At 41.1% G+C, this 68,040-nt stretch overlaps 1 protein-coding gene across 3 annotated transcripts; it reads right to left on the bottom strand.

The window, feature by feature from the left end:
- Positions 1-24,619: 24,619 nt before the first annotated feature.
- Positions 24,620-59,334, bottom strand: BEND4 (BEN domain containing 4). 3 transcript variants are annotated; one of them, XM_081523935.1, is made up of 5 exons: positions 55,710-59,334; positions 47,483-48,049; positions 35,640-35,731; positions 32,640-32,880; positions 24,620-28,879 (listed from the first exon to the last, which is right to left on the bottom strand). In XM_081523935.1, the coding sequence occupies exons 1-5, from the start codon at positions 56,191-56,193 to the stop codon at positions 28,662-28,664; spliced, it is 1,602 nt and encodes a 533-aa protein (XP_081380061.1). In that variant the 5' UTR covers positions 56,194-59,334; the 3' UTR covers positions 24,620-28,661. The 3 variants fall into 3 exon arrangements, with proteins under 3 accessions (XP_081380061.1, XP_081380236.1, XP_081380145.1); XM_081524110.1 differs by having other exon boundaries at positions 32,711-32,880; XM_081524019.1 differs by lacking the exon at positions 55,710-59,334 and adding an exon at positions 54,737-55,497.
- Positions 59,335-68,040: the final 8,706 nt, after the last annotated feature.

Below are 68,040 nucleotides of genomic sequence, written 5' to 3'. Positions count from 1 at the left end.
AAATGCTGCGTTCAACATGACATCAAATTTGGAAAACTCAGCAGCGGCCACAGGACTGGAAAAAGTTGGTTTTCACTCCATTCACAAAGAAAGGCAATGCCAAAGAATGCTCAAACTACCCCACAATTGTGCTCATTTCATATGCTAGAAAAGTAATGGTCAAAATCCTTCAAACTAGGCTTCAGCAATACATGAACTGAGAACTTCCAGATATAAAAGCTGGATTTAGAAAAGGCGGAGGAACCAGAGATCAAATTGCCAACATCTGTTGGATCATAGAAAGAGCAAGAGCAATATTTTGAAAGGAATTTTTTTTTTTTTTTGAGCTGTGGGTTTCAACAGTTGTCTTAAAATATTCAGTAAACCTTGTAAACAGATATGTTGTCTTCTGAAGGCTTTGTTCTTCCACTCACAGAGCACAGGTAGAGTAGATTGAGCCTAACTTTTGAGGGCCCTAGGAGTTTTGGAATGGTAAAAGAGCGTTGGCTTCAAGTCATCGGCTGCCTTAGCCCCAACAAAAAAGTCAGTCTGCCCCTTGAAGCTTTGAAGCCAGGCATTGACTTCTCTTTAGCTTTGAAAGTCCTAGAGGGCATCTTCCAATATAAGGCTGTTTTGTCAACATTGAAAGTCTGTTACATAGTGTAGCCACCTTCATTTATTATCTGAGCTAAATCTTCTAGATAACTTGTGGCAGCTTCTACATTAGCACTTGCAGCTTTTCCATTACACCTGCTAATGTAAAGTTCTATATTAGCACTTTTATATTATGGAAATGGATTCTTACCTTAAACTTCATGAACCAACCTTCGCTAGCTTCAATCTTTTCTTCTGCAGCTGCCTCATCTCTCAGCCTTCACAGAGTTGGAGAGAGTTAGGTAGGTCCTTGCACTGGATTAGGTTTTGGCTTAAGAAATGTTGTGGCTTGTTTGTCTTCTAGCCAGACTACTAAAATTTTCTCCATATAAGCAATCAGACTTTTGTTTTCTTATCATTCATCTGTTCATTGGAGTAGCACTAAAATTTCCTTTAAGAACTTTTCCTTTGCATTCACAACCTGGCTAGTTGGTGCAAACTTTTGGCCAGTCTTGCTAAGTTTGACAATGTATGAAATCTTCACAAAATTTCTGGATTTTTATCAATATGTTCTTATTTCTCCCATCATAGAAAATGAACTAAAACAAACATCAATCACACACACACTCATGAATTCCTGAAAACAAACAAAAAAAAATCCTTCAACTACTTTCCCAATTTTCTGTTTCCCTTTACAGGAAAAAAGATCAAAGGAGTCATCTATATTAGCTGCTCTTCTTTTTTCCCATTTTCATTCTCTCTCTGCTAACCCCGTCCTTGACCTCCATACTACTAAATATGATGGTCAATCATAAATGATCATTTGACTTGACCTACCAGCAACATGTGATGCTGAATCTTTGACTTTCTGAACCCCACTCTCTTGAGTTCTCCTCCTACCTCAGTTGCCTCTCTTTTTCAGTCTCTTCTGCAAGTTATTCCTCATTTCCCTTACATCCAAGAATTGGCGTGCCCCAGGGTTACATCTCTTCTCCGGCCACACTCATTCACTGGGTGATTCAATTCAATGCCTTCAAAAACCACTATTTATTGAAATCTGTATTTTCTATCTTGAACCCTAAGTTCATACACCCAGTTGTCAACTTGACATTCCACTTGGGTAAATTAGGTAATTGATCCTGATTATTCACTGCCCTTAGGAAAGAACATTACACATCCCTGTTGAATAATTATCCCATTGCCATAAGACCTACAGTACTTCCCATTAACATCAGGCTTTGTCATGCAACAGGCTTTGGCCAATATATTATGAGCAGGAGTGGTATATGCCATGTCTGAGCAGATGTCTTGTCTTTTTTTTAAATTGAAGTATAGTTGATTTACAGTGTTGTGTTAATCGAGCAGATATTTTAAGAGCTATTGCATGATTCTACCATAGCTGTTTTCCCTCTTTCTTGAGAATGGCATGTTCCAGATAGGGGCTGTTTTATTTTAATGCGGCTTCCTGAATAAAAAAGGCACATGGAACAGAAAGACAACCAACCCATAACCATTGCAATGTGAGCATTACTGAGATTTGGGAGATCACAAATATCTCAAACTCAACATATCAAAAAAGAAAACTCCCAGTTTCTTTGTCTCACCTTCAAAACAATTCTCTTACAGTTTTTTCCTCCTCATTAAATGACATCTTCATCCTTTCAGTTGCCCTAAACATTGGCTTTATGCCTGGCTCCTCTTTATTTTTCATACAATAAACATTCAACCCCTTAGCAAGATCTACAGATTCTAGCTCCAAAATATACTTAGAATCCACTTCTCAGTATCTCAATTATTATTTTCACATCAGCCATCATCATATCTTGCTTGAATTTTCAAAATAGACTCTTCAGTGATTTCCTCCTGATCCTAGCCCTCACATTGCTTCAACACAGCAGCTTGTGATTTTTTGAAAATATATTAGATCATGTCACTTCTTGAAGCCCTCCCTGTAGTTTCTCATCTCATACAGACTAACAAAGTCTGTTCAGACAAAGCTTACAAGTCCTCCATGATGAGTTTCTCCACCCCATCTGAGTTTCTTTCAGACCCCATTTTCTACTATTTTTTCCCTCCCTCTTCCAGCTAGACTGGCCTCCTTTCTGCTTTTCATACATCCCAAGTATGCTCTCCACCTAGGGCCTTTGTACTGCCTGAAATACTCTTTCCACCACATGCCTACACAGCATGTTACTTTGCTTCTTCAAATATCTGTTCAAAGTCTACCTTATCAGGGACTTCCCTGGTGGCCCATTGGCTAAGACTCTGTACTCCCCCAATGTAGGGGGCTGGGGTTCAATCCCTGGTCAGGGAACTAGATCCCACATGCCACAATTAAGAGTTTGCACATGCTGCAACAAAGATCAAAGATTCCACAAGTGGCAAATAAGACCTGGTGCAGCCAAATAAATAAATAAGTATTTTTTTTAAAAAGCATAGATTAAAGTTTACTTTATCAGTGAGGCCTTTCCTCACCACACTTTATAAAGTAGCAAACCCTCTCCATTTCTCTCCCCACACCTCTAATTTTTCCTTGTTTTATTTTTGACAATAGCATTTATTACCTGCATACTATAATTTTATTTTGTTTATTGTCTATCTCTACTAACATGTAACATCCATGAGAGCTGGATCTTCAGAAACTAGATTGGCATCTAGACTGGCATAGTAGGCATTCAATAAATATATGTTGACAAGTGAATATTTCATGTATGATGCTATCTCTAGAAATATAAAGGTTAAAAAAAAATAGACTCACAGTCTAGTTAAATGACTAGTGCAGCACAGCTGCATGGCGCTGGAAAGACTGTGACGTGATATCCCACACCCAAGGGCAGAGAAGCCCTAGCAAGATGATAGTCACTGGAGCGGTGGCTATGCGGCACTGGAGCAACTTTGAGGAGATACCCCACGTCCAAGGGCAAAGGAGAAGCCCCAGCAATATGGTAGGAGGGAAAATACTGTGTTTATAATCAAACCTCATACCTGCCAGAGATTTTTAGAGGGCTCAAATATACCTTGTGTGCATCAGGACCCAGAGACCCCACAGAGTCTGAGACAGAACTGTGTTTGGGTGTCTCCTGAGGAGGTATGGGTTAGCAGTGGACAGCTGCAGGGGCACGGGCTCTGGGTGCAGTAGACCTGGGTATGGCATAAGCCCTCTTGGAGGAGTTCACCATTAACCCCACCATAGAGCCACCAGAACTTACACAGGACTGGGGAAACAGACTCCTGGAGGGCACAAACAGACCTTGTGCACACAAGGACCCAGGAGAAAGGAGCAGTGACCCCACAAGCCACTGATCCAGACTTGCCTGTGAGTGTCCAGGAGTCTCTCGCGGAGGTGTGGGTCGGCGGTGGCCTGCTGTGGGGCTGGGGGCACTCAGTGTAGCAGTGCCTGCATGGGACCTTTTGAAGGAGGTCACCATTATCTTAATTACCTCTACCATAGTTTGGCCTCAGGTCAAATAACAGGAAGAGAACACAGCCCCACCCTTCAACAGAAAATTGGATTTAAGATTAAAGAGCATGGCCCCATCCATCAGAACAAGACTCAGTTTCCGCCTCGGTCAGTCTCTCCCATCAGGAAGCTTCCATAAGCCTCTTATCCTTCTCCATCAGAAGGCAGACAGACTGAAAACCACAATCACAGAAAACTAACCAATCTAATCACACGGACCACAGCCTTGTCAACTCAGTGAAACTATGAGCCATGCCCTGTAGGGCCACTCAAAACAGACGGGTCATGGTGGAGAGTTCTGAAAAAACTGGAGAAGGGAATGGCAAACCACTTCAGTATTCTTGCCTTGAGAACCCCATGAACAGTATGAAAAGGCAAAAAGATAGGACACTGAAAGATGAACTCCCCAGGTCGGTAGGTGCTCAATATGCTAATGGAGATCAGTGGAGAATGAACTTCAGAAAGAATGAAGAGACAGAGCCAAAGCAAAAACAACACTCAGTTGTAGATGTGACTGGTGATGGAAGTAAAATCCGATGCTGTAAAGAGCAATATTGCATAGGTACCTGGAATGTTAAGTCCAGGTATCAAAGCAATTTGGAAGTGGTCAAACAGAAGATGGCAAGAGTGAACATTGACATTTTAGGAATCAGCAAACTAAAATGGACTGGCATGGGTTAATTTAACTCAGATGACCATTATATCTACTACTATGGGCAGGAATCCCTTAGAAGAAAAGGAGTAGCCATCACAATCAACAAAAGAGTCCGAAATGCAGAACTTGAATGCAGTCTCAAAAATTACAGAATGATCTCTGTTCGTTTCCAAGGCAAACCATTTAATATTACGGTAATCCAAGTCTATGCCCCGACCAGTAATGCTGAAGAAGCTGAAGTTGAACGGTCCTATGAAGACCTACAAGACCTTCTAGAACTAACATCCAAAAAAGATGTCCTTTTTATTATAGAGGACTGGAATGCCAAAGTAGGAAGTCAAGAAATAACTGGAGTAACAAGCAAATTTGGCCTTGGAGTACAGAATGAAGCAGGGCAAAGGCTAATAGAGTTTTGCCAACAGAATGCATTGATCATAGCAAACATCCTCTTCCAACAACACAAGAGAAGACTCTACACATGGACATCACCAGATGGTCAATACCAAAATCAGATTGATTATATTCTTTGCAGCCAAAGATGGAGAAACTCTATACAGTCAGCAAAAACAAAACCGGGAGCTGACTGTGGCTCAGATCATGAACTCCTTATTACCAAATTCAGACTGAAATTGAAGAAAGTAGGGAAAACCACTAGACTATTCAGGTATGACCTAAATCAAATCCCTTACGACTACACAGTGGAAGTGACAAATAGATTCAAGGAATTAGATCTGATAGCAGAGTGCCTGTAGAACTATGGACAGAGGTTTGTAACATTGCACAGGAGGAAGTGATCAAGACCATTCCCAAGAAAAAGAAATGCAAAAAGACAAAATGGTTGTCTGAGGAGGCCTTACAAACAGCTAAAAGCAAAGGAGAAAAGGAAAGATATACCCATTTGAATGCAGAGTTCCAAACAATAGCAAGGAGAGATAAGAAAGCCTTCCTCAGCGATCAATGCAAAGAAATACAGGAAAACAACAGAGTAGGAAAGACTAGAGATCTCTTCAAGAAAATTAGAGATACCAAGGGAATTTTTCATGCAAAGATGGGCACAATAAAGGACAAAAATGGTATGGACCTAACAGAAGAGGAAGATATTAAGAAGAGGTGGCAAGAATACACAGAAGAACTATACAAAAAAGATCTTTGTGACTCAGATAACCACAATGGTATGATCACTCACCTGGAGCCAGACATCCTGGAATGCGAAGTCAAATGGGCCCTAGGAAGCATCACTACGAACAAATCTGGTGGAGGTGATGGAATTCCAGTTGAGCTATTTCAAATCCTAAAAGATGATGTTGTGAAAGTGCTGCACCCAACATGCCAGCAAATTTGGAAAACTCAGCAGTGGCCACAGGACTGGAAAAGTCTATTTTCATTCCAATCTCAAAGAAAGGCAATGCCAAAGATTGCTCAAACTGCCACACAATTGCATTCATCTCACACACCACCAAAGTAATGCTCAAAATTCTCCAAGCCAGGCTTCAATAGTATGTGAACCAAGAAACTTCCAGATGTTCAAGCTGGACTTAGAAAAGGCAGAGAAACCAGAGATCAAATTGCCAACATCTGTTGGATCATCAAAAAAGCAAGAGAGTTCCAGAAAAACATCTACTTCTGCTTTATTGACTATGTCAAAGCCTTTGACTGTGTGGATCACAACAAATTGTGGAAAATTCTGAAAGAGATGGGAATACCAGACCACCTGACCTGCCTTCTTAGAAATCTGTATGCAGGTCAGGAAGCAACAGTTAGAACTGGATATGGAACAGACTGGTTCCAAATCAGGAAAGGAGTACATCAAGGCTGTATATTGTCATCCTGCTTACTTAACTTATATGCAAGTACATCATGTGAAATGCAGGACTGGATGAAACACAAGCTGGAATGAAGATTGCAGGGAGAAATATCAATAACCTCAGATATGCAGATGACACCACCCTTATGGCAGAAAGTGAAGAACAACTAAAGAGCCTCTTTTTGAAAGTGAAAGAGGAGAGTCAAAAAGTTGGTTTAAAACTCAACATTCAGAAAACTTAGATCATGGCATCTGGTCCCATCACTTCATGGCAAATAGATGGGGAAACAGTGGAAACAGTGACAGACTTTATTTTTTTGGGCTCCAAAATCACTGCAGATGGTGACTGCAGCCATGAAATTAAAAGATGCTTGCTCCTTACAAGAAAAGTTATGACCAACCTAGACAGCATATTAAAAAGCAGAGACATTACTTTGCTGACAAATGTCCGTCTAGTCAAAGCTATGGTTTTTCCAGTAGTCATGTATGGATATGAGAGTTGGACTAGAAAGAAAGCTGAGTGCCGAAGAATTGATGCTTTTGAACTATAGTGTTGGAGAAGACTCTTGAGAGTCCCTTGGACAGCAAGGAGATCCAACTAGTGCATCCTAAATGAGATCAGTCCTGGGTGTTCATTGGAAAGACTGACGCTGAAGCTGAAACTCCAATACTTTGGCCACCTGATGCAAAGACCTGACTCATTTGAAAAGACCCTGATGCTGGGAAAGATTGAAGGCAGGAGGAGAAGAGGGTGACAGAGGATGCGATGGTTGGATGGTATCCCCAACTCAATGGACATGAGTTTTAGCAATATCCGGAAATTGGTGATGGACAGGGAGGCCTGGTGTGCTGCAGTCCATGGGGTCACAAAGAGTCGGACATGACTGAGTGACTGAACTGAACTAATTAAATGAAAAATAAGAGACCCTTACAAATAATTACAGTACAGTGTAATAATCCAAAAACATTTAATTGGATTAATATTAATCTCATCAAAGATAGGTTTGTGAGAAGGGCATGTTGACATGCTGCTCATGGTAATGTGAACTGGAGCCATCTATATGGAGGGTACTTTTCAGTACATGTAGAATGGAAAATGTTCTTACTTTTCAACCCAGTCATTCCACTTGTAGGAACATAATCTAAGGAAATGGTGCTGCTCTAGTATGAAAAAATTTGAAAAAAATTAGGAAAATAATTAAACAATGTATGGCATATTTGTAAGATAGACAAACCATGATGCAGTCTTTGGAATAATTTTTTAAAGCATATTTAATAAGATGGCAAAATGTTTATGATAGAGAAAGACCAAAGAATACATATCTGTCACTTTAAGTTGTTACTGTTAAGGGTTGAGATTGGGGTGGGAGATGTCCTTTACTTTTTATTATTCATACTAAAAATATTTTATGAGCAAGAATTAGTTTTATTAACTGAAGGTGCTTAGGACTCATTTTTTAGTGGAAAAATAAGAATAGGACACATGACTATATTCAGAATAATTCCAATTTTGTGTACCTAGAAAAAGGACTGAAAGGAAATATTAGGTTGGTGCAAAAAGAATTATGGCTTTGGACTCTGAATTTTAAATCGTTATAACTAGTATCAAACACATCTTTATGAATCAAAATTTTTGCTGACAAGAAATAAGTTGGTTTATTCCTGTAGCATAAAAACATTCATACTTCGGGATTCAATGAACTCTTGGAAAGCATTTTTTGCGTCCTGATGGTTGTGGTAGTGTTTTCCTTGCAAAAGGTTGTCGAGATGCTTTAAGAAGTGGTGGTCGGCTGACAGAAGGTCAAGTGAATATGGCAGATGAGGCAAAATTTGTAGCCCAATTTGTTCGACTTTTGAATCTTTGGTTGTACGACATGAGGTCAGGCATTGTCGTGGAGAATTGGCCCCTTTTTATTAACCAATGCCGGCTGCAGGCACTGCAGTTTTTCGTGCATCTCATTGACTTGCTGAGCATACTTCTCAGATGTAACAGTTTTGCCAGAATTCAGAAAGCTGCAATGGATCAGACCTGCAGCAGGCCACCAAACAGTGACCATGATCATTTTTTTGGTGCAAGTTTGGCTTTGGAGCTTCTTCTTGGTGCAGCCACTGAGCTGGTCTTCTCTGATTGTCTTATAAAACCCACTTTTCATCTCATGTCACAATCTAATCAAGAAATGATTTGTTGTTGCATCGAATAAGAGAAGACAACACTTCAAAACACAATTTTTTTGATTTGCCATCAGTTCATGAGGCACCCACTTAAAGAGCTTTTTCACCTTTCTAATTGGCTTCAAATACCAAACGATCGTAAAATGGTCGATGTTGAGTTCTTGGGCAACTTCTCATGTAAGAGGATCAGCTTCAGTGATGGCTCTTGATTGGTCATTGTCAACTTCCAATGGCTGGCCACTGAGCTCCTCATCTTCAAGGTTCTAGTCTCATTTTCAAAACATCCTGAACCACCACTGCACTATACATTCATTAGCGGTTCCTAGGCCAAATGAGTTGTTGATGTTGGGAGTTGTCTCCGCTGCTTTATGATCCATTTTGAACTGGAATAAGAATATTGCTCAAGTTTGCTTCTGTCTAGCATCATTTCCATAACTAAAACACATATAAAATAAATAGCAAGTAATAATTCATTAGCAGAAAACATAAAACAAGAAATGTCCATTAAGTTGTATAACATAACCACATTTATTTAAGAATGTATCCCAATATCAAATGGCAAATTTCAACAATGCAAAACTTGCACCAACCTAAGACATACACTAAGCAGTAACAATGTTCAATATGACTTTTCTCTTTTTTTTGTCACTTAGAGATTTCCAATGATGAATGTGTCTTTTATTGGGTTGATCATAAAGCTTGTTTAGGTTTTTCCATAAGATGTTATAGAATATAACAAAAAGATAATTGAAAAGGACTGACAACTCTTCAATTGTCCTGATATAATTGAAAACATTATAGAGTATCATAAAATTAAGATGTGAGAATTTCTGAATTAGAATTCTAACTTTAATACTCCCTTTCAAAAGGAAATAAGAACCAAAAATTTTAAAGGAAAAAGGCTGAAGATAAGCTGGTTTCTTTCAATTATTTTTTAACTTGAGTTTAATACCATTAGATTTCAACTTTCCCATAGGCACTTCCACCCTTAATAATAGGGGTGTATGGTGCTATACAACATAGGATGCCCAGACTGGTGCTTTCTGATGACCTAGAGGGTGAGATGGATGGGTGGGAAGGAGATTCAAGAGGGAGGGGGTATAAATATAGTTATGACTGATTTGCATTGTTGTACAGCAGAAACCAACACCACATTGTAAAGCAATTATCCTCCAATTTAAAAATAAATTAAAAAAAGTAGTTGTATTTCGAACTCAACATGGCTGTGTGGTTAATTCTTCGTTTATATAACCTGTCATGCTCTTGGATCTCACTATGGGTTATTGTAAAAACAGATACTTCTCTGCCAGGGAAGCCTAGAGAAATTGTCTTACAAAATTGGAAAACTGAAAGAGAAATTTAAAAAACTGAGCCTTCAATTATTGCATTCACTCAACAGATATTTTATGACCACCCTGTGTCACTAGGCACTGTAGTACCTCATTCCTACCTAGGCAGTAGCGATAGGAAAGCCTCCTCCAGGCTGTGCTATTTGAGGTCAGACAGAGAGAGAGCGGGGTGGTGTGTTTCAGCAAAGAGGAAAGGAATGTGTACAAAAATATGGTATTACGCTGGAGTCCTGCTCCAGCGGGTCCAGGAGTACCCAAGGGATGAATGGCGTCGGCGAGAGGAAAGAAAAACACAGAGTCTTTTGATGGTCCAAGGACAAAATCTTTATTGCTTTTAGTCTCTACTTATACAGCATATGTTTTTCTTTGTAATGACTCTTACAATATTTTTCCGTTCAGATCAACATCCCCTGATTCTAAGATGTGTTAAAAGTTTTTTCCTAGTCCTTTGTCACATTTTAGTTACATGTTTACCCCAAAACCTATTTTTATTCCACTAAAACATGGTCTATGAATCATATTATTCCATCTACGTATTCTGTACAGCCTGCTACTTCAGCGAATACAGCGTCTTGCTTCAGCGAATAAGCTCTATAGCAGCATCTAAAGTCAAGAGTTCCTCATAGTACAGCCATTGTCAGTGGTGCTTTGTTTGCCATCTACCCACATACCCACAAATAGTCCCAAGACTATTTGTGGAGGGACAAGTCTTTTGCAGTTTACCTTGAAACAATTTACAATACAATTCACATATTTCTTTCTGTTTACACTTAGATTCTAAGGGGCACAAATAACTCTAGTGTCCCAATCTTTATGGGAAAAGGTAATTGGCTTAGTTTCTGTAATTTTCCCTGATACATGACCCAAGTTTTCCAGTCATCAATAATAATCTCCTCATGAGGCCAGGTCACAATGGGCTTAGGGCTTGTTTTCCAAATGAACATGGCCTTATTCCCTGGCTGAGTGTTAGGGACCCACCAGCCAGGGGCCTTGTAGGTTTAATCATTTTTGGAATGTTTCTCTGGGGCAAGGGATCGTTTTTCTTTTCCCTGGACTCTCGTGACCTCGTTATGGAAGCCCCTACAACTCCAGCCATCAAAGAATGAAACAGAGTTAGCAACAACAAAAGCATAGAAAAACAGGAAGGAGTGAAGGTTCCGATTCTGGAGAGAACTGCTTTGCAGTTTCTTCTTGAGTGGTGCCGCGACTTTGCCATTCGGCAGTAGTTCCAGAATGGCTCCCAACAGTATTGATCTTTAATTGATAGCTCTGTCTAATTAGGCTCATGCAACCTCATTCTAACAGGAATATCAGAGTGCATTTTCATTCCTGAGAACCTGTTCCTCGAGCGTTCACGCAGATTGTCTCTAGCTGTCAATACTGAGTGAATTCCACTCTGCTACATCTCTGCTAGATCTGGAGAGGCATAAAGGATGAGAGTCTCATGCTTATTTTGAAATGGTAGATAGAGTGTCTCTGGTGGTTCAGTAGATTTAACTTGTTTCCTCATAAGTGTAGCTTCAAGGTATTGTTTCTTGCTGGAGTTCTGAATTGTGATTTATTTGTTCTCAGCAGAAATATTGAATAAATCTGCAAAAACTCTGAAACCTATTTTTATTGTAATTTTTCCTATTGAATTCTAGATGTAGCTTTAAGATGATTTAATAAGAGGTGAAGGGAAAGGTGGCTGTTAAACTCAGATTGAAGTAATTTAAAATTTTACGGGCAGTTGTATTTGGTATAAAATTTCTCAGTTTATTCTAAATGGGGAAAAGTTTGGACCTTCAGAAGGGATGAACTAGATGTCACAGCTCTTTCCTTTGTTGCCTGGGACTTCTTTTCTGCCCCAGCCTGCAAGGTTCCTCCTAGGCCTCTTAGCTCTACCTTCACATCTCTGAAGCCCAAGGCCTTGCTGTGTCCTGAAGATAGGCTTAGTGTTGCAGTCGGACCACCCCTCAAAGCTTGGCAGTGTTTTCAGATTAAGGGGCTTCAATTTTCTTACAAGTTATTTACTTATTTAATTTTATTGAGGTATAACTAACATATTACATACATTATATAAGTTTCAGGTACACAGCATTATGAGTCACTATTTGTATGCATTGTAAAATGATCAGTGCAAATTTAGTTAACACCCATCAACAGTCATAGTTAAAAACTTTTTTTCTTGTAATGAGAACTTTTACAATGAGAACTACTTTTAGCAATTTTCAAACACGCAATATAATATTGATAACCAGTGCATGAGTGATTCAGTAGTAGAATTCTTGCCTGCCAGGCAGGAGGCATGGGTTTGATTCCCCACCCATGCAGCCACAGTATCCCCTCTGGGGCTTCCCTGGTGGCTCAGATGTCAAAGAATCTGCCTGCAATGCAGAGACCAGTGTTCGATCCCCGGGTCAGGAAGATCCCCTGGAAAAGGGCATGGCAACCCACTCCAGTATTCTGGGGCTTCCCTAGTGGCTTGTGGCTCAGACGGTAAAGAATCTGCCTGCAACGCGGGAGACCTGGGTTCAATGCCTGGGTTGGGAAGATCCCCTGGAGAAGGAAATGGCAACCCACTCCAGTATTCTTGCCTGGAAAAACTCCATAGACAGAGGAGCCTGGTAGACTATACAGTCCATGGGGTCGCAAAGAGTCGGACATGACTGAGCAGCTAACACTTTTCTTTCTGCTACAGTCACTGTGCTGCATGTTACATCCTCGTGACTTTTTTATAACTGGAAGGCTTGTAATTTTTGACTCCCTTCACCAATTTCACCCATTTTATAGCACCTTCACCGATCTGTTCTCTGTTTCTCTAAGTTTTTTTTTTTTAAGACTCCACGTAGAAGTGATAGCATATAATATTTGTGTTTCTCCATCTGACTTACTCCACTTAGCATAATGCCCTTGAACATGGTCATCCATGTTGCTGCAAATGGCAGGACTTCCTTTCTTATGGCAGAATAACACACCACATTTTCTGTACATCTTTGTTATTGAGGTGACATTGATTCATAAGGGCTTCCTTGGTGGCTCAGTGCAGGAGATGTGCATTCAGTCCCTGGGTTGGGAAGATTCCCTGGAGAAGGAAATGGCTACCCACTCCAGCATTCTTGCCTGGAAATTTCCATGGACAGAGGAGCCTGGTGGGCTACAGTTCATGTAAAATAAAGCAGTACCCTATGGTCCTTGCCCCCTCCCACCACCATGTCCTCTGCCTGCCTTTTGTCTGTGGAAAGCTTTAGCCAAAGAATAGGTTTACTCAGAGAAGTGAGAAATGCAGAAACAAAGGAAAACAGTCAAAGGAGACTAAATAATAGTAATGTGGTCATTAAGCATAGTCAAGGACCTCTAGTTCTTTCTCAAGGGCTATAGATAATATTCTGAACCATATTACAGATACTAAAGCACCTGGTGGAGAAGTTAACTACATGGAAACCAGACTGTCCAGGACATGAGCTGCCACAATCCTGAGAATTGGCCTCAGAGAAATGGAAAGAAATGGACCCTGGAATTGAAGATTAACTGTACATGGAACAATTAAGATGATGCTGGTCAGACGATGACCAATTTGAAGGTGACTCTCAGAGCTGACTGTGCTGTTTCTGCATGTGGCCCCTTCCTTCTGTCTATAAAAACTCTTGCACCACTGGCTAATAAGCCAACAGTGGAGGTAAAATGGAATCATAATAAATATTCAGTAAATCCTAAACAAGAAATAAAGAAAAGATGAGACAAAAATCAAATAGTAAGATGTTAACTTCAATTCTTATGTTAATTCAAAGTGGTAGATATTTTACAGATAAGGAAACTAAGACTTAGAGAGCTTTAAATAACTTGCCCAAAGTGACACAGCCAGGGGCTGGGATTTCAATTCAGGTCCCCTATCTTCCAAGATCTCTGCCCTTTATTTAATGCCAAGGTACTGTAGTAGCAGTAGCCGGGTGTGTGTGTGTGTATACATTCTAACTACTGCTACTACTGTGTGGCATGCTCAGTCATGTCCAACTCTTTGCAATCGCATGGACTGTAGCATGCTAACTCCCCTGTCCTTGGAATTTCCCAGGTAAGAATACTGGAGTGGTTGCCTTTTCCTTCTGCAGGGGATCTTCTCGACCCAGGGATCAACACCCCCCTACTCCCCCCACCCCTGTCTCTTGCATCTCCTGCATTGGCAGGAGGGTTCTTTACCACTGTGCCACCTGGAAATCCTCTCTAGCTACTATGTGTACAGAATAATTTGAGCAACTAAATCTATGTCTTCCAACATTTGTGCATATAATTGACATTTACAATTCTGCATGCCTATGTAACTAAAATATATTCTCACTTTTTAAATTACAGTGACAGTATATAGAATTATTTCTTGGGGGTTTCCTATCTGTCTTCACTCTCCACCGCAGGTCTAGGTTCTCTACAACTGAGGGAGTGGGATGAGATGGTGTCAGTGTTGTCTGGCCCTGCTTCACTGACCACAGTGAGGATGACCTAAGTCTCTCCTCACAAACCTCTTCAAATCTTTATGAACTTATTGCTGTGTTCATCATCTATGTATAATACACACATATGAGCATAGTACACTAACACGTTAAACACATTTTGGCACTCCAGACAATATGCAAGATTCTGCGGTAGGCAAAAGATATTAAAAAATGAACAAATTATGTCTCCTGATATCATAGGATTAGAAGTCTGATGAGGCATGCAAACTTTATACAGAGAATCACACAAATATATACAATAATGTCATAAATCATATGAGAGCAGCAGGTTATCATGATTGATAACAGGATGACCTATTTTCAGGTCATCAGTTTCCCTGGTGGCTCAGACGGTAAAGCGTCTGCCTACAATGCGGGAGACCTGGGTTCAATCCCTGGGTCAGGAAGATCTCCTGGAGAAGGAAATGGCAACCCACTCCAGTATTCTTGCCTGGAAAACCCCATGGACAGAGGAAGCTGGTAGGCTACAGTCCATGGAGTCTCAAAGAATCGGACACGACTGAGCGACTTCACTTTCACTTTTAATGGAATAGACATTTTCTTCTTTTACAAATATATTGAAGACTTTGAAACTATTACAAATACTACCATTATTTGTAACACTACTACTATACTAATACTATTACTATTCTAGCCACCAAGCTATAAGTTGGTATTTTAGTAATACTACTGCTATACTAATACTATCCTAGCCACCAACCTAGAAGTAAGATAATTTATTAATAAAAAAATTATTTCAACTTTAGCATGCTTGGAGCCATGTGATATATTTCTAACAGAATATATTTCTATTCTCTTGAATATGAAGCGCTGTCACTTGCAATTATTTTGAAAGTTATTCAGCCTTTTCTTTCCAATCTGCTAAAAGAATGATGGTTTTCTAAGAGTAAAGATTTAACTAGGAATTTTTCATTACAATTCAGGCTTTAACTACAGGACTTTAGAATAAAACTCTTCAATTCCAGCAATGCATTTAAAAAATGGCTGTGGATGCTTTTAAAAGAGCAGTAAAATCAGCTGTAGCTGATAGAGTGTAAGGGGCTCACCTAGACCCTGCTGTGTTCATTCTGAGCTGTGTTCTGGGGGAAGCTGAGCAGGTGTGATTCTGGGAGTAGCCTGCTTCCTTGTCTCAACAAGACCAGATCACACAGGGGCTATTTCTGATTCTCTCCAACCAGAGCCCACTGGTTGGAGCCCAGTGACCAGCTGCAGTCAGTGTGAAAGCTGCACCATGTCACTCTGAAAAGACCACAATACTCTTTCCTTCAGATCACATCTTTCCCTGGTGATAGGGAACTGGAGACCCAAGGACAGGCCCAGGACCAACCACTTGCACAGTGCCTACACATACTGAAGACTCAATAAATGCTTAAAAAAGAAAAAATAAAACAAAATTGAGTGTTTGTGTTCGGATAGCTCAAAAGGAAGATGGAAATAAAACCAATTTTTGTTAGTTGTTGGATAAGAACTGGATCAGGAAGAGATAGAAAATAATATGACCCAACAATCCCACTACTGGGCATATATACCGAGAAAACCACAATTCAAAAGACACATGTACATCAATGTTCACGTAGTGCTATTTACAGTAGTCAGGACATGGAAGTAACCTAGATATCCATTGACAAATAAATGGATAAAGAAGATGTGGTGCAGATATACAATGGAATATTACTCAGCCATAAAAAGGAATGAAATTGGGTCATTTAATAGTGAGGTGGATGAACCTAGAGTCTGTCATACAGAGTGAAGTAAGTCAGAAAGAGAAAAATAACGCATATTAATGCATGTATATGGAATCTAGAAAAATGGTATAGATGAACCTATTTGCAGGACAGGAACAGAGATGCAGGTGTATTGAAAAGACATGTGGACACAGTAGGGGAAGAGGAGGGTGGGACAAATTGGGAGAGTAGCATTGATATATATACACTATCACATGTGAAATAGCTAGCTTGTGGTACTCAGCTGTACAGCCCAGGCAGCTCAGCTTGGTGCTCTCTGATGACCTAGAAGGGTGCTATGAGGGGTGGGAGGGAGGCTCAAGAGCGAGGGGATATTTGTAAACATACAGCCGATTCACTTCATTGTACAGCAGAGAAGAACACAACATTGTAAAGCAATTATACTCCAATAAAAAAAGTAAAAAAAGAAACAATGATTTTAAAGATATTTTACAAAAACACTGGATCATTGTTTGATGACTTGTATGTAAAAATTGCTTTATTTTGGGAACAAATTGAAGTGACCAGATTTTAAACATTCTCCCCAAGTATTTTCCTGGTTAGACACTTAGCACCCAGGCAATAGGAACATCTGCTCTCTGAACAGATATCACGGTGTAGAGTAAAGGCACTCAAACAACTGCATTTGCTTTTCTGATTAGGGTGAAGGGGAGGGAGGGGAGGCAGGAACATGAGGGAATAATGTGGGTGGCTGAGTCTGCAGTGCCTGTCTGCTTGCAATATAAATTGGCAGGCTTGTCTGCTTAACAAAGTGGGAAGGATTGTTTCTAGCACAGAATAACCATCCTTAGAAAATGTTTCCTAATAAATATTTTTATTAGTATACCATAAAGTTTTTAGTATTAATATTAAAGAACCCACCAGATTAAGGCTGGGCATCATTTTGAGAAGGTATATGCATTCGTTTTTAGGGTATTTGGGGAGCAAAGCTGCTTTGTTTCCATAAGGATTGTAGCACAATGCTTTTTTAATAAAATAACATTTGCTCATTTTGCGCAGGTGATGTTTTATTATTGATTAATTAATTAATTCATATTTTGGACTGTGCTAGGTCTTCATTGCTGCACGCAGCCTTTCTCTAGTTGTGGCGAGTGGGGGCTACTCCTCATTGTGGTGCATGGGCTTCTAGTTGTGCAGCTTTCTGTTGTTACACAGCATGGGCTCTAGGTGCATGGGCTTCAGTAGTTGCAGCATTGTGCTGGGAAGTCCCAGCACAATGCTTTCTTAAAAGTGGGATTTCAATTTTGGAACAGGTTCATCCATTTGTCTTTCTGATATCCTCTTTCTAGACTAATAATTTGGGCATAATACTTTTAATATTTTACAGCAACATATTTTACTGCAAAGCCTTTCAATGTAGCCAACAACTACTAAAAGAAACAAAAAAGCTGTAAGATAAGCTGCCAGGGAAAAAGTGATTCAGAGCTGAGGAGAAGATTCTAGATTAGTAGGAGTTCTTAACATGGGGACCATGGATAAAACTTAGCGTAAGAATCCCTTGGAATTTCCTGGAAAATTCTGAGTGTGTGTAGGGAGAGAGTCCCAAGTTTTTATAAGATTTTCAGAATGGTCTTTACCCAAACAGTTAAACTCTTGTAGTGTGTGTGTGTGTGTGTGAGTCCAGATAGACTAAGTTATGCTGCAGTAACAAGCTAATTTTGAGACCTTGATAGCTTAAAACCACCACTGCTTCTCACTCCCTAAGTTACTTCCACTTCCCACTTGTGTCAGACAACAGATACTTGTTCAGAGGGCGTCCTGCTCAAAGTCTCCTAACTAACTAGGGCCCCAGAGAGAGAGGAAGCAGGTTCCCTGGACATCACATGTCTTTACCTCTGGACAAGTTCCTCATTTTTCCTTATCCACCAGATTCAATTTAAATAATTGAAGTTTAGTTAATTTAAAAGTTGTGTTAGTTTCCACCGTACAGCAAAGTGAATCAGTTGCACATATACATATATCCACTCTTTTTTAGATTCTTTTCCCATATTGGACATTAGAGTATTGAGTAGAGTTCCCTGTGGTATATAGTAGGTCCTTGTTAATCATCTATTTTATATATAGTAGTGTGTATATGTCAATATCAACCTCCCAATTTACCCCTCCCCCCCTTCTTCCCCCTGATATCCGTAAGTTTGTTTTCTACACCTGTGACTCTATTTCTGTTTTGTAAATAAGTTCAACTGTAACATTTTTTTTTGATTTCATATATAAAACGTATCATATGATATTTATCTTTCTCTGTCATCCACCAGATTCTTATCCTCATTGCAGACAAAGAGTAGAGAGAATCCTGGCAGGGAAGTGACCACAAGGGTTTAGAAAGTAGATTCCAGATAGATAAGTTGGGACAAGTAGTCTGAATTGTTTTTGTTAATGTTGGGGAAGGGTGGGTGGGGTAGGTGGCATAAAGGGGTGAAGATTTTTAATTTCTGGGGTTAGCTTTTGAACATGACAATGTATGTTCTAGGAAGTATTCTAATATACTTATCATCCATACTTCCTCTATTTCTAGGTAAAAATAGCTCATAATAATAAAGCACTGTTACAATAAACTTTCAAAGATAAATGCAAAGATGAGAATAGAAAAAGATGGTTGGTGGTGGTGGAGAATAAGCAGACTGGAAAAGGTGAGCTAAAGGAAGCTGCAGTTGAGATATAACTTAACACTGGGCTTCCTGGCAGCCATGGGAAAAGGGAAGAACCAATAGAAATTTGGACAAGTAGCTGTAAAAATTTTATGGTTCTAGGGTCCTATAGTTTTGATATTCATATAGGCACTGCTAGCAAATAGCCTCATGAACTTGAACAGGTTACTAGAATGTTCTGGGCCTCACTTTTCTATAAGTGATAGTAACTGCCTGCTGAATTAGACAGTATCTAAATTTGTTTTATTCATAACTTCTCAATTATTAATGACACTTCAAAGGAATGTCTTCCTTTGTACATTTCATCAGGATTACTCACTTCTTCATTAAACATATGTTTATAGCTCATAGGAGGTTCATGAGGTTTTCCTCATTAAGCATCCTTAAAGAGAAATGTGACAGAATTATCTAATCTTTACTAATTTTAAAGTTAACATATATTTCACATGTCATGTGCCTAGTTTTTACTTTGACATTGTTCTGCAGTCACAGAAAAAAAATATCCAAAATTACATAAGAAATGAAAGGGTAATTATTTAGTACAATGTGTTAATAGAAAACATAACACAAGTCACAATCAAACACAATTATTATGTTTTAAAAATTGAATTGAAAATGCTTCTATGTTGCCAGGAAGGAGAAAACAATCATTGTCATTGGGACCAAGAAAGAGACAGACTAGAAGACATTTCCCTACCCCTGTTCCTCACATCTTGACAGGGCCTGTGTTTCTTCCTAGAATCTGGCAGAGACTGAAGAATGTTTTAAATCTCACTTACTGCTGGGAAGTGGACCTTAGCCTTTAAAAACAGCCTATATTTATACATTTTCTGGTCTCTCTGTGTGTATCCAACCACACAGTTTATTGTTCACTATATTTCATTTTCATTAGTGATATTCTTATATACACTGTGCCTTGATGAATTTTTATTATTTAGTAGTAAAGAAGTTAAAAAAAAAAATCAAAACTAATCTGGTCCATGACATTTTTTTTTTTTTGGCCGTGTCATGCAACTTGCAGGATCTTGGTTTCCTGACCAAGGATCGAACCCAGGCCCTTGACAGTGAAAGCCTGGAATCATAACCATTATGGTCCATAACATTTTTGTTAGGTGAGAATGAAAGTTGTATTTCAAACCCTTGTTTTAACCTAATTTATTAAAATTTGACAATGGATCAGAACAAGTTCAAGATAGTCTGTTTTGATGTATCTCACTCTACCTTATCTATTATCTATCAATCATCTAGTCACTCATCTATTTATAGAAGCAACATACGTTTTAAACATCAGGATCAGTGACGACAGAGGACTACTGATAGAGGAATTAAGACTATGTCTCTATAGATCTTTAGGACTGAATTAGAAATGAGACTCACCCGGGACCCAGGAATTGCACCAATATTCATTGGGGCTTTTTTTGTTTTTAGGATTTTGAGCTGTTTTCACTGCAGATGGTGACTGCAGCCATGAAATTAAGATGCTTACTCCTTGGAAGGTAAGTTATGACCAACCGAGACAGCATATTAAAAAGCAGAGACATTACTTTGTCAACAAAGGTCCATCTAGTCAAGGCTATGGTTTTTCCAGTGGTCATGTATGGATGGGAGAGTTGGACTATAAAGAAAGCTGAGCACCGAAGAATTGATGCTTCTGAACTGTGGTGCTGGAGAAGACTCTTGAGAGTCCCTTGGACTGCAAGGAGATCCAACCAGTCCATCCTAAAGGAGATCAGTCCTGGGTGTTCATTGGAAGGACTGATGTTGAAGCTGAAACTCCAGTACTTTGGCCACCTGATGTGAAGAGCTGACTCATTGGAAAAGACCCTGACGCTGGGAAAGATTGAGGGCAGGAGAAGGGGACGACAGAGGATGAGATGGTTGGATGGCATCACCGACTCAATGGACATGGGTTTGGGTAGATTCTGGCAGTTGGTGATGGACAGGGAGGCCTGGCGTGCTGCAGTTCACGGGGTCGCAAAGTCAGACACTACCGAGCGACTGAACTGAACTGAACTCAGGCCATATGGGTAGATGAATTATAACTTGATCAGTCAAAGTTGGGTAGACTTAAGAAGTAGTTATGGTCTTCCCTTGTGGCTCAGCTGGTAAAGAATTCCCCTGCAATGTGGGAGACCTGGGTTTGATCCCTGGGTTGGGAAGATCCCCTGGAGAAGGGAAAGGCTACCCACTCCAGCATTCTGGCCTGGAAAATTCCATGGACTGCATAGTCCACGTAGTCGCAGAGTCAGACACGACTGGGTGACTTCCACTTCCACTGTTTTATCAGTGTTATTGTTGCAATTCTTTTTTCAGCCTTGAAGGTCTTCAAAGATCAGTTTAACTGGCGTGGGTGAAACCTGGGCTTCTCACCTGGAGTTGGACTGCCTGGATGAGCATCTTGCCTTCAGCACGCCACCACTGCTAGCTCTGTGACCTTGGGTCCATGTCTCTAAGCATTAGTTCACTCATCTGTTGAGCAAGGGATCCTGTTAAGTTTTCCTCACAGGCTGTAAGAAGATTCACCGCAACAATGATAGCAAAGCGTTAAACTACTGGCTTGAGATGTTAACTATTCAAATTATTAAGAACTAAAATGTCATTTATCTAAAGAAGTCAACTCTCAGGATTTCAGTGAAGGGGAACCAAACAGATCCTTTGAATTCTCCAACTCATCCCTATTATCAGTTGTGACTTCTTCCCCTTCCTCCGTCTCCACCTTTGCTCTGAGTCCCAGGGGGCTGACCTGTAAGGGCTTCCACGTGTTCTGCTGCCCTTTGGCTTCCAGGTGCTTTTGGCTAGAGGGGAGCATCAGGAGACAGAGAAGGAGGGAGGTCAGGGTAGTGATTCTCCTGGCTCCTTCCCTGTAGGCTTTGTGGAGTCCAACCATGTTTCCTCACCTGGAGACCACATTTCCTAGCAGGGACTCCTAATTCCAGTGCCGCCACTGCTCACCTCACTTCTTCAGGCTGAGGACAGCACCCTGCCAATGCAAGGGCTAGATACCACTCCCCACTGTAGTTCCAAGCTAACCTGCTCACACCTTTCGACTCTGTTTTTATCATGTTATCCTCAAATTGACTGTGCCAACTATTTCCTGACAGACTGGTTGAAACACCAGGTGTGTATCACTAAGACGGTGTCTTATGTGAGGCCTGAAAAACTGCTTTAAGAGGAGGGGGGAATTACGAGTGAGTCAACCAGGGTTTGGGAGCACATCAAATTATATATGAATAGTTACCTGAACTGGCATGTACTTTGGCTGAGATGCTCAGATTGAATTATCTTAGTATGATGGAGACAGGCATATATTTTTTTTATCCCTGATGCGGTTTTTAAAAAATTTGTTGGAAGAACGAGTTGCTCAGTGGAACTTGGAATTTTCTCATAATAGGTGTTGGTTCTTTTTCTCAGCTGTATTTATTCTGTTCTTGGGACACAGTACCTGATGTAGTGCCAGGCAATCAGGCTCTCAGTAAATATATTGCATGAACGTATAATCAACTTAAAAGGGTTCATCCATGTTATAGCATGTATTTCATTCCTTTTTGATAACTGAACACCACTCCGTTTTGTAGATATATCACATTTTATTTGTCCATTCATCACCTGATGGATGTCAATTGATTTCACTTTTGGTATCATAAATAAAGCTCTTATGAATATTCATGTACAAGTTTTTGTGAAGACATATGTTTTCAATTCTCTCGGGTATATACCCACTAGTGCAATTGATGGGTCAAACTACATTAAACTTTTTAAGGAACTGCCATATTGTTTTCCAAAGTGACTAACACCATTTTACATTCTTACCAGCAGTGTATGAGTATTTCATCTTTCCATATCCTGATACGTTACCACATTACCTTTTTCATTGCTATTTCACTGTGGTTTAATATGAATTTTCCTAATGACAAGTGGGTGGACTCCGGGAGCTGGTGATGGACAGGGAGGCCTGGTGTGCTGCGGTTCATGGAGTCGCAGAGTCGAACACGACTGCGTGACTGAACTGAACTGAATGACAAGTGGTGTTAACCATCTTTTCATGTGCTTATTGGCCATTTGTATATATCTTCATTGTAGATATGTGTATTCAGAACCCTTGCCCACTTTTAAATAGGTTATTTGTGCTTTAATTAATTAGGTTGTGTTTATTATTGAGTTGTAAAAGATCGTATATTCTGGCTACAAGTCTTTTATCAGATATATAATTTGTTAAGTATTTCCTCTCATTCTATGGGCTTTTTGTTCTTTATGTTTTTGAAAATGTAAAAGTTTTTAACTTTGATGAAGAAGTAAAATTTATCTTTTTTTATCAGTTATACTTTCCAGTGTCATATTGAAGAAAACTATTGCTTAACCCAAGATTTACTCCTGTTTTCTTCTAAGAGTTTTGTAGTTTTAGCTCATTTATTTTGAATTACCTTTTGCACATGGTATAAAAGTAGGCGTCCAACTTCATTCTTTTGGATGTGGATATCCTATTGACTCAGGATAATTTGTCTTCTTTCCTTATTATCTTAGCACCCTTGTTAAAAATCAACTGGCCACAAATGTAAGCATTGTTTGCATTTCCGTAAGAACTTTAGAATAAGGTTGTCAATTTCTGCAGAGAAGTCACCTGAGATTTGGTTAGGAATTGCAATGGACTCATAGATCAATCTGGGAAGTATTGCCATCTTAACAATATTGATTCCTCCACTTCACTATCATGGAGTATCTTCCCCGTTATTTACAACTTTAACAGTTTCTTCCGCTAATATATTGTAGTTCGCAGAGTACATGTCTGGCACTTATTTTTTAAAATTTATTCCAAAGGGTTTGTTTCTGATATGATTGAAAATAACATTGTTTTTTAAATTTCAGAGTGTTGCTAGTGTATAGAGTTGATTTACATAGACTGATCTTGTTTCCTGAAACCTTGCTGAATTTGTTCCTAACATTTGTTTGATTTGTAGCTTTTACGGTGTGATCTGCTACAAAATATTAAAAACCCAAGTTACTTAATAATCCTGTTTCAATGCTTTAGAATAGTAAAATAATTTGATTTTAATTGATATCCCAATTCAAACTCAAATTATTTGGACTAAACTGCTTTTTCATCCAGAACTACTGTTTAGGACACTCATCTTGTAGTGCAAAAATAAAACATTTTCCCTAAATGAAAAAAATGTATTAGTTTTTACTTGGTCTAACTTATGAATGATACATTCAGTCTCACTGTTCAATAATATTTGATATGTCAGATTTATTTTATGTAATAACTAGTGGGCAGCCACCATGCCACCTCATTTAGCCATAGCTACTTTGCTTTTGTAATGAGGTCACTGTTCATAAACGATCAACATCTTTTCACTGTTAAAAGGTCAAGAGAAGCAACTGTAGCATTCCTCTTCTACCTGGACAATGGAACTACAGAAGCATGTATGTTTAAAGTGTGAATGTACAAAATGCTGGACAGAAATTTTGGATCACGTGTCACTTTTAGTTCATCACTGGCTGTCTCTTTCATTCACCAGATCAAATGGATTTTTTGGATGAGTTCTGGTCAGTTCCTTGACATAACTATCTTTTATATGGGTATTAAGCATGTAACATTTTCTTGGCATTCTGAGTCAAGCAGAAAAGCCCTAGTGTCAAGGCAAAAAAAAATCTTGTTAAAGAAAAAAAACACCCAGAAAAGCATCTTGAATAAATTGGAGAAAGATGCAAAAAGCAAGTTAAAACACTTAACAGAAACTTAACATTTATTGTGCAATTTTATCTCCAACAGAACATGTGGCATTCTAGAGGTATATGAAGTAATAAAACCAATACTCCAATTAGAACACCCGAAATAACTGGCTCTAGTAACAAATGTTTCTTATAATTAAAAATATCCAATGTTTAAAAAACTCTTGTAACATTTTAAGTTCCTAAAAGAAATGTGCCTAACACTTAAAAAACAACTTACTCTTCTATATAAATTGTTCACAAAAAATCTTGCTATCCTGTATTACACTATGCATTTATAGTTTTATTAACATATCTCTAGTGGGTATTAACTCTACACAGTACAATCAAATAGAAATTATTCAGAGAATCAACAAGACTTCAACAATAAAAATATCAGGATCAATGGATTTGTCACAGTTTCTGCACATGTGTTCTTCATAGAAAACAGAGTAAAGGCAAGTTGGCCCCAGTGTCAGGCTGCTACAGGAAGTTCCAGAGAGGAGACACACACAAAGGCAATGCTTAAATGGGGCAGGGTCGGACTGGAGCAGCGACCTTCAAGGTTTCAGGACCCCTCTCACGGCCTGGCATGCCCTGTTCCCTAGAAACAAAGCCAGGCTCTGATGGCTGAGGCAAGCTCTTGAAACTTAAAACACAGCCAGAGGTGTTAAAGCCACAACTACAGGAAAGGATCAACAGATTACTGTATTTTCCTACAAAATCTTTACTACAATTCTCACAGTGACAATCATGGTTAAAACCCTCTCTTCCAAACCAGACTCATCAAATCTAAGGCTACAAATATAACAAATGTGAAAAGTGAATGAATGTTGCCTAACTGATGTCCAGCGCCACATCTAACATCTATCTGTTCCCAAAGAACATCACTTCACTGAGTTCAAAGTTTTGCTTTTATATCCCTGCATTTTTGTACTGGGAACCCTATGATGGAAATGTGAACAAATTAGTCATTTTATTCACTACTTCGATTAAACAACAAATCTATCCCAAAGTGTTCATGGGTTTTGAGAACTGGAGAAAATGGGAACTACTGGAGAAAACTGAACAAGTCATTCCACTTTCTAAACCCAAAGATTTCCCCTTACTAGCTGAGTAATAAGCTCAATAAAATGGGATAACAATAACAGCCTAGGGGGTGCTTGTGAGGATCAAAATGAGAGGAGGCATAAAGTGCTTAGCAAAACACCTGGCACACAAGGACTCTAAACGATAAGCTATAGCTATTGTCAGTGGTTTTGAACGGGCCTGAATAGTTTTCCAATGCAGGCAAGACCCATCAGGCTACTTGTACTGGGGCAATTCTGACAATGAACACACTTTTGAGTAAGTCATCTTAGCAGATGTATTTTTATTGTAATTTGGTGAATTGTGATTCAGTGAAAGCCTAGTGCTTTTATTAGCCAGTTTTGGAGAGTCATGAGGAAATTTAATCTGGTACTTTTACCACAAAGATTTGGTAATTTAGTGCTATCAGTAAGCCATACTGACTGAGCTGGTCATTAGATGAGTGAAGTCCTCTGAATGTTCTTTGCAACTGAATACTCCATGGAGGGTAAAAGTGGTCTCTAACAGATAAACATATTCATTGTAGTTTTGAATTTTAAGTAGGAGGCAAGTACTGGTGAGTTATTACTTTTGCACTTCATGTTGTCCAGCATTAATTCTTCACTGTCCTCTAACCACTGGCTGATAATGCAAGTAATTGCAGAGGGCCCTCAACTGGGTGGCATTTTTCTACATTATTCCAAGTGAAGTGGTTATTTTTATCCAGTACTTACATGACTGAAAGAAGCCATCACTATGTTTACAAAAATATATCGTAATGATACATACTGCTGTTTAGAGACATTTACACTAGCGTTCTGACTCAAGCATCCTATTTGACATGTTTTGCCAAGCAGTTTTGGCAAGTGTCACTACATTAAACATACACCAGCAAGACTTGCACCATATGTTGAAAATCACTATTACATTTTTAAAAATTGGTATATAAGAGCTGTCAAAAATTACAAGCATCTGTGTGGTGAAATGACATAGCATTGAATGAGAAAAGTTTAAATCTTTTCTAAAAATGAAGCTGTCCAAGAATGAGACTTTTTTAAAATGAATGAAATCTAAGAAAAACTAAGGAGGTAGTCTGTGGGCAGTAGGTTCAGGTTCTAGAGCACACGCTGAACGGCAGCGTTCAAATGAGGGCAACATTCATTCGTTTTTCTGAAAACAGTGCTTGTTTCCTATGTGATACTCCATCTGTTTTCTGATAGCAACAGGTCAAGCCATTAAAAGAGGCAGGAAAATGCAGACATCATGAACTTGCAGATGCCCAAGTTGGCACTGCTGTCTAGACTTTGGGAAAAAATGTTACTGGACTTAACCATCCTACGGCTATCTGACACATGGAGGAACTGGATCAAATAATATATTAATATGTCACCTTATAATTCTGATGAAGGTCAATGTGTTTATGACTGACAAAAGACTACACAGTCAATGTATATGGCTAATGAAGGGCTAAGAAAGATCAAGAATATAAAACCACCCACTTGCTCTACAGCTGTGAAGTAGCCACATATATAACATCTTTCAATTTCCCTATCAAAAGAGATGATGACTTTTTTTTTGCAAACGCTCTAATGTTATCCTCTCCATTCCCAGTGAAGCCTAAAACAGCAGCAGCCTTTAATAAAAGCTGCCCATTTAGCCCTAAGCTTTACAAAGAATGCAGTTATCTGGATTAGGGTGATAAAGGAAGCCTCCCCTCCTATCCACACCTGAAGCAGAAACAGATTCTATCAATCTCTAGAGCATCTGCTGATACAAAATGGTTCCAAAGACATTACTACAAACTTGAGCTCAACAAATTAAACTGGGGAAAGTAGGTGGGAAAGGTCAGTGCTAACTCAGCCAAAGCCAGAAATTCAGGGGAATACTGGAGGGAAGCAACTACAACAATTGGGGTGAAACATTTCCATTGGTGACAATGAGAAACAAGATTTATGCAAATTCTAAAGATCAACTCAGCACAAAAAGACCCTCAAATTTCAGGGAAATTACAAACAAGCCCCGTTGCATAGTTGTCAGAATGGCCTTGAAGCTGTGTGTATACAATTTCAGAACAAATTCAGTGAATACCATCAGCCTCACCACTTGTTTGGTCCTCAGTGCACCAAACGACTAGCTGATTGAAATTCTCATTGTTCAGCCCATCACTTTGGCATTGTGTCAACAGAGCCTGATTTAAGGCTGTGGAAATTATGCATCTATGAACCTACAAAATTGAGCATTTGAACATGGTTTTGGATCTTTGGATGTTTCTTGACTGACACAGTGAAAACCTTTCCTGTTTGTCAACTCCAGAGATCATATAGTGCCTTCCTTATCAATGCAGTAGAAATTTTATTTTTTGGTAAAAAGTTAACAGAGAGAAACAGCTAGTTTCCAACTAATCATTGTCTAGAGGTGACCTCTGATCTCTGGTTTCTGTTTTAGTAACAGGCTCTGTCAATGTAGACACAGCATACAATGTCACCTATCCTATGTCTTTGCTGAGAAGTATAAATTCAAGTCTTTGGAAAACGTAAAGACAACTTATCTGAATTAAAATGAGAATGCCTGTTCCTTGTCCCTCAGGACAATGCCGTGTCTCCATCTTCTCCCATGAGCACCAAACCAATCTCCATGGGGACCAGCCCTGCTCATGAAGCAGAGCTTACCTGAAGGTATCAGACAGGTGACCAAGAACTCACCCATCTTTTTTCACCCTCACTATCTACCTAGTCATCATTTGAAATCAACTGTAGTTTTTTCTTTGTATAATATAGTACTCTGAAAATCTCTGCAGGCTCCATACACTTTCCAAACAACCCGAAAATGGGCTTGTATTGGGAACTGTTTGGCAGTAGGTGAAGAGAGTTAAGGTTTAGGATGTGTAACGTCTGACAGAGTGACATGCTTTGGATTCTAAAGTGATGGTAACAGAACATTCACCATTGTAACTTGAGAGGACTGGCTGCTCCTGTGGAAAGATTTTGTCCACTAATCACCAGATCCATCCTGGGAATTTTTATTGAAGACTTCATCCTGGGAAGGCTGGTGATCGATCCCTTCATAAAAGGAGCCTCCGTTGTGCAGGAAAGTGCCCACGGCTCGCCCCTGCCGGGCGTGACCCACAGCATCGCTGAACACTTTGTTTATCTGCTCCTCTGAGGGCATCCACCAGTCGGGGTTGGAGGTACAGTGCATCCTAATGAATTCTGTGGGAATATACACAACAGTAAAAAAAAAAAAAAAAAAAAAAAAGAAGAGAAACAGCTGGTTTTTGCAGTGGATGACAGGAAGGATGCTTAAACTTTAACAGCGGCTCTATAAGAAAAGCTTTACGGGACATCAGATGTAGTGCCATGATGACGTCACTTACTAGACTTTAAAACTTACACCATCTACATTTTCTACTCATGTGGAAAAATAAAAATTATGTGAGTGATCCCTCTAAGAAAACATTTGCTATGAAAGGTAAATCTGATTTGTGAGGCACGGTCTGCACCATGCTAGGTTCAAAACCCTGTTGTTACATGCCCACATTTTTAGAATGTTAACTCTTTCCAGAAGCACAGCAAGTATCATTAGCATGGTATTCTTTAACCAGCTACTAATTTGTAGATTAAGTGCAAGAAAATAAAATCTCAGTGAGAACCTGCATAAGTTTTGGTTCAGAAGAGATTTCCATATTATTACAGGCTGTATTTATTTCTCTAATTGTGATATCTATACATGTAATGATAAATATTTTTTAGATGATTTTCCTCTAAACATTTAATTTTACCAGATAGCAATTAGGAAGAAAGAGTGTATAAAGAGTAGCTAAGACTCCAGTGAAACAATCTCGGCCTCCCTCTAGCTGAGTTCAAATCAACCTTTCCTGTTTTCTCAGAGTCAGGGGACATGCAGAGTTCCCATACAGCTATTTCATTAATAACATGGGCATCTGAAAACTGAATTGAGCATTCTGGAAAAAGTCCTAAGTCAAACTGTATGTGTGTGTGTGGTTTTTTTTTTTGCATAGCTGATTGAAAGTTCAGGGTGACTGCTATTTACACATCATTTCTTCTCCAGCACTGCTCCCTCTATAAGACAACAGTTTTGGTCATAGGATTGGATTTGTCTGAAATTTATTTATGAAGCCCTGATCCTATTTGCCCTTAGAAGCTGATGCTTTTAAGAACTTGGACCAGAAAAATCTCATGAACTGAACTGTATCTATCTTAGCAGATAAACAGGGGCATTCCCTTCAGTTTCATGCTTGAGGTGAGAGACTCGTTCATCTTGTCCAAGTCCCAGCTCTGGTGGCCTTCCCTGGGGTGAGAACTGTGTTTATTCAGCATCTCATCCTGCAAAACTGTCAGGAACCAGATGGCTGATGGTGGGGTGCAAACCTAGGAAACACTGAAGGACACCTACATCCTCAAACCCAGGTCATGGTCACTACAAGGCTGAACAGAGAGAAAGCAAATGGGACCACTAGGGCTCACATATCTAGATCTCTATTATTTTCCTTGTGTTCACACTTATTCACAACTGTAACTGTCCTCAGATCACCTCCAGGTAGGCTATGAGCTCCAGAAGTCAGGGATTCTGTTTTCTACTCCTCTCTGCCTTTCTCAGGTTTCCTACCTCAAGTATTCGTAAGGATCCCATAACTGTTTAAGGAGTTTCCCTACCTCTGCCCAGATGCCCCATTCTCATAGGAACATAGAGAAATTAAAGAAAGGTACCCATGAGCAGAAATCAAGGCTAATTGTTGAGGGCGCTGTAGCCCTGCCACTCTAAGAATGTGCTGCTCTGTGATATCTACACTGCTCCCTCCTTCGCACCCACTGTTGTGACAGGACTTTCCCCAACACTGTGCCAGACGATTACAAGCTCCAAGTAGAGGTCATTCTGTTACACAGACTGGAAGCATTGTCATGTCACTACCCCCTCTTCCTGCTGGGGTCAAACCACCCCAAGAAACAGGCCAGCCTAGAATTTGATTTCACTCCCTGAAGCACCCTGCTCTCCATCCCTCAAGTGTCCAAATGTCTGCAACTTCCTTGGCCTTCCTAAGCTTGCTGACCACAAGGATGTCACCCTGGGAGGCATCACACCGAAGGCTTCAGGAAGGGAATCCCATCTAGGTCAAGCAGGCCCCAAGATTTCAGCATTTGGGACAGATACAAGGGCTCTAACCAGCTGCCCTGACACATCAGCAGTTCCTGCCTATGCATTCTCCACCCATGGGCAGGGGAGGCCTGTGTGTCCTGCCCAGCTTTCCTGTGCTCGAGAGTGCATGTTCTGATTGGGCAGCCCGGGCTGCATCGGTGTCCCAGTGGGCCTGCAGCATTCCCAGGGCAGCAACACTAGTGCTTTGGGATGTAAGTTAATCCCTCAGTTTCACAGACTTGCTCATTAAAATGTAAAATGTTTCACAAGGATTTATGGAAAGGGACAGTGAGCCACCTCATCCTGATTCTTCATAAGCCTCAGGGCAAATTCCTGAATACATACTGAGCACGCTCTCCCCCACCCCCACCCCCACCAAGCTTACTACCACTTTGGTACCTGTCTGCTCTGATGATATTGGGGAATAAAGGAACCTATGGCTAATTTGCTAAGACAGACACTGGTAATTTCCATCACCCAGATACTCTAAATGGCATTTTTAGACTGGCCAACAGGGGGCGCTCCAGCACACCTGTGCCAAGTGAAAGTGAAGTCGCTTAGTTGTGTCAGACTCTTTGCGACCCCATGGACTGTAGCCCACCAGGCTCCTCCATCCATGGAATTTTCTAGGCAAGAGTACTGGAGTGGGGTGCCAAGATCTCCAGGATCTTCTTGACCCGGGGATCAAACCCAGGTCTCCCGTATATATTAATACTAGTATCTTCATTCTAGGTGGCTTTGTCAAGTATAGGCCACCTGAATCAATCACCTGGGGTGGTCACGAGGTGCAATAACGCATGACTCCCCTGTCCTCACCCCAGGCCCACTGAATCAGAAGTTCAGGGTGGGTCTGGGAATCTCTGTTGCTAATAAATACTGCACGTGCACCTTAGTCACTGTGGGCATCAGGAGAGGGGTGCAGGAGTGAGTGTCTTTCTGATGATGAAGGCCTTATCAGTGATAAGGTTTTTCCACTGTGACTTCTTTACCAGGAAATATTTTGATTCTTATTAGGAGTAAATCATGATTAAGTCTTTCAAACCAATAAAATCACTCAAACTATACAGGTTAAGTCTTTCCAACCAATAGAATTACTCTTGAACTATATATAAGTTAATATTTTGATATGGACTTTTCAGGTGCGGATAGAGCTTATGTTGGCATTGTAATGTTTCTACTTGTCTGTGTTGATTTGCACCCACTGAATCAATCATATACATCTGGCTTCTTCCTCCTTACCCTCTGCCTTGGCCTATCCGTAGTGTGGATCAGCTACAGAGTAATCAGCTGTTAATACTGATGAAATGGTGTTATCTGAGCAGTATTTTTTAATATGGAAACTTTAAAAAAACTAGAACAGACTCTGACTGGGAAAGAAATACTTTAGGCCTATGGAAAATTAACTGAATAAATTTAAGGAGCAGGGGCAGGTATTCTCGACAAGGGTAGCTAGACTGGGGGAGGGTGCCACAGGCTTCAAATGAAAACGGGGTAAATTTTAAAATCCCTTGTCTTTTTTTCCTCTGTGCTTTACCCAGTTTTCCTGGAGGTGGCCTTCCCAGGCAGCAAAGAAAATCTGAACTTAAAAGCGTGAAACATGAGGTGCTATGCAGTGCTTATGTGCTACTAAGTGCTAAAGCAAACAAAGAATTTTTAAAGAACTTCTCAATACCAAAGAGATGGGCTACATGAAGCCTATAAAGTCTCAGCGGAAAAACACCAAAATACAGTCAAGGCTGAACACTTGCACGGGGAGCCACAGCCAATGTGGTGAAATGAGATCACAGATGGACACTGAGCGGAAGGATGCAGTACCTCGGAGGCATGTTACTTTAACTGGATCCAGAGGGCGTCTTTCAGGACCTGTCTCTCCTGACTGCACTGACCTTTTCCTTTTCCCAAGGCCGCATGAGTACTTAAGCTCATCGGTAGTGAAAACAAATCTGATGAGGTATCGAAGGAGCCGCCTCCCGTCTTTCTTTGAAGAATTTACAGCCTCATCCCACTGTTTGCTCGTTATGTAGACAGGATAGTTGTTCAACAGCTGCTTGCTTCCCTGGAAAAGCGAAATATTTTCTCATTACCTACTTAGCCGGCCAGCCGGCAGCCCGGGCGATCTCCATTTCAAAGGCAAACATGCTTTTTAACCAAGTGGCTATGCTGACAATGAACCGGGTACTGAAGAGCACAAGTAATTGCTCACTCTCAAAACGGGCACTTTTCAAATTACATTTGCATTTTCTATAACAAGAGCCAATGAGGTTTAATGAACACTTTTGAAAGAGGAGCTATTTATAACTTGCATTTTAACAGGTAGGTTAAAACGTGTCAAGATCCAATGACAGGAAACACTATTTAAATATAGCCTGTAACTTTCCTTTTCAATCTATTAAAATATGCAAAAATGACTTTGAAGAGTGTGATCAAACAGGTCTCCTCATCCTTTGGTTGGCGGTTAAGTACTTTTAGAAATGATGCTGGTGGGTTATTTCCATAAGGTATTTTTTTGTGTGTTTAATGTACCTAATATCTGATAGCTGCTGCATTTCAGTGGAACATTAAAAAATGAATTTAAAAAAAGTGGAATTGTGGCAACAGAAAAAAACCCACTAATAATGCAAAACAAGTTTCCTCAAATTATAGCTTCTGCAAATGCCACTATTTTATCAACTCAAAATTTTTCTTACTTTTCACCTTTATAATTTATGTCTGCTATAAAATTCCCAGGCTAAATAGCTGCAATGGGACTAACTATAGGAATTTCTGTAACATTTATAAGCCATGTTTAGTCAATTGCACCTACACAACCATTATTTTAGTTCTGGTTGTCCATAAAATTCTACAGTCCAGGACAAATTAATTAACCCATGATCTCAGTTTTAAAGTACTTCTTCCCCAGTAATTAAGGTGTACAAAATAAAGAAGGGAAACTCATTCAGTTTTACAACTTTGCAAATTTACTACAGGTTATAAATTGGCACTGTTTGGGTCTCACAGGTTTTTATTTTAAAAAGTGCTCTGTTCACTTAAGGTCTGAGAAGGGTAAATGGTATAGGAGCCAACAGGAAAGGAAGAGGCAGCAGACACAGCTATGAAACTGTCACTGAATTATACCCACAGAAACTTATCACTGCAGCTTCATATTCCCGTGAAGTAGTAGGAGTGTGACTGAGTGTCCTTTTTATACGAAGCAACTGAGGGACATGGTTTCAGGTTTGAATTTAGTCAGTTTGGGTTTGAACCGAATCTTAGTTCTGCGTCTTATTTGGTGTTTCTTGAGCAAGTTACTTCAACTGAGAGGAAGAACTAAGTTATCATAGTTCTAAACTATGAGTATTTGGGAGCATAAACCAGCCCTTGGCTGTGTCCTACATATGATCAAAAGATGGGCAGGAGCCCAGAGGTTCCTAAGGGCCCCTTAGCCCAGACTGCTGTTTCATGGCAGGAGGGGCGAGACAGAAGGTTGACTGGCATGTGTGGCAGTGCAGACAGAAAAGCGAGGATGAAAGACATAAAACCAAGGGGGTTAGGCAACCAATCCCGTGAGCCAGGGTACGGGGGACCGAGGTGTTGCTGATTCCCAGGTGAAACAGGATGTCCTCCACAAAGATAAGGAACTGTGGGTTATGGTTGGGGGATGGAGGAGGCAGACAGCAATGAGGAACAGTGTTGGTCACACAGTAGGTGCAGTGAACATCTGTTGAATGACTACTGCAGGGACTCCCCTGGTGGTCCACGGGTTAAGACTCTGTGCTCCTAGTGCAGGCGACACAGGTTCAGCCCCTGGTCCGGGAAGATTCCACACACTGCAGAGCAACTAAACTCATGAGCCACAACTACTGAGCCTACATTCTAGAGCCTGGGAGCTGCAACAAGAGAAGCCACCACAATGAGAAGCCCACACACCAGAATGAAGAGTAGTCCCCGCTTGCCTCAGCTGGACAAAGCCCATGCACAGCAATGAAGACCCAGCACAGTCAGAAATAAAATAGAGAAAGGAAAAAAAAAAAAGAAAGGAATGGGGAACCAGAAGAGAGTCCTGACACAAGGGCCCAGAGCAAGAGAGCAGGTGCAGCAGGGAGGAGAGGCGAGACTCTGGGGATGATGAGGGCTGGGAAAATGGGCCCCCGGACGGGACAACTGGGAGAGTAGCCTGGGGTGGGGCGGGGGCAGCTCTCTCAGAGCATTCTGATAAGGAGTGGAGGTGGAGCCAGACTACAGACAGGGCAGGGTGGGGGCAGAGCAAACGGAAATAAGAGTGGAGAAATGAATACAGACCAGTCTTTCAAGGGTTTGATCACTGAGGTTACGATTCAGCAAATGCCTTCAATGACAGGCAACGGGGCTGAGACCAGAACCTGCCCTTCAAGGAGCAGGACTCGTTGTGGTGTTAGGTTGAAAGTGCCGCAGGGTGCTTTGGGTGATGGAAGGAGAAAGAAAAGATAATCGTTGAGGAAGGGAGGGAGCATCAAAGAGGGGCTGATTTTCAGTGGGAAGAGTTGGAACAAACACTGTCTCTGCCTGAGGGAAAGACAGGTGGGTTCTCCTATTTCAGGTCCCTCTGAGCCAACAGAATGGTGGGAGACTTGCCCACAATATTAAACTTCTGTTTCTCCCCCTCAGAGTACAGAGGTGAATGTACTTCATGATGCATGACCTTTCTCCACAGGATGTTTACTCATTCATAAACCTCAGAGTCTACCATGTCTTCTGTTAGCCAATCTGTCCTGGTGTACAGATGGTTAAAGTATCGAGATGCTTCATCTTAAGGACATTCTACATGGTGTACCGTTTACCTTGCCACTGGAGACCTACCTCGGTTGGCTGGTCAGCTGGTTGTGGGATCATGAGCTGGTTGTGGTGCTGGAGCACCATCTTCAAGTAATCTAAAACGGTCTGGCAGGGCACTGGGTGGAAGAAATTGCAACAATTGCACATGAGCTGAACTGTGCTGGGAAAATAGAAAGCTTTAAAGGTTTAAAAAGATTTTTGATGTAAACATCTGAAAAAAAAAAAGACTCATTTTCTAAAGGAAATAGAATCTTCTTTCATTTGACATCCGCAGTTATTTCAGTTTGTAAACATGGAACAGATGCTACAGTTTGGGGAGAAATTTTGGGTTCAGCATAATTTAAGTCAAACTGACTCTAAGATGAATTTGGGTCAATAATAATCATGTCACATTGAACAACTCACCGAACAGACATGTCTTCTTTGATTCAAGTTGTAACATGAGCACCTGATGGTGCTTTTGAAAATTAACGTACTGAAGACTATAATGTTTCACTCTTTTTAAATTGATGATACAATGCTCATTATTAGTGCCATTCATCCCTAGTTCTTCAGGAAAGCAGTAAGTCATGCACTTTAGACCTGCTTCCTGACATGGACATGCCTGACCATGTAGCTCATCCCCTCTCCAGACACTCACCTGATCTGGTCCAATTCAGATTCAGTCAGTATGTATATCATTAACTGTTGTACTGTATTTTTTGAGGCATAGTCTTATAGAACTATTGAATAATTACAATAAAACCGAACACACTAGCCCAATATAGAGCCTGACATATTTTTGTATCACTGCAGAAATAATTCTTACACCTTAAGATATTAGAGCCCTTTCTGGAGTATTAACTAATTGCTTTTAAAGGTCTTGGTAGCTTAGTTAATAACCTAATTGACATGGATCATTGGCATTATCTGTCCTGGCTCTGTGTTTTCTTAGGATGTTTTTGTCACGTTACAGAAATAGTAAATATTTAACCTAAACCCTAATTTTAAAGTATTATCACTGAGCTTTCTTCACTTTTTTTCTCACTGTTTTTTTAAGAGAGCAAACCGAAGTTATCATCTTTATCCCCTGCTAATAGCTCTGGGTTTTTTTAGGTGACATTACATTGCAACATAAGAAATCGAACACTATATCAACATCTTTCGGGAGAATTTGAATGATAAGTAGAAGTAGGTTAGGAAACTTTTCTTTTTGCCATAGTTTCTTAAATAACATCCTTATAGATTTGTCTTACAGATCGGTGTCACAAGTCACTCTTGCATAGTCATCTGAATATATTCTTTAAATTAAAGAAGCATTTTGGGGATGGCCACAAAAGTCAACAAAAAGAAGGCATACGTGTTTCAGTTTGAAGCAGGACTTTTACTAAGCCAAAGTTTAATAAAACCTGTCAAGTATCTCCAATTTCACCACCCTTATTAAAAGCCTAACTCACTTTAAAGTCCATCCTGGTGTAACTAAATCCTGTGATTTACAATTCTGCCAGATCTCGCCCAAATTCCTCTTAAGGGGTGCACTTACTGAATAACAGTTCTATGTTCTGATAGACACTTTTACCCTGGATATGGCTGAGTAGAGTTTGAGTCACTGAGAGCTAGAAAATCCACTTTCTAAACAATACCATTTCTGCTCAGGTATGCAAAGTTCACGGAAAAGTCTGAGCAAGTTAACTGAATTACAAAGTTATTTCCCACATTACTAGAGTTCCATAAACAGTCCAACCCACTTGCTGACGCCATAGTGAGTAAGAATGAATCTTCTGGCAATGGGAATTGATTACAGGAAAAAAGTAGAAGACTTGAGAAGCTAATGGAGACAGGAAACAAGTTTGCTATTGAGTTCTAGCTTTTCACTAACTGTGTGGCCTTTGGGACTCCATTTAACTTCTGTGTCTAAGTCTCTTCTATACATTGCCAAATATAAGGGTTTCAGTAGCAGCAATGCAACTGTACATATGTCACTGCATTGCCAAGTGACCTGTGTGAGGTATTACTCTGGATTTAGTTTGGAAGTTTTAGTAAAATTTGTAAATACTCACTGATTGATTAGGGTTTGAATGAAACTCCTTTGGCTACTTTATCCATATTTTACATATGTTTACAGAAAAAATGTTTAAGAACAAAATGCTTAGAAAACTGAATATTCAGTGTGACCTCAACCGTGTTAAAAATAATTATGTGCAAAGAGAAGAGACTGGAAAGAAATAAACCAAAGTGTCAATAATTAAAAATGATTTTAAAATTATTTTTAAAAACTAATTTAAAATAATTAAAAACTTTATCCTTTACCATCCTTGTAAAGACCAATTTAAAAAAATTTCTACCGTAGGCATGGACCATAATAACTTCAAAGTTGTTTAAAGAATGTCTACATAACTGTTATCTCCCCTACCTTTGCCATCTATGACCTTCAGTGTTGCCTGTATAGGCCTGGAGGCAGACTCTCCCATCTCTACACCCCTAATATTCAGGCAGCAGTGCTAACCTCTGAGCAAGGCCAGCTAACCCAAACATTCTGGAAGAAAATGGAATTTAACCTGCATTTACAGGCCATGGGGCTCTACTGAAGGCAAGTGGGTCCCGTGGGCTGATATCTGGGCACAGGGCTGAAGCCAGGAACACTGAGGACAAGGCTCAGGTCTAGCTACCTAAATCGACTCCGCAGAGCTGGCTGTTGTATTGTCTGAAAGACTTGTTAAGTAAGGTTCTTCCACGGAAAACTGCTGTTTTTGCCCTTGTTAAGGGTGCTTGGGTGTCAAGTACCTAATTTTCCTGGCAGATCATTGCATTAACATCTTGATCAGCTTCTCTTCTTGTTCATTCAGCATTATCTAATCTACTCTGCTATGTAATTGTTTTTAAAGACTCAAAACATTTACTCGAAATACAGCACATACTATTTTATAGGGAGACAAATTATTTACCATCCTCTGACAAGCATACCATCTGTGTGCTGTATCACCTTTAAGTGTCTGTCCTAGTCACACTGTCTCTGGAGAGTATAAGTTCCTGAATTGTAAACATCTAGAAATAAACAGTGAGCTTTAAGTATTACTCAGCCTACAGATACATGGCTATTCTCTTGATAATGAAAATGTTGTCTCTGATTAATTTAATTGATATGTATAGATGTTATAACAGAACATGCCTGAAACTGGGCTGGAAATCAGGGATAAAAGGATAACTCTGACTTAAGTCTCTGCCCTCAAGAACCTACATGGCCTGCCTTTCCTTGTACCAAGACACCAGGAGAGACAAAGAGTAAAAACTTGCCCTACTACTGACTTCAACAGAAGCAAGCATGATGTACTATTGAAAGTGGTTAATTCTGCCTGGGAACTGGGGGAGGGGTTTGTTAGGGAAGTGTCACCTGACTAGGGTACTGAAGGATGAGTAGGAGTTCCTCGAGTGGAGAAAAGGGAGGGTATGTCCTTAGACCGGAGGGACAGCAGGAGTTAAGGGAAGATCGGAAGCAAGTGGTAAAGAATGTGCCTGCCAGTGCAGGAGACGTGGGTTCGATCCCTGGTTCAGGAAGATTCCCTGGAGTAGGAAATGGCAACCCACCTCAGTATTCTTGCCTGGAAAATTCCATGGACAGAGGAGCCTGGCAGACTACAGTCCATGGCATTGCAAAGAGTCAGACCTGACTGAGTGAGTGAGCATGCAGAAACAAGTGCATGGAGGTTTAGGAATCACAAACTGTGCAGAGGGGCTGGAGCACTCGGGGTATGGTGGGAACTGAGGGGCGAGCCTCCAAAAACGAACAGGAAGACTCAGGTAGTGAAGGACATCATGTCGTGCCACACTAAAGGTGCTGGAATTTACTCCATGGACCATGTGAAGCCAAGAGGCATTCAGCAGTGGGCTTTTTCAACTGGGAGAGCCTGGAATTGAATAGATACTGCAAGAGGCCATGTTCTGAGTCAGGCACGGATGAAAGCTATGGGGAGAGAGAGGAGGACTCCATACCGATGGGTATATATGAGGTGGAACCCAAAGGACAGAAGACTGACATGAAATAGGAACAGTGATGCTTATGAATGGAGCTGAAGTTCCCCACCTGGGTAACTAACTGAATGCTGACCTCTTTACAAGGTTAAGACCACCACTACCCATCTAAGAAAACCACTTAAGATTTCTGTATTCTCAGGCACAGGACAGTGTCCGTCTTGGTCTCTTAAGGTTGCTCGGTATGGAGTGTTTCTTAGAAGATTTAGCAGACACTTCGTTGTTACTTGATGAACTTAATTCTTCAGCATTCCAGTGTTACTAACCTCATGTTACAGAAAACAGAAACTGAGGCTCAGAATCGTTAAGTAATTTGCCCAAACCACTGCTATCAAGTAGCAGGAGCAGAAATCCAAACCCAGGTTTGACTCTGAGGCCATTTTCTTCAGCTCATGCTCTTTTGTGTCCCGCAGTCTCACAGCTACAGCAAGAGTTGTGTGACTTTTTCCAAATTCTAAGTCAAAGAACTCAATTGTTTACTCCTCTGTTCCTATCACTTGCTCTAATTTGTTTTTACTCAGAACATATTTGTATCTCTTCATTCTCCCTAGAACGCCCGCATTAAATATGATCACTGTGTTACTCAGGACCGGAAGTCGACCTGAGCCTTCTCCCGCAGGCACTTCTGGCACGTGCGAGCTGGAGGGCAGTGAGAGCATGGTAGGTATCAGCAGAGACACTGCAGCTCCTCCAAGGGCTTTCTGTTCTTGCAAAACTAGTTATCCAAAAACGGACACTGATTTATCTTCTTAAAATCTTCTTAGAATATCCTTACTTAAGATCAGACTGCATAATTCAAGGTTAGTTCTCTAGCGTGTAGCCTTGTGAGTTAGTGCAATTAATCCTCATTATTTGCAGACTCTGTACATTTGCCTACTCACTAATGGACTTCCCAGGTGGTGCTAGTTGTAAAGAACCTACCTGCCAACGCAGGAGACGTGCGAGACTCAGGTTCGATCTCTGGGTCGGGAAGATCCCCTGGAGGAAGGCTTGGCAACCCACTCCAGTATTCTCGCCTGGAGAATCCCATGGACAGAGGAGCCTGGCGGGCTACAGGCCATAGGGTTGCAAAGAGTCGGACACGAATGAAGTGATTTAGCACACACACATGACTCACTGACATGAATTTGTAATGGTCAAATTCAAATTTGGGGTGCTCTTGTTGGCACTGGTGGACTTTGGCAGGTCACCAAGAAACCTGAGTTGCTGGAATCATACACTCCCGGCTGAGGCTGAAAGGATACATTCTACCCGCTTGTTTCAGCCCTCATGTGACAATGAGGGTTCTTTTCATGGTCTATTTAGTGCCATGTTTGTTTCATTTTTGTGCTTTTCCTGCATGGTGATTTTGCTGTTTAAAAGGGGTCCCAAATGTAGAGTTGAAGTGCTGTCTAGAGTTCCTGAGCACAAGGCCATGATGCGCTTCAAGGGGAAGATGTGTATTAGATAAGCTTTGTGCAGATGTGAATCACAGGGCTGTGAATTCAGTGTCAACCGACCAGCACTATATATTAAATAAGGCCTCTTTAAACAAAAACATGCTTAAAATGAGGTTATGAATTGATTGGCTGACAAAAACATTGTGACCTGAGGCTGCACAGAACTACAGTGAATAACAAGAATCGACTACATTTTGAGGGTGGAAGAGGGTAATAAACTAGCTCTGTAAAATGTGAACATTAATTTTTGTTTGGAGTTATAAATTGAGATGATCAAAAATGTACGTTTAAAAAAGTAGAATGTTCTTTAATATCAACAGTTAAGTGTACCTTCCCTATATCTGCATTTATAAAATTTCAAGATATTTTTAATGTCACAGCTATTTTACTTTGGAAGTTATCATTATTTTTAAAATTTTATTGAAGTATAAGTTGATTAACAATATCATGTTAGTTTCAGGTATACAGCACAGTGATTCAGTTATATATGCATGAAAGTGAAAGTCACTCAGTCATGTCCAACTCTTGAGACCCCACGGACTGTAGCCTGCCAGGCTCCTCTGTCCATAGGATTCTCCAGACAAGAATACTGGAGTGGGTTGCCACATCCTCCTCCAGCAGATCTTCCTGACCCAGGGATCAAACCTGCATTTTTATGATCTCCTACATTGGCAGGCAGGTTCTTTACCACTAGCGGCACCTGAGAAGCTCTCAGTTATATATAAATATGTATATATCAGTTCAGTTCAGTCATTCAGTTGTGTCCAACTCGTTGCAACCCCACGAATTGCAGCATGCCAGGCCTATATATGTTTTTTCCAGATTCTTTTCCCATACAGGTTATCACATAATATTGAGCACAGTTCCTGGTTCTACATAGCAGATCCCTTGTTGGTTATCTATTTTGTATAGAGTACTGTTGGAAGTGGTTTTTTAATTACCATATTTTATGTTTTTAATACCGACATTTTATCATATTTTAAAATCTCTTAACTTGGTGTTCAAAGACAATTATAAAGGGCAATTAAGATTTAAAGTGTTTTTTCTTCTTAATGGAACATAAACTATTGGTGTGTTTTACATTCAATGAGGGTTGAAATTAGATGAAATATGGTATTTTATACGCATCTCCCTTATGAGTTCCCTTTAACCAGTGCTGACTGCAAGCTTTCTAAATGTGACTACTGTAACCTGCCACCTTTTGCCCATCATTTTTCTTCTTTTAATAACCTCTCAGCTCTTTGTATCCCTGACCCAATATCTTCCTTTTGTCTTTTTTCTTTTAACCTATTTCTTTAAAAAAATTTAAACTTCTAAAGACTTTGTAATTTCTAGTGTGATGTAGTGTCTAGTGTAATGTCTAGTGTAACTTCTAATACAAAAGAAAATGTGCTAATGCTACTTCTTGGGATAAAATGTTTAGTTACCTACATGTGCAAATAACTCTGGAAAGTAAGTTAGAGAGTACTTTCTAGAAGTCCCTCACTTGCATGTAGCTGATAATCAATACAACTTTGTTGGATGTTTCATAAATAATACAATAAACAAAGGCTGTCTCAGGTGCAATCTCAAGAATGACAGAATGATCTCTGTTCATTATTAAGGCAATCCATTCAATATCACAGTAATCCAAGTCTGTGCCCCAATCACTAATGCCAAAGAAGCTGAAGTTGAACGTTTCTATGAAGACTTACAAGACGTTCTAGAACTAACACCAAAAAAAGATGTCCTTTTCATCATAGGGGACTGGAATGCAAAAGTCAGAAGTCAAGAGATACCTGGAATAACAGGCAAATTTGGCCTTGGAGAACAAAATGAAGCAGGGCAAGGGCTAACAGAGTTTTGCCAAGGGAACGCACTGGTCATAGCAAACACCCTCTTCCAACAACACAAGAGATGACTCTACACGTGGACATCACCAGATGGTCAATACTGAAATCAGACTGATTATACTTTTTGCAGCCAAAGATGGAGAAGCTCCATACAGTCAGCAAAAACAAGACAGGGAACTGAATGTGGCTCAGATCATGAACTCCTTATTGCAAAATTCAGACTTAAATGGAACAAAGTAGGGAAAACCACTAGGCCATTAAAGTATCAGTTCAATTCAGTTCAGTTCAGTTGCTCAGTAGTGTCTGACTCTTTGTGACCCCATGGACTGCACCATTACAGGCCTTCCTGTCCGTTGCCAACTCCTAGAGTTTACTCAAACTCATGTCCATTGATTCAGTGATGCCATCCAGCCATCTCATCCTCTGTCATCCCCTTCTCCTCCTGCCTTTAATCTTTCCCAGCATCAGGGTCTTTTCCACTGAGTCAGTTCTTCGCATCAGGTGGCCAAAGTACTGGAGTTTCAGCTTCAGCATCAGTCCTTCCAATGAATATTCAGGGCTGATTTCCTTTACTATGACCTAAATCAAATCCCTTATGATTATACAGTGGAAGTGACCAATGGATTCAAGGGACTAGATCTGATAGACAGAGTGCCTGAAAAACTATGGATGGAGGTTTGTGACCTTATATAGGTGGTGGTGATCAAAACCATTCAAAAGAAAAAGAAATGCAAAAAGGCAAAATGGCTGTCTTAGGTGGCCTTACAAATAGCTAAGAAAAGAAGAGAAGTAAAAGGCAAAGGAGAAAGGGAAACATATACCCAACTGAATGCAGAGTTCCAAAGAACAGCAAGGAGAGATAAGGAAGCCTTCCTAAGTGAACAATGCAAAGAAATAGAGGAAAACAATAGAATAGGAAAGACTAGAGATCTCTTCAAGAAAATCAGAGATACTAAGGGAATGTTTCATGCAAAGATGGGCACAAGAAAGGACAGAAATGGTATGGACCTAACAGAAGCAGAAGATATTAAGAAGAGGTGGCAAGAATACACAGAACTATATAGAAAAGATCTTAATGACCCAGATAACCACGATGGTATGATCACTCACCTAGAGCCAGACATCCTGGAGTGCAAAGTCAAGTGGGCCTTAGGTAGCATCATTACAAACAAAGTTAGTGTAGGTGTTGGAATTCCTGCTGAGTTATTTCAAGTCCTAAAACACGATGCTGTTAAAGTGCTGCATTCAATATGCCAGCAAATATGGAAAACTCAGCAGTGACCACAGGACTGGAAAAGGTCAGTTTTCATTCCAAACCCAAAGAAGGGCAATGCCAAAGAATGTTCAAACTACCATACAATTGTACTCATTTCACATGCCAGTGAAGTAATGCTTGAAATTCTCCAAGCCCAACTTCACCATTACGTGAACTGAGAACTTCCAGATGTTCAAGATGGATGTTAGAAAAAGCAGAGGAACCAGAGATCAAATTGCAGAGAATTCCAGAAAAACATCTACTTCTGCTTCACTGACGATGCTAAAGCCTTTCACTGTGTGGATCACAATAAACTGTGGAAAATTCTGAAAGAGATGGGAATACCAGACCACCTTACCTGCCTCCTGAGTAACCTGTATGCAGGTCAAGAAGCAACAGTTAGAACCAGACCTTAACAACGGACTGGTTCAAAATGGGGAAAGGAGTACGTCAAGGCTGTATACTGTCACCCTGCTTATTTAACTTATATGCAGAGTACATCATGAGAAACGCTGGGATGGAGGAAGTACAAGCTGGAATCAAGATTGCTAGGAGAAATATCAATGACCTCAGATATGCAGATGACACCACCCTGATGGCAGAAAGTGAAGAACAACTAAAGAGCCTCTTGATGAAAGTGAAAGAAGAGAGTGAAAAAGTTGGCTTAAAGCTCAACATTCAGAAAACTAAGATCATGGCATCCGGTCCCATCACTTCATGGCAAATTGATGGGGAAACAGTGGAAACAGTGGCTGACTTTATTTTTCTGGATTCCAAAATCACTGCAGATGGTGATTGCAGCCATGAAATTAAAAGACGCTTACTCCTTGGAAGGAAATTTATGACCAATCTAGACAGCATATTGAAAAGCAGAGACATTACTTTGTCAACAAAGGTCCATCTAGTCAAGGCTATGGTTTTTCTAGTGGTCATGTACAGATGTGAGAGTTGGACTATAAAGAAAGCTGAGCACCGAAGAATTGATGCTTTTGAACTGTGGTGTTGGAGAAGACTCTTGAGAGTCCCTTGGACTGCAAGGAGATGCAACAGGTCCATCCTAAAGGAGATCAGTCCTGGGTGTTCATTGGAAGGACTATGTTGAAGCTGAAACTCCAGTACTTTGGCTACCTGATGCAAAGAGCTGACTCACTTGAAAAGACCCTGATGCTGGGAAAGATTGAGGGCAGGAGGAGAAGGGGATAACAGAGGACGAGATGGTTGGATGGCATCACCGACTCAATGCACATGGGTTTGTGTGGACTCCAGGAGTTGGTGATGGATAGGGAGGCCTGGCGTGCTGCAGTTTTTATGCAGTCACAAAGAGTCGGACACGACTGAGTGACTGAACTGAACTGAGCAATGATTTACTCCTGACATAGACATTTCACCTGCACAAATTCAGGAAAAAGCAGGTGGAGTGAACCCCAAATTTGCTCTGGAAGTTTATCAAGGACAGATGGCTTGCCAAATATTCAGGTTTAGGAACTGGGCAACAATAACTCTGCATGTGTGTTACCTGTCCTTGCACTGTGAAACCCTTACTCACAGTTCTGAATGGCTAATTTAAGAATCTGCAGTTGGCTGACCCCAGGACACCGTGTTCTCCCCTAATGAAACAGCAGTGGGGAGTAAGATACAACATACTCTTTTGGTATTAAAACCCACAGTTAATGGATCATAATTCACACAACTGTGAAAGTTGTAAAATTCCAATCTGTTAGCTGCACCCGTATCTCTCTGACCAGGAGAAACCAACAGGGCTCTGGTTCTACCGCATTCTCCTGGGTTCCGCCAGTCTCTCTCCTGTAATCAGTCTGCCTGGCGGGGACGATGCCAAGACTTTGCATCTAACTCCAGAGCTCAATTGCAACAACCAAGAATGGATTTACTTCACCTCTTGCTTGTCTCTCACAGGACAAACCACACTCTAACTCCAAGATATTCTGAGCCAAACCTTAGCACTATCTGGGAAATGTTTTAAATGAAAGGACAGAAGGAAAGTAAACTTTTGGTTTGGCACTTCTAATAGACAAGTGGCTAACTTTCGTCAACATTTCCTTCTTTCTACATGAGCTGCCAAATTGTGTGATGCAAAGACATCGAATAAGGAAAAGAACATAATTTCTATTTCTATTTATGGATCAGCCTTAAAAATTTTAAATGTATTATGTTTTACTTTGAACATAATATATTAGTATAGTAGTACATGCATATAAATAATCAATGGATGTGTACACTGGTGAATACATGCCCCCAATTTTTTATCAATAGGCTGCATGATTAAAAAGGTTTTAATGTCTCTTGGTTTTCTGGCCATTCCTTGCAGCTTGTGGGATCTTAGTTCCTGGACAAGGGATTGAACCCAAATCCTTGGCAGTGAAAATGCAGAGTCCTAACCACTGGACAGCCAGAGAATTCCTATAACAAAGGTTTCACTGTCTGATTTATTTAGCATTGCTATATATTCTTTTTTTCAATTTTTTAAAAAAAATTGAATATAGTTGATTTATAATATTGTGCCAGTCTCTCTGCAAAGCCACAGACACATAGCAATGAACTCAAAGCTATATACAAAATCAGAACCTTTCCAAATAAGGAAAAAATGGCTTTGCAACCCACAGAAGATCTTGCCATAAAGATGACTTCACCACTCTGCAAACCTAGTGTCACTAGACACTAGAGAGGCAGTGAATGCCTCTGTTTAGCCAGGAGCACAACTAGTTTGGGACTAGTTGATCTTGGAGCTCTATCTTTTAGTTCACAGTTGCTTGTTAACTTTAACAGGAGTTTGTATGCTAAAGAAACCACACCTGTTGAAACTTAACAAGAAAGGCGAGAGATTAATGGAATAGAAGAGACAATTTGTTCTCTGAGTGCTGCCTTTGTAGGTGTCATTTCATTTCAATTTCTATCACAGACTGATAAAACACATATATCAAAATCTTTACAGATACAAAAGCTATTTAAAAGGAACAGGATCACTTTTTGACGAAAACTCAAGCCCATAGCACATGGCCTATTTCAATCTCACTGCACTACATAGTGGAATCACGTTTGTATCAATGGAGACATCTTTCAATAGGACTATAGCCTTCAAGTCTATACCCTAGAGGACTGTGACTTAAACACAGGACAAGACTAGTAGCTCAATCTGAAATTTGTTTGGCACTGGCAGACTAAAAACTGCGCATACCTGTTTTTCCAACTTTTCACATCACTGGTTCCAACAAACAACAAAAACCACACATACATATACACATTCACACAAACACACATATGGGACAACGGAAAAAAATGAGTGGGAAGTGGCTTTTAAGTAACAGGGCAGGGTACCTGGGATGCTCTCTAACTTTCTTCTGAGCTCTTCATTTTCTTGTTGCAGTGAAATCACCTCCTGCTCCAGCTCTTGACACCGGGGACAGTAGCCTTCCTCTTCCTCCTCCTCTTCCTCCTCAGGCAGCGTAGAAGATGATGGGTGACCATGGGATTCAGATGTTGCTGGGGAGGTCCAGCCACCTAGTGTGTGCACGGGGGATGTTGATAAAGGATCCACATCTGCCAGGTGGCCATACTCGCTGACCGAGGAGGTGTTTGGAGTTGGAAAGCTCCCTGAGAGCAGGTAATTTTGCAGGGAGTCAGTGAAAACTCTCAAAAATGCAGAAGTTTGTTGTTTCCTTTGCATATATTGCATCTCAATGTCTAAATTGTCTGAGGTCTGACTGTGGACCCCTTTGCCAACAGGACATGGTTCCTGTCTTTCAGTGTAATTTGAGCCTTCCTGCTTCACACAAGATATCATAGATTGAGAATGGTTGGAGTCTAGAAGTTTGCCTCCACAATTTAAGAGGCTAAGGACTCGGCTGCATTGTTGAGCAAAAGCGTCCAAGATCATTCGACTCTCTGAAACAGAGGAGAAGACATGTCAGAGACTGACAGCCAAGACAAGGGACAAATAGGGTTCTTGACTTGGAGTTCAACATTAAAAATGTCAGAAACATGGACTTCTACTCTCTGCCGCACACCAATGTGACATAGTGAATCTGCATGTACCTGGATGCACAGCTTCCTGTTGCTCCCAATGAGCCACCCCAACTCGATTCTGGGAAATGGCTGGATGGGACTGGGGCACCGAATAGAGACCCCCTCTCTATGCACAGCTCTGAACTTACACCTTTGGCTTCATTAATATCCTCACTCTAATGAATCAAGCCAGCCCTGCAGACTCAACTCCTCACTGACAGGGGAGCTTACAGCAATCATTACTGCTATTTCTGGAGTGCCCTCATGCCCTTGCTATTAATCAGCTGATACAATCCCCAGAGAGTACGTTGCTCCCAGATGCAAACTGGAGAAGAACGAGAAGTATTTGTGAAGTGCTCACTAAACATCTAAGATAAAACAAGCAGTGGGCCTATGAGGCAAATGAGGAGCCCCAAAGTAAGACTGTGTCATCCAACATCTGGGTTTGCAATTCTTTCTTTTACTTTATCTGATAACTTAGCCTGATCTATAGCAGCAGCACCTGAAAACCAACAGTGCCCTTCTTAGGGCTTCTCCCACCAAATCTCTTAACTGGCACATACAGAGAGGGCCAGTTAGTTTCCAGAAATGTATTCTAAAGCATATTAACTGTCAATCAGTGGAAAGCAAAAAACTAATAGAAAGCAATCAGTTCACCTCAAAAAGAAAAAATATGGAAAGGCCACCCCCACCCCCCCCAACCTCCGCCCCAGTCAATAGTGTGAAAATGTGACTCAATGTTGTTAGTCTAAGGGTTTTGAAAATTCACCCTAAACGTAAATGCTACAAGAACATTCTCTTCTTTGTAGACCACCACCCAGAACAGGCAATTTATAAATACCCAGAGAGAGATACTTTTTTAGGGTTTGTATTTGGCAATGAGGGTGCCTCTTATTTCCTCTCCCCCTATGTAAAATAGTGGCAACAAACAAAATACTGTAGATTCTAGATGCCAATATCTATTGTTTATTATAGAAATATAATTAGTCACTGAAGGACCGACACTGAAGCTCCAATACTTTGGCCACCCGATGCAAAGAGCCTACTCATTAGAAAAGACCCTGAGACGCTGGGAAAGATTGAAAGCAGGACAAGAAAGGGACAAGAGACGATGAGATGGATGGATGGCCTTACTGACTCAGTGGACATGAGTTTGAGCAAGCTTCAGGAGATGGTGAAGGACAGGGAAGCCTGGCGTGCCACAGTCCATGGGGTCTCAAAGAGTCAGACACGACTGAGTGACTGAAACAACAACTAGTCACTTGTTGTCCCTGGAAATGTTGTCTAGCTGTATCTTTTACTGAGGAAAAAAAGACCTTTAAAAGTGAAAAATGGTGAGATGCTCAAGGGTTTCTTTGGGGACAACAAACCAGAATAATTGTGACTTAAGAAAATTGATTTCTCTAGAAAACCCCAGTTAATGACCAGCAAAACCAACCTTTAGAAACCTCCACGCAGTCCTTCATGCTCTTCTTTGTTTTTTCTTACTAGTCTTCCTAAAGTAACTAAGATATCAGGGGGAGGGGGTAAAAGTCTCCTTTTCTAACTATTTAATAATTTATCTAAGGCCCAGAGCATACAGGAAGCACCCCTCACATCTCCCAAATCTATAAAATGTGACCATTTCAAAATCCCTCAGGAAAAATGACAAGTCAGAACACAGAGGCCAGTACTCTTCAGCTCAGCAGAGACCCAAGAAACTGTATATTCCATGAGTGGACTGGAGCTTGAGGGCCAGCACAGTACCTCAAGAAATATTTACTGAACACATGAGGGGACTCTTGTAGATAAAATAGTATCTTAGTTTACAGCACTTGTATTCTTATCCTGAATCCCACAAATATCAGGCACAGGCCTGTTTTTTTAACCACAATTACTTTGAGTGCTGAAGAAAGAACTAGATGCCAGGAATAGTGTTAGGCTAGAGCTGACTGATGGGCCTGGAACTTGACCCAAGTAGCAGCCGAGATAAAGTTGGCTTGCTACTTTGGAGAAAAAGGGATGTGTATGTGGGAACTATCTTTCCTACACCAAACACTGGAAGTCATGATGACTCTGCCCCCAGCCAGGTGGAAAGGAAGAAATGAGCTCATGATTTGAAGGGAAACGTAATGGAGAAAGAATTCAAACAGTTGGGTACTATATTTTACAATGGCCAAAACCAAATAAATCAGAAAGTAAACAGCTGAACCATACAAGTGGGGAGGTTTAAGATGTTGCATTCTCATTTTTTACTTCCGGGTTTTTGTTCTTTTATTAGTAAAATCAAAGGACAATATTGATTGGGGATTCTCAATTCTGGCACATTAGCAGTTTTCATTCATTTAATCCTATAATCCCATTCCAGACCTGAAGTTGTATTTACTGTTTGCATTTTAATCAGAATAGTCCCAATCCATTCATAGCCTATATACCTTTAACATAAACTTGAAGAAAGAAAAAACATATGAAAGACTAAAACACAATTGCTTAGAAAGAACAGCTTGAATATATTTGTCCAGTGTCCTAAAAGGAGTTCACTTGTCTAAATATTGATAAATCACATTACAGTATAGATTTTAAGGGGAAAAAAATCTGATGTATAGATAAGCATTTGTTTTCTTAACTGAAGGATAAACTCGTAATATGTTGAGAAAAAGTCATTATGTATTATGCTTTATTATGAAGATAATGTATTAAAGTGCATTCAGAACATCAGAGAATAGTTACAGCCATAAAACAGTTCTTGCCTGCAGTTTTTCCAAATGTTTTATTCAGAATTTGTTCTCAGAACTGATATATGTAAAAATAGCCACTGTAGCCATTAAAAAGTTGAATTCTCTTCTTTTCAGTACCTTATAATATTTGAATAGTATTTTATGTCAATACATTGAAGAGTGCGATAAAAAATGTTACTATTATACTTGGTGGAAAACAGCAAATCTTTCTTCCACTTAACACATATTGCAGCCAGCAATACTTCACCTTTCCAGACAGAATATAATTAGAAATAGAAGTACTGTGTGATGCCCATTATTGCTAAGAAATGGAGAAAAGTTCTGTTTTCGTATGAACACAGTTGTATGGCACACTGGTCTATGATTCTTAATTGAGCAAAGTGTGAACGTGTATTTTAAATTTTTTGAACTTTTCTCCCCCCACTAGTCAGAATGTTCCACTCAAGTGATAGCAAGGAAGTACAAAGTCAACAGATTACAGAGAGGCTTTAACACAACCTACTTTATCCCTAACTTCTCTAAAATGAAATATCATAAAATGTTTTAAAAAAAATCACAATCATAAAGCACTCTAAAATGACCATGTTTCTCAAATTTATTTTGCTTTATTTTGAAACCTGCCAGAAGATAACATCATATTGCAAATTGTGCCTAGTCTGATTCCAGAATCTGAACCCATGATTATTTTTGTAATTCAAAAAGTCATTTCTAGAAATTCTTCAGAATTTAAGAGGTTTAATACATCCTAAATCTGATTAAGTGAAGAGGGATGGGAACTCAGCAATGAAACACAGGCTCCCTACTTTAACATCCTTCTTTGTAAGTAAAGCCTGGAATGGAATTTGCCCATCACAGCGGATCCCCAAGAGTATTCTGTTTCTATGAAGGAGATCACAGTAGTCAAGATCAGTGGTAACCTTTTGATTTTAGCCTGGTGAAGGGTGAAATATATTAATATTAAAAATGCAGAAGCAGAAAAAAATTTCTGTGACCTATACTACCATGTATCCATATATTTATTATAATCTACCAAAACGATTTCCAACTAGCTCAAAATAGACGATTTTCTTAAAACATTAATATAACTTCTTTCTATGAGAGGACTTTGTGGCATAGAAAATAGAAGTTACAAAATGAAAGCATCTCTGGAAGCATTACTCTATTCTTAAATCAATGAACTACTCTGTCTTAAAAAAAAAATGCCATCAGTTTTTTTTCCCCTAATGGCAAACATCAACACAGCAAAACAGGATGCAATTTTTCTAAATAAATAAATCAATGATGTGTCAAAAATTAACAGATGAGTTAATATACCCAGTGCTATCAAAACCAGATGGTGCTTCCTAATATTCATCCTGCTCAGTCAATCCCTGAATATTTTCTGGACCATCGGTATATAAAATAGGATGCTGCTATTTGTGATGGCAAACAAAAGCAATCATGCCTGCCAAGCACATACTATAACAGGCAGCATTTCAGCTCTGCTAGACAGAAAGTAATTAGAATGCTTTTAATGTCCAAAAGAATGATGCTGATAGGCTGCCACAGATGTGTAGATTTATGAATATTTATATGGTGGTTTATAGCTGACACTTTTATCAGTTGAAGAAGATAAAATATCTGCCTGACTCAAAAGCTTGACAGTCAGGTTAATAAAATCTCATTAAAGAGAATGACCTATGCAATTATATAGGATTTATTGTAATTCATTTTTGATTGTACTCTGCTTAAAGATGCAATTTCCCATTTCCTGATGCCAAATTTAGGCTGCATATCAAGATCTACGTGGGTTTTAACTCTAAGCCTCCCACAGAGGAAAAATATGCTTTTAGAAGCGTGGTATATTACCCCTTTTAAGGAAAATTATTCTCTTCAGGAGATTTTATAAGAACACTGAAAAATCTATTTTAAATCACGTGTCTCCTCTCAATGGTTTATGGCCCTTAATGGCAAATAAGGTTCACTTCAACCCTTTCATCTTTTCACAGCATTTACTCTGGACACTCAGTTATCTCTCTTCTATCCTTCACTCATTCCATCTCATTGATGTTTTGATTATTTTCAGTTTACCAGGTGGCCTGAGATATTGCAATAACACTGTAGAGAGGGTGCAACAAGCAAATCACCACCCCTCCTACCTCCATTCCACCAAGTATGCTTACATGGCTGTCTGGGCACAGATGCTTATTGGTTCAAAGTGGAACCACTAGTTCCTCAAAGAGCCAATCATCTCTTCAGGTGCCTGTCCTTCTGAGGGCCACTCATATCACTGTGCCGGTTAAGAGATGGCTTTGTCCCCAGTGATTAATACCATGACCACAATTCATGATATCTAGCACTAAGGTCTTTTTTTTTTTTGCCTTCCCCATTAGCCAAGAACTGACTCAGTGGAAAAGACCCTGACGCTGGGAAAGACTGAAGGCAGGATAAGGGGATGACGGAGGATGAGATGGTTGGATGTCGTCACTGATTCAATGGACAAGAGTTTGAGCAAGCTCCGGGAGTTGGTGATGAACAAGGAAGTCTGGTGTGCTGCAGTCCATGGGGTCACAAAAAGTCAGACAAGACTGAGCCACTTAACTGATTTTCCTTACTGCAAGGAAGAAACCTACAATCCAATTCCTATCTTTCCAACAAGCACATGGCATCCTATTCTTGAGGCTATAAAGCTTACCACTCCATGAGCTCTCTTAAAAAAAAGAGAAATGTTGAAAATAAAGGGAAATAAATACATGGAATTTGAGGAGCATCAGCAAACTGCTTTTCACTCTTTTAGATTCACTGACATGATTTCCACCTGGGGACAGAGACAAACTAAACAGGACATCAGAGTAAACACTGAGAGAGGACATTCAGAACAACGTAAGAAGGAAAAATAAAACAACAAAAACTCTTTATGAATGAGAGTGGGGAAACTGCCAGAGTAAAAGGAACCCTGGAAAGGATAGCAAGTAACTGGTGCAGAAAACAGAATACAGGAAAAACAGCAGGAAAAAGCAAGGTTAAAACTATGGATGAACATGGAAATGAAAGGGGGCAGACTTATACTGTCTTAAAAAAGGTAAAAGACTGAAAGATAGTCAGCAAAGTCGGAAAGGAGAGAGCAAGATGAGATTAAAGACTGAAGTGAGCGGATAAAGAGGGGGAAACCCCCAATGAACAAGGTGGCTTGGAGGTTGTGCTAAGGAGTAAGCAAAGTACAGAATATGGGAAAAAGACCCAAACTTCTGAACAAGAAAGCAGAGGTAGGAAACTAACAAAGAATGACTACGAAGTAGTTTATAAGAAAATCAGAACCCAAACCCAGAAAGCACACAAACCTCACTAAGAAAGGGAGAAAACACTAGAAAAATGAGGAAAATGAAAGTAGGATAGCCTAACAACGAATACAAAAGCACAACAGAATATAAATACAGGAAAAAAACCACCAAACAATGAGGACATCCACACACGAACCCCTCCAAATCAGTAAGGGATGTGACAGGACAAGTCTTCACTATGACCTGTAATTAGATTTTCTTTCTCAAAACCAATCCTTCATGTGTCAAAATATTGACAAACAACACAACATGAGCTTAGGCTTCTATAACTCATTTCAAGACAATGCTATTTTCATCAGAAAAAAAAAAGCTTTGGATTCACTTATATGCAGAATTCGGAGGGCTCCAAAGTGCCGTAGAAGGCCTGAGCAGGAACTTTTTAGTTCCGAGAAGCGGGATAAACGAGGCTGCGCGTCCTCAAGGAGCAGAGAGCACCCTTGGGCGCAGGCCCCAAGCTGCGGCCTCTCCATCAGCCCGCTTCCCTCCCCGCAGCTGGGCAGGAGGGCCGGCTTTTACCAGAAGTCTCGTACCTGGGTCACGTGAGTGCTCCCCGAAAGGTATTTCTGAGGGGCACGGACCCAGAAAGCTCGAGAGGCGCGGGATCACGCCGTGCAGCAGCGCCCACCCGGTGTGGGGAGCGAGGGAGGGGAGAGCGAGGCGGGGCGGGCGGCGGGACCTCGAGCGCCCGGGGTTCTCGGGGCTGGGGGAGGGGCGGGGGTCTCCGTCCCTGAAGTCGCGGCCGCCCGCTCCACCCGCGTAACTGGAGCAGGGGGAGCCCCGCGTCTTAGAGCCACCCGCGGGGACCCTGGGGTGGGTGGTAAAAGGGGCAGGCAGAGACCGCGCGCGCTCGCAGAGAAAAAAGAAACAGCCCTGGGGCCCGCTGAGTGACCGCGACCGAGCGAGGGAGAAAGAACCGAAGAGCAAATGAGAAGGACAGAGGACGAAAAGCATATGGAGGGGGGAGAGAGAGAGAAAGGGAAGAAGTAGAAGGAAAAAGTGAAGCCGCAGAAAGGAACGAGAGGGCTTCCCCGAGAGTCGCCGGGTAGCACCAGCTTCTCTTGGAGCCGCCGCCGCTGCCACCTCAGGGTGTCCCGCCCCCACTCCCAGCCCGCGCACGATCCCCGGCTCCCCTCGCCTCCACCAGCCAGGTCGCCCATCGCCACCGCCGCGTTACCCCGGGCGCCGAGCGGGATGCGAGCGGCGGAGACACCTGTTAAGAGGCGCGCGCGCGCCGTCGGAAGCCCGGGACGCGGCGGCGGTGGCGGCTGGGAAGCGCCAGAAGTTGCCGCCCGCGCGTGGAGGCCTCAGGGGTGCGCTCGGACGTCCGGATCCTCCCTCAGCCGGTGTGCACGTCCCCTCCCCACCCCCGCTCTCCCCTCGCGGCCCTCCCGCTGGGCCCAGGGCGCGGCAGGCTCTCCGCGGTCCCCGGACTTCTCCTTCCCGGGGCCCCACCCCTCCCCCCCGGCCGTGGTGGGACGGAAAGTTGCGCCCGAGAGTTGGTACCTGCGCTGAGCTCCAGACCGGCGCCGTCGCCGCCCGTGCTGCTGCTGCCCGCGGCGGCCGCCGGGCTCGACCCGTACCTGACGACGGCGGCGAAAGAAGAGGATGATGACGCGGCGGGGGCCGCGGGCGGCGGCGCCGTAGTCCTCAGGTGGCCCTGGGACGCGGCGGGCGTGCCGGACGGAGACGACGACGATGCGGCGGCGTTGGCCCGACCGGGCCCGGGGGGGAAAGATCCCTGCGCCTGGAACTGCTGCTGCGGCGGCGGCGGCGGCTCGCTGCTGCTGATGGAGACCGCGGCGTGAGAGGCGAAAGGCGGCGGGGGCGGCCGCACGTGCGGTAGCTCCACCAGGGTGGGTCGCTCGTAGCGCTTGGCCAGCGCGGGCCTCTTGCCGGGGAACGTCTTGAGGACGCTGTAGGGGCCGCGCTGCTTGTAGATTTTGGGGACGCTGGGCCCCTCCTCTGCCGGCTGCATCTCTTCCTCCATCCTGCGCCTCCCGGCCGCTTCCCGGCCGCACGCCCCCTCGGCGCCCGGCGCCGGGCTCCGGGGATGCCGCTGCCGCCCGCCCGCCGGCTCTGCCCGGGTGCGCGCGTGTGGGAGGGTGGGTGTCTGTGCCGCGGCCGCCGTCACCGCCGCCGCCTGTCGCGAAGCCTGGCATCGCCGAACCCCTGCGCGGGGGGCTGCAGCCCGAGCGCTGATTGACAGGCTGCCTCGCCAATGCCTGGAGGGAGAAAGGAGGTAAAGAGCAAGTGTTTAGGGTAATATCTGCTAATGATAATGGGGGCGGGGGCGGAGCCTGGTGCCGCCGCTGCCGCCCGCGTGGTCGGCGAGCCCGGCGTGCGCCTCCGACGGGGGAAGGGAAGGAAAGAGCCGGGACCCCGAGGGCGTCCTGGTAACAGCGCGAGGTTCTCGCCGGGACGAGACTTCGGAGCCCCGTGCACTTGAGGCTCCTGCTGTTATGGGCGGGGCCCAGTTTTAGGAAGGAACACTTGGCGTCCCCTGCACGACCCCAAACTCTCGGGTTGCACCCAGCTGGGAGTAGTTGGGGCGGAGCGGGGCGGGGCGGGGTAGCTGGAGTGCGTGTGTACCTTGGAAAAATAATACACCGCGTTCTTCTGCCTATGGGAAATCGCTCCGCCAGCTTTCTGAAAAGAACATCCTGAAGGCTTGACCCAGGTTGCTGCGAGTTGTTTGCGTGCCCACGGGCTTTTGTCTATATCCAGCTCATGGCCTTCGAGTTAATGCTGTCATAAGAGCACACAAAGCGTCAGACTTTTACATTATTTCATTAGATTCCTATGAGAGGGCATAAAAGAATCCTGTTTCCCCATTCTACAGATGAGAAAACTGAGGCACTTTGAGGAAATTGCCCAAAGTCAGACACTCAAGTGTGTGGCTGAATTGCACATATGTACCCAGATATGCAAATTCTCACTTCTTGTAGCAGGTAGACTCTGCAATTTAGGGGAAAAAATATGACCTGATACCCGCTTTGGGGATGGTGATTAGATACTCTTAACAGTGTTGTTTGGGGGGGGGGGTGTGCGTGCGTGTGCGCGTGTGCGTGCGTGCTTGTTGGACCAAGATTGCCCAAAAGCTCTGGCTCTCTGCGTTGCCCAGGCAGCTCCTCACTGCGTCTGGGGCCACCAGAGCAGAGTTTCTGGACGACGCACAATTTCAGTAGTTGTTTGAATGAGGGAAGTGCCTCTGTGGTTCAGAGAAGGATCCCATGGGCTAGAGATGTCTTCATATCTAGAGGACTGTCCTGGCTTCTCCCAGCCACTTTGGGAACAAATCACCCCTCCCCTAGGTCAACTCCAATATCAGCAACTCCCTCCCAGGTTTGGTTTCTAGCCTTCAGTCTTCACTCTCCAGGTTAGAATTCTGGGTACGTCTCCTCCTTGATGTGTGACTGTCATCTCTCCATTGTGAAGTTAGTTTCCTTTTCAGAGCTTTCCTTTTAGTCTTGGAAAAGTGACCTATTTTCTTCTCCGGGTTGAGGACCTTGGTCTCTCATTCGCCACACTTCCCTTCCTCTGGAAACCTCTCTCTTTGCAGGATCAGCTTCCGGGTTCCTCCACCCTCCATAGTCTCCCTCTCTCCTGCGGCCTCCTCAGATCCTGCTGTGGTTTTCTCCCCTCCATTTATTAGAGATGAAATAAATAATGCCATAAATAAAAGTATTTGGGAGTCCAGGAACTGTCAGGGTTGATTAGGGCATAGAGGACATTTTCTTTCTCATTATGCAAAAGCATTTCATGGGGAAATAAAAGAGGTTTCGTTGTAACTCATGCATGTCATATTTCAAGGAATTCAAGATATTAATCATATTTAACATTATTTGCAACGTTTCTCCCTGGCTTCTGAAAACTGCTAAATGAGGACACGTGGATCAGTAAGAAAAAGGGAGACAAGCATGAGAGGGACAGTTAAGAAATAATGAAATGCTGGTGAAAGACAGGGAAAGAGAATGAGATGCCAGGGAGATGTTTCTTAGGCACATAGTGAAAAATGGGGGAGCTTCTTCTCAGAGGTGAGACAGCTGAAATTGAATGATACACTGGAAGAAATAAATGATAACAAACCTCCCCACACTTTTCTTTCTAGAAAGCAGTTCTGAATTTTGCATTGAAATGTTTTCCTCCCACTTTACTCCCAGATAATTTGCCAATAACTCCTGGCTTTTGAAAAGAAATTGGGTGGTGCCAGTGTGAGTAGGTGGGGGGGGGGGCGGTTAGAGGGGAGAAATTCATCAGTTCTACTACTGAAGAAATAATTTCCTATAGCTGGGAGCTTTTTCTTCTCTTATGTATTTTTAATTTGTATCAGCCTCACCACTTAAGCACCTTAAGAGACTGGGAACAGTACTTCTGTTGTTATAGTTTGCCAGTGAAAAGGATCTGCCATTCTGTATGTTGAAAAGTGGATGTTTCTATAAAATTGAATGGTAAAATTAGTGGTTTAGCTAAAAAAATAAAAAGACACCCTAGAGAAAAATATTAGAATTTTTTAAATGACCAGCTTGTAGATCCTCATGCTAGCAGTCACCTATGTCTGGATCCATAGAAAAATGAAGTGCTTAATAATCACGTTTTAGAAAATGAAATGGGCATTTATTCCCAAGTGTGGAGTTGAATTTAATTTTAAAATTGTAAGTGACCACTGTTCCCTGCCTGGGGTTGTATGTACCTGAGTATTGTATATAAATGTAATATATTGAAGTGTTTATAAAATCACTGGCAGCACTTTTGTAGGCATTTTGCTGTAAATTTTAGTCCAGATTATCAGATAGTGATTTTGCTGATATCCTCTCTTTAGGGTCTCAGGGGCTGATGGGATGGTAGTTACACTAAAGCTTTAAATCTTTTTATATATTTACTCTTACTTAAAAAAAAAGATAGTGAACTTTTAAAAAGCCAAGTGGCTATTTATGGATAGGGTGATTTTTTGACTGGCAGCATGTCAATTCCTTGAGCCATCCAGAATATAGCTTTTAAATAATAAGTCAGCCATGGGAAATGCTTTTTATTGCAACAATTTCAATGATATTTAATGAGCTTCTGATTGACTGTTTGATCTCCCAATGTTTTGTGCTACTTTTAATTCATTTCGTATAATAGAAAAAAAAAGTAATTGGAATAAAATTTTGTGACAAGATAATGACCTTCCACTTTGAAATTAAATGTCTGATTAGCTTCAACATTTTAATGCTGAGATGATATTGCAGCAGGAACAGGGATGTGCGTACTATCACTCGGTGGAAAATGACTGAGGAATACTCCTTTGCTTTTCCCATTTGCATAGTAGAAAGGGCACGGTAGCCACGGAATCATAAGCTCACAGTCCTAGAGGGACCAAAATGGTCTTTTATTCTTGTGATTGAGCCTATGCCCATAGCTTTCCTAAGACCCTGTCAAGTGGTTGTATAAACCATGCTCAAATACCTCCAGTGATGAGGACTTCGCTACTTCTAGGAGCATCATTCACCCAGGGATTTATTCATCAAATACTTATTGAGTGCCTACTATGTGCCTGGGATTTTTCTAAGCAGTGGACAATATGCATGCTAAGTGGCTTCGGTTGAAACCACAGGGACTGTAGCCCTCCAGGCTCCTCTGTCCATGGGATTTCCCAGTCAAGAATACTGGAGTGGGTTCCCTTTCCCTTCTCTAGGGGATCCTCCTGACCCAGGGGTCGAACTCACATCTCTTAAGTCTTCTGAGTTTGTAGGCAGGTTCTTTACCAATAGCACCGCCTGGGAGTCGCTGGATATAGTGGAGCCAAATATCAAGATCCTATTATGATAGAATTGGGGTGGGCAGGTAAGAAATGATCAAGTAGCTAGCTGAATGATATTAATATATTTATATAACAAATACATATTTATAAAAAGTATAATCAATTATTATGCTTATTATATGCTATAATATTTAAAATGTTAAATAATATATAATGCATAATACACTATTATTATTTCAGATAGAAATAATTATGATTAAAAAAAAACAGCATGGGGATGTTGCTTTTGATAGGGTGACTGAGAAGAGTTGTTTGAGGTGGAACCATCCAGCTGAGAGTTACTCCTAAAAAAGAGCCATCCATGAGAAGAGTCTAAAGGAAATCAGTCCTGAATATTCATTGGAAGGACTGATGCTGAAGTGGAAACTCCAGTACTTTGGCCACCTGATGCGAAGAACTGACTCATTTGAAAAGACCCTGATGCTGGGAAAGATTGAAGGCGGGAGGAAAAGGGGACGACAGAGGATGAGATGGTTGGATGGAATCACCGACTCGATGGACATGAGTTTGAGTAAACGCCGAGAGTTGGTGATGCACAGGGAAGCCTGGTGTGCTGCAGTCCATGGGGTTGCAAAGAGTCAGACATAACTGAGGGACTGAACTGAAGTGAACTGATGAGAAGAGCGGTTTAGGCTGAAGGACAATAGTTGTAGGAGCCACAAGGCAGGAACAGGCTTGAAGTTCTCAGGGAGCTGAAAAAAGGGCCAGTAGTCCCAGTATCCTGGCAAAGGGCAGAGTGAGGAGATGAGGTCCGAGAGGCAGGCTGGGCCCTGGCTGCGCAGGGCCTTATCCATCTGAGGAAATGTTTGGGTTTCATTCTAAAAGCAGTTGGGAAGCTTGGAGGCAGTTAAGCTGGGGAGTAACATGACCAGATTTATGTTTTTAAAAGATAATTTTCAGAAAACATAAAATCATGACTCCCATACATAAAAATGAACAGATGTTAAAGCTTTTATTTAACTTGCTCAATGCCATCATAGTATTCAAAGGACAATTTGATGTGGAAAAAAGGAATGTTGAATTGAATGCATAAATGTTTTGTGTATGTTAATTGGTTTTCCCATGAGGGATGTGGGTGACAGCTGGAAGGGAACCTCTACCATGAAGGACGGTTTGCGTATCTATCAGTTATCTAAACTTTCAAAATTGTAAAAATAGTTCAAAGACAATGAAATAGTAGATTCAGATAACTGGGGAAGATGTGCTGTACGTAGACAATGCAGTTTTCCAATGAAATACAATTTACTTCCTGCAACACTTTTAAAAAAAAACCTTTTAATTTTTACAGTTATAGATTCTAAACTTATCATTTTAGAATAAGCTTATTAATAAGCTTATTATTTTTAAATAATTACAGATTCACAGGAAGTTGCAAAGATAGTGCAGAGAGGTCCCAGGTACCCTTCATCCATTTCCTCCAAAGGGTGGAATCATGCAATATGGGATCTTTTGAGATTTTTCACTTACTTTAATGCCCTTGAGATCCATCCATGTTGTTGTATTAATAGTTTGATCCTTTTCGTTGCTGACGAGTACTCCACAGTGAATATCCCACAATTTGTTAAACCATTCACCTGTTGTAGGATGTTTTGGTTGTTTTCAGTTTGGGACTATTGTAAATAAAGCTGCTCTGAATAGTCCGGTACAGGTTTTAGTGTAGATGCAAGTTTTGTTTCTCTGAGTCTTTCTGCAGTATTTAAAAAGATTCCTTCAAGAAGAAAAAAAAATAAAAAGATTCCTTCTGCTTTGTGGACAATGGACTGTAGAGGATCAGACTGGCAGCAGGGAGACATTTATTTTCTAAACAGTGACTGAGTAACCCGTTCAAAATATAATCATATGTTTCCACTGCCCTTCATTGTCTTCCCCCTCCATAGAGTGAAATGCAGAGTGTGTCATTGCCTGCTAAAGTCCCCTTAGGAGCTACAACCATCCCTTGCCTCTCAGGCCTCATTCCTTCTCTCCCCTCCTCTCCTCACTCCACTCCAGCCTTAATGGTCTTTATCAGGTTCCAAATGTCCTGTGTCAAGATTCTTACCTTTAATGTTCCTTCTGCTTAAAATGTTTCTTTCTCCACATGTCTGCAAAACTTCCTACCTTATCTCATTCAAGTCTTTGCTCTAGTATCTCTTTGAGCCCTTCACTAGTCACCCTATTTACAATTGAAGCCCCGCCTCCCTCCCCCCATACTCCCCACCTCTTTTTCTATCCAGCACCTATCACCATCTGTCATGCTATACAGACTATCTGCTGTGTAACATCATGTTTATTACACGGTCAGTCCTGCATATCCTTGCATTCCCCATCTGTGATTTCAACCAACCGAGGACTGAATTTCAAAATTTGATTTACTGATACCTGGAGCTGACTGTACCACTGCCACTTTATGGAGGGAACTTGAGCAGCCATTTTATAGAGGGACTTGAGTAGCCATTTTATTTAGAGTCTTGAACAGCCATTTTGTATATTGGACTTGTGCAGCCATTTTATGTATGAGATTTATGTAGCCATTTTATGTAGAGACTTGAGCAGCCATTTTATGTAGGGTCTTGAACAGCCATTTTGTATATGGGACTTGGGCAGCCATTTTATGTATGGGATTTGTGTAGCCATTTTATGTAGAGACTTGAGCAGCCATTTTATGTAGAGACTTGAGCAGCCATTTTATTTAGAGACTTAAGCAGTCATTTTCTGTAAGGAATTGTGCAGCCATTTTATGTAAGGTCTTGAACAGCCATTTTGTATATGGGAATTGTGCAGCCATTTTATGTAGGGACTGGTGCAGCCATTTTACATAGAGACTTGAATAGCCATTTTATGTAGGGAATTGTGCAGCCATTTTATGTAACCTACTTGAGCACTGGAGGATCTTGGTATCTTCAGGGGATCCTGGAACCAATTCTGAGGAATGACTCACTTATTTTTTGCTTCCAGTGAGTAGAATGCAAATTCCTTAAGGGCATAAGTTCTTTTTTTTTTAATTAGTTTATTTTCTATTGTTTAACTTTACAATATTGTATTTGTTTTGCCATACATTGACATGAATCCACCATGGGTGTACATGTTTTCCCCTTCCAGAACCCCCCTTCCACCTCCCTCCCCATCCCATCCCTCCGGGTCATCTCAGTGCACCAGCCCCGAGCACCCTGTATCATGCATTGAACCTGGACTGGCGATTTGTTTCACATATGATAATTTACATGCTTCCATGCCATTCTCCTATATCATCCCGCCCTCACCCTCTCCCGTAGAGTCCATAATACTGTTCTATTTATCTGTGTCTCTCTTAATTAAGTGTCGCATACAGGGTTATCTTTACCGATTGACTAAATACCATATATATGTGTTAGTATACTGTATTGGTGTTTTTCTTTCTGGCTTACTTCCCTCTGTCATAGGCTCCAGTTTCATCCACCTCATTAGAACTGATTCGAATGTATTCTTTTTAATGGCTGAGTAATAGTCCATTGTGTATATGTACCACAGCTTCCTTATCCATTCATCTGCTGATGGGCATCTAGGCTGCTTCCATGTCCTGGCTATTATAAACAGTGCTGTGATGAACATTGGGGTACACGTGTCTCTTTCAAGTCTGGTTTCCTGAGTGTGTATGCCCAGCAGTGGGATTGCTGGGTCATATGGCAGATCTATTTCCAGTTTTTTGAGGAATCTCCACACTGTTCTCCATAGTGTCTGTACTAGTTTGCATTCCCACAAACAGTGTAAGAGGGTTCCCTTTTCTCTACACTCTCTCCAGCATTTATTGCTTGTAGTCTTTTGTTCTGGTCCTTGAGTCTGCAGCATCTAGGCTAGCAGCTAGCACAGAGTTGGGAGAAGGTAATGGCAACCCACTCCAGTACTCTTGCCTGGAAAATCCCATGCACAGAAGAGCCTGGTAGGTTGCAGTCCATGGGGTTGCTAGGAGTTGGACACGACTGAGTGACCTCACTTTCACTTTTCACTTTCATGCATTGGAGAAGGAAATGGCAACCCACTCCAGTGTTCTTGCCTGGAGAATCCCAGGGAGGAGGGAGCCTGGTGGGCTGCCATCTATGGGGGTGCACAGAGTGGGACATGACAAAAGCGACTTAGCAGCAGCAGCAGCATCAACAGTAGCACAGATTTGAGGCTCAGGAAAGGTTTGTTGGATGAATGGGTGACTTTAGGAGGCTCTGGCAATAGTCCAGGTGAGAACTTAGACTGCTTAGACCACTGCAGTGGTGGTTTCAATGGAAAGAAATAGATAAATGGAGAATATATTCAAGAGGCAGTTGTTCCTTTTTATACAGCTTTGGAAAGTGGAAAGTTTATGCTTATGTCACGCCCAAATTTGCTTCTTCTAACTGTTGGCTGTTGGGGTTATTCAGAAGAAGTTTAATCCTCTCCCTAATTTGAATTTAGAATGAAATCTTACAACATTTTTTCCTTCCTTCCTGTGATAATTCCTAGGACCTTTTTGAAATGGATCCCTCCTTTTAAACAGTAGATTAGGATAGTCATCTTTGGTCTAATTACTATTTTTCTCACTAATAAGATTCTGTGTTCATTAGGACGCTTTCAGTAGCATGTGGCAGAAACCCAACACAAATGAATTATGCATAAAGATGCTTATGGGTGTCATAACCCTGAAGACTAGAGGTAGGGCGTGTGTAGAGCAGATATACATGCTCATATAGTATTATTAGGAATCTACCTCTCTCCATTGCTTGCCTTCAGTTTTCTTTCTGTTGATTCATCTTCTGGCAGGCTCTTCCTTTGTGGTGTTCATCTGGCCACCAGCAGTTATCACTTGTGAGGAAAGAGAGCACCTTTTTCCCGTCAGCTCTTGGAAATACCAGAATTAACTTCCATTGTTTTGTTGTGTCTTGATTAGTTTACTTGTTCCTTGATCGTTCCAATGTTGTGATGTTGGGGCTGTTGTCCTTAAGAGGAAAAGAACTAGAGAACAAGGAATTGAAGGAATTTCCCCCAAGTCAAAAAGTGAATTAATTGAAGAGTTTAACTCAAGTGAAGATTCTTATGTTTAATCAGAGTAGCAAATATAACTTGTTAACCTTGCTTAGTAAATATAATCTTTTACTCTCTATTCCTCACTTCCCTCCAATTTCTGAATGAACATTCCTCCCAAAGGGCTGAAAACACCCTGGACAGAAGTATGAGCTTGAGAAATATATGAAGATCAAGTTGGATATTAAAGCCTGGAGGGCAAAAAGAGGAGCAAGTTATTAAGAGGAAGTCAAGGAGATGTAGTAATAGTAAATTGAACTGTGGGTGATTCAGTTTTTAAAAAGAATTTGCAGTCTTCACCAGCAAGGTCAGTTTCCATTTTGCCCTCTTAGATTCAGTTAATTAATTTTAAAATTGTTTGACCATGTGGCGTGTGGGATCTTAGTTCCTTGATCAGGGATCAAACCTGAACCTCTTGCATTGGAAGCACAGAGTCAGGGAAGTCCCTCTTAATTTTTTTATATGAGTATAGTATCACAACAGGAAATGATCATTTCCTAATGTTTATTAGTATTTAAGGCAGAATTTTAGTACATAATACCACCAGAGGCCCAACTTCCAGGCAGAAGGTTATGAAATGAGCCAGTGAAATGCAATCTGAAGTATTTGGCAGTTAAATATTGAAGTTTTGTGACATCACACATTGTATGCTTTACCGGGATTTTTACGAATTAATGCATGCCATATGTCCCCAACCAAGAAAGTAATTTTTCTGTTGTCCTGGCTGCTTGGAGTATTTCATGGTTTGCTAACAGAGCTTCTTTGTTTTATTTATTTGCTTTTAAAATTTTATTAAAGTATAGTTGATTTACACTGTTGTGTTAGTTTCTGACATATAGCAAAGTGGTTCAGTTACACATATAAAAGTTTGCATTTTCTAGTCCTAAATTGTCAAGCCACTGCACCTCACCCTTGGGAACTATAAGTGTGTACTCTATGTCTGTGAGTCTGTTTCTGTTTCATAGGTAAGTTCATTTGCATCATATTTTATATTCCACACATAAGTGATACCATATAGTATTTGTCTTTCTCTTTCTGACTTACTTAATATGATAATCTCTAGGTCCATCCATATTGTTACAAGTGACATCATTTCATTCTTTTATGACTTAGTAATATTCCATTATATATTTGTATACCACATCTTTTTTATTCATCCATGTATTGATGGATAGTTTAAATTGCCTCCGTGTCTTAGCTATTGTAAATGGTGTTATGAACATAGAGGTGCATGTGTCATTTTGAATTAGAGTTTCATCTGGATGTATGCCCATGAGTGAGATTGCTGGATCTATGGTACTTCTCATTTTAGTTTTTTGAGAAGACTCCATACGGTTTTCCATAGTGGCTGTACTAATTTACATTCCCAACAATGTGGGAGGGTTCCCTTTTCTCCACACCCTCTGCAGCATTTGTTATTTGTTGACTTTTTAATGATGGCCATTCTGACTGGTGTGAGGAGATACCTCATTGTAGTTTTGATTTGCATTTCTCTAATAATTAGTGCTATTGAGCATTTTTTCATGTGTTTTTTGGCCATCTGTCTTCTTTGGAGAAATGTATATTTGGGTCTTCTGCCCATTTTTTGATTGGGTTGTTTTTTGTTTTGTTGTTATTGAATCATATGAGGTGTTTGTATATTTTGGAAATTAAGCCCTTAATGAGGCTTCTTTAAATACTCATTTTTGAAAACCAAGAGAAATATGTTTTCCTGCAAAAATTATGATAATTTTCTAGCTGAATTCTATAATGTCCAGGCAGCTGGGCTTTTTGTATCTGTTTTCTAGGCTACAAAACAGGAAAGTTTTATTTTTCCCCCCTGTGCTTTTGTCTTCAAAAAGCAACTGGTAATAAATGTCATGTGTTGCATGAATGTTAATGATAACACTTTGGCCTTGTTTTCAGGTTAGTCAGACTTCTAGGTTCCCCACCCCCCAATAGCTTCAAAGATGACTGATTATAGAATCATAGACTTTGCTTTTCGATAAGAGATGATATTAGTTTCCTAGGGCTGTTGTAATAAAGTAGCACAAATTAAGTGGCTTTAATCACAGAAATTCTCACAGTTTTGGAGGCTGGAAATATGAAATCAAGGTGTCAGCCAGGTTGGTTTCCTTTTGAGGACTATGAGAACAACCTGGTCCATACTCTCACCTGACTTCTGGTGGTTGGCTTGCTGGCTGTCTCTGGTGTTCCTAGGCTTGTAGAAGCATCACCCCAACTCTGCCTTCATATTCCTGTGGCATTCTCCCTGTGTGCCTGTCTCTGTGTTCAAATTGCTGTTTCTATCCTTTCTTACCTCAGCCCTAGCAAACTGGGCACATACCGTTTAGGCAGATTATATGATAATCTCTAGTAACAAAAATGAATTATGGCAGAAAGGTCAAATGTTGACTTTTTTAAAAAGCAAGACTACCAGAACTTGTATGATTTAAAATACATTGATAGAAGACTTATTTGCACACAATAGATATGCACAATTGGGCATAAACAGTGGCTTCCCACAAGGCTACAGCTCACAGGGCCAATTGTAAGTGAGGTTATGAGCAGGGACCTTTGACTATTCCCATCATGCCCCTTGAATTTAATGAATTCAAGCACATCCTTGAAAACGCTGAATGAGAGTTAACACGCTAATACCTCCTGCCTTCTCCAACCCCACCCCCAAAGGTATGGTCAGAGAACAAGTTGAGTCACACATAAAATTTATTAGAAGCATATATAAATATATATTTAGTCAACCAGTTTTAATGTTGGCTGACTTAACTTTGCTGGGAGAATTTTCAAACATACTGTTGCCTAGATCTTTCCTCAGGCCAGTCAAAACAGAATGTCTGGGGTGGGGCCTCAGCATTGGTGGTTTAAGAATCTCTTTGGATGATTTCAATATACAGCTATCTTCAGACTCACCGATTGAAGCAACAGCAGTATCAGTAGAATATAGACATCATTGTATCAAGGTAGCCTTGTGGAAGCCTAGTATACATTGGGATACTTGAGCATTTTGCTATTAATGAGCGAACAACA

This window comes from Giraffa tippelskirchi, chromosome 1 (assembly GCF_054371585.1).
Source record: "Giraffa tippelskirchi isolate mGirTip1 chromosome 1, T2T-mGirTip1v1.2.pri, whole genome shotgun sequence".
Taxonomy (NCBI): Eukaryota; Metazoa; Chordata; class Mammalia; order Artiodactyla; family Giraffidae; genus Giraffa; species Giraffa tippelskirchi.
This window is presented reverse-complemented; position numbering and strand designations above follow the sequence as displayed.

Excerpts from the sequence above, each read along its gene's own strand:
- BEND4 (XM_081523935.1), bottom strand. The coding sequence starts at position 56,193 with ATGGAGGAAGAGATGCAGCCGGCAGAGGAGGGGCCCAGCGTCCCCAAA. Across the intron at positions 48,050-55,709 it reads CGGTCTGGAGCTCAGCGCAG|AGAGTCGAATGATCTTGGAC; the intron begins GTACCAACTCTC and ends CCTCTGTTTCAG. Across the intron at positions 28,880-32,639 it reads TAAAGTAACATGCCTCCGAG|AATTCATTAGGATGCACTGT; the intron begins GTACTGCATCCT and ends ATATTCCCACAG.